Source organism: Emydura macquarii, unplaced genomic scaffold (genome assembly GCF_026122565.2).
Source record: "Emydura macquarii macquarii isolate MOO-44397 ecotype Brisbane River unplaced genomic scaffold, CSIRO-AGI_Emac_v2 contig_561, whole genome shotgun sequence".
Lineage (NCBI taxonomy): Eukaryota > Metazoa > Chordata > Testudines > Chelidae > Emydura > Emydura macquarii.
The window spans coordinates 6,446,187-6,518,275 of NW_027130698.1; the positions used below are offsets into that span (position 1 = coordinate 6,446,187).

General features: G+C 37.9%; 1 long non-coding RNA gene across 1 annotated transcript; it reads right to left on the minus strand.

The window, feature by feature from the left end:
* Positions 1–21,392: 21,392 nt before the first annotated feature.
* On the minus strand, positions 21,393–55,622 carry LOC137147762 (uncharacterized). The gene is made up of 3 exons (XR_010918330.1): positions 55,544–55,622; positions 24,970–25,034; positions 21,393–21,900 (listed from the first exon to the last, which is right to left on the minus strand). It is a non-coding gene; the product is annotated as an uncharacterized lncRNA (long non-coding RNA).
* Positions 55,623–72,089: the final 16,467 nt, after the last annotated feature.

A 72,089-nucleotide genomic window follows, 5' to 3' on the forward strand; every position in this document is an offset into this window, starting at 1 on the left:
GAAACCCAATCTCACCCTAAAGGTGTAAGAGTGTGGATTATACTATGTATGAACTAGGTCCTGTTGCCAAAGTGATTATGGCCCCATTTGAGCAAAACACTTAAACATGTGGTTAAATGCTTTGCTGAACTGGAAGCTAGCTGCATAAGTCGTCTTACACTTCCAGTTCAGCAGACAGTGCCCCACCGGGGCTATTTTGAACTGATGGGTGCATGTACTCAGTAGCAATCATAAGAACATATGAACTGGAATCCTGTACAGCTGCTGCACAGATGCATCATGTTGTAAGTGTTTCTCTCTTTCCAACACTAGTGAAACCAAGAAACATGGGTTAGATTTTGTCCTCAAGAGAATGAGATAATGGTCTGACAGGTACAGAAAGATACACAAGAAGATTAAAGACGGTCTTGTGGTTCAGGGACTGGACTAGGACTAAGGAGATCTGATTTCAGTTCCACGTTTAAGAACATAAGAAAGGTCATATTGGGTCAGTCCAGTGGTCCACCTAGCTCAGTATCCTATCTTCCAACAGTGACCAATCCCAGGTGCTTTAGAGGCAATGAACCGTACAGGCAATCATTGAGTGATCCATCCCCAATCATCCACTCCCAGTTTCTGGCAAATAGAAGCTAGAGACACCCAGAGCATGGGATCGCATCCCTGACTATCTTGGCTAATATCCATTGATAGACCTATCCTCCATGAAATTATCTAGTTCTTTTTTGAATCCTGTTATAGCTTTGGTCTTCACAACAACCATGGCAATGAGTTCCACAAGTTGATTGTGTGTTGTGTGAAGAAGTACTTCCTTTTATTTTTTTGTTTTAAACCTATTGCCTATTAATATCATTGGGTAACACCTGATTCTTGTTTTATGTGGAGGAGTAAAAAGCACTTCCTTATTCACTTTCTTCACATCAGCCACAATTTTATAGACCTCTATCATATCCCCTCTTAGTCGTCTCTTTTCCAAGCTGAAAAGTCCCAGTCTCTTTAATCTCTTCTAATACAGAAACTGTTCCATATCCTTAATAATTTTTGCTGTCCTTCTCTGTATCTTTTCCAAATCTAATACATCTTTTTTGAGATGGGATGATCATGGACTTTGCCACAGACTTTCCGTTCACCCTCGAGCACATCATTTAATCTCTCTGTGACTCAATTCCCCATCTTTAAACTACTTTCTTCCTCCCACGTTGTCTGTCTTGTCTATTTGGGAGGAGATTTTGAAAGGCAAAATGGGCAGTTGGGCACCCAATTCTCAGTTGTGCCTTTAAAAGTCTCCCGCTTAGATTTTGAGCACTTTAGGACAGGGGCTGTATCTTATTTTATATAATAATATAAATGTGTCTAACTCATGGGACCCCAGTACTAGTTGGAGCATCTCGGTACTACTATAAAAATAATAACAACAACATCATCAACGAAATCTAGAGAACATGAAATCAAGGATGGAGAAACAGATATGTGTCACAGACTAAAAACATTAACCTTCAAAATCTGATGCCATGTTTTTCAGTAACAAAATGCAAGTTACACATGAGCATATGTATTTCAGTCACAATGGCAGGCTTCAGAGTTAATCATTTCTAATATTTAAAGTCAATTACAGCTACCATATCGTTAAGACCTTGCAATCATATCTGAACAATAAATTGTATTATTAATAGAATAGTTATGGCCTGTGACTATTTGATATTGTTGTTTGTTATTTGGTCTTAAAGAAGGATTTTAATCAAGTTTAACATTCTCATAAAGTCTGTTTTGCATTTAAATAAACACCCTTAAAAATTGATCTGTTTTGTTCAATTATACAAAGCCTCATTCTGAAACCTAAGGGTAATTTATTATACTGAATCTGCAGGCAAGGAAGATGTATTGCATTATATTTAATCTTATCATATTTCAGCTGATTTTTAATGACAGTGTCTGTTTATCATAATTATTATGAGTTGTCTGGGTTTATAAAATCTGAAGAACTATGTTGGAATTCTACCAATTTGAAATGTTAAAATTATTTATGTATGGTTATGTGATACCAGTGGCCGTTCATGGATCTATAAAGCCATTTATTTCATCATTGTCTCTAGTACCACAATTATTAATGGTTTCATTGTATCAAATCCCAGTTTTCAGGAATTCATAACTTGGTAATATGCTCAAGGAAAAATATATCCTGCAGTAGCCCAACACATGAGTAATTTTTAATTTAATTTTGATTTGAAGAGTTTTATTTATTTATTTATTTAGAATTGTTAAAGTTACATGCTCTTTAGTAGTCTTATACCGGAACTTAAAAAGAGATTTCATTTTTTGTAACGATCACTTGAAGGCAATTATGGTAGAGTAATTGCTTTTGCTCACTTGGGGCCATATTATCCATCATTTTAAATCAGAACTCCCAATTGACTTCTATATTGGGTCCATATTAGACCATCAATTTTTAAGCAGAACTCCCCATTGAAAGTAGTGGGATACTTTCAAAGGGGAGTTCTGCTTTAAAAAAAAAAAGCTGTTTGTCTAGTATGGCTCTTGGAAAATGGAAAATACAAATGACACTTATTTTATTTTGATATTATGCTTAGATTTGCTCTTCCTTTCCTAAGATTACCGCTTGGAATCTAGGGTATATATGCGTCAGTTACTTTGACACCGGACTATGATACTTTCTCTTACAATTACATTTCTAGATAAAGAATCTGTGCAAAAAACTTTCTATCCAAAGCCTAATCAATGACACTTCAAAATGGTTGCAAACTTGTGAAATGTGGACAAATTTGGCTTCACAAAAGCCTAAACAGAAACCATAAAAAATGCAAAGACATTTTTTAGATATTTAAAGGAAATAAACCCCAAAATGAAAAATAAATAAGAGTATATTTTAAAAAACTATTAAATGAACAAAACATATGTTCATTTTGAGCCTTTATGGTATTATTGTGTAGGTTAGCACATTGAACTGGGATTTCTAGAAATCTGGGGTCCATTTCTAGCTCTGCCACAGATTTCTTCTATGACCATTCACGTCAGTATTATCCTTATTGTACAGATGTGGAAATAAGGCACGCAAAGGTTAATACTACTTACCTACTTCACAGAGATGATGTGTAATTTGTAAATATTTGGAAAATGCATTGAGGTCCTCTGATGGTAAGCACTATTGGAATGCAAAGTATTCCTGCTGCCATAAGAAAAATGGTACTTGGAATTATAGAAGTAAAAAGATAAAATCAGTGTTAAATAAGTTCAGACTAACAATAAGCTACAAAATTAGAAGAGTTTCTGTTGTACTTCACAATTCAATATAATGCAAACTTTTCTTGATCAAATGAGGACTTTATTGAGGACTTTATGGCTTGTTTGTCACAATGAAAGTTGTAATGCGTCTGTTTCGCTTTATGCTCTACACTGTCTGGGCCTCATACATTCTATTTTCATACCAACCAAAGGAAAAAAAAACATGGTCTAACTTTCTCTGTATCAAATCAAATGTGCTAGTTTAACTTGTTAAAATAATTGTCTTGCAATGATTGATCAAGCCATATCAAGATAATAAGGTTTTTTCTGGCCATAAGGAGGCTTTAATCTAATTTTGAGAGGGATTCTGAACTCACTGTTGCTGCTTTATCACTTTTAATCTCAACGTTTTATTTGAATTTGATCTGCGTAATTCAGTATACTTTCAGTTGACAACTCAAGACACAGAATGGTCTTTTTTATACTAAATGTTCTTGTGTCAACCCTGTTTTAAATTTTGTTATCATTACTTTGAACAAGTCCAATCAAGGAGTTATTTTGCCAGTACATAATAGGCTGGAAATGCTCAGAATAATTCCTCCACCCTATAAAAATTATCTCTTAGTTATATAAGCAATCAACTGAACTTGAACTATAATGAGACTAACATTGGTCAAGAAAACTGATGTGTAATAGTGTCCTCTATCTTTATCTTAGCACAATGAGATCAGGATCCCTAACTGATGCTTTCACAAACAAATAATAAATCATCTAGGTATCCATTTTCTCCCTCCTTTGAACTCTGGGCGTGCCCCTAATTTCCTATTGCCCCATGCTATGAACCCTCTAACCCCAGATAAATGCATCATTGAACCTGGCTATTCTTTGTGTTTCTCCTATAGCTGTTCATTATATAACACTTCCAGTGCACACGTCAACTACTGTATGTGGCCTAAATTCTTCAATGGGTTGTCCTGAACCTTCTCACCTCTTGCCTATGGAACAGGGAAAGAAAGCTGTCTCCATACTAACATACTGGGTGAGGTGGAGACAGGAGATGGGAAAGTTGTGGGAACTGAAGATCCACAGCTATGAAAATCTCCAGTCTTCCTTCACATACTTAGGATCTGATAGTAAGATCCTGACTCAGGTTCTTCAACATATGCAGAACTTTAAGCATTCAAGCAGTCCAATTAAATCCTGCTGCAGTCAATGGGACTGCTCCTGTGCTGAAAGTTATGCATATCCTTAAACACCTTTCTGAAAGGGGGTGTAAGTGGTTAATGGAGGAAGTGAGCTGAGGATCTCTCTCTCTGATCTATAAAGGTAACCAATTCTTGTACAATGGTCCCTAATGAGGCTGCCTCTGTTTCCCCATCGACAGTGAAAAGTATCTAAACTCGTCTTTTGGGGATTATTTTTGTTTTATTTTGGCTCTGTGCTCTCTGGTTATTTTTGGTTCTTAATCTTATTATTCTGCACTTTGGTACAACTGAACTGACTAAGCTACTTACCAGGCTCTAAGCTGAATCTATCCAGATCATTTCGTTCCTTTCTGCTGGCTTTATCCTCCTTCCCTCATTTTATGTCATTGGCAAATTTAGGTCAGTAAGTTACGAAGAAAACAAAAGGGGCCCTAATCCTGTGCTTTCCGATGTCTGATTGAACACTCTCCTGGACTCTTTTCTACTCACATCCTAAAACAATTTCCCAGGGATTTCTATAGCACCCCACAATAGCATACTTTCTTTGCAGAGCAGACATTTCTTCTTCAGTTATGATGTCAGTCTCTCACAGTTACTTGCCACTTCAAGCTGAAGGAAAGGATGAACTTACTCAATTGGGTACTTTTATTTTCTTATTAAGTTCCTATATTCAATTTATTTGGTGTACTATGCTACCCATATTATAGATGGGGAGACTGAGACACAAATAGCTCAATGGGCGCCTTCCCCATTAGGTTCAGAGCCTTCCCCCACGTTGGCACCAGAAGAAGTGCTGTAGTTCTTCTCTGTATATTGGGGTCCAGATTTAGTGAAGTCCTGCGGCGTTGCAATCCCCCACTTCCTGCCACCTGCTTACAGGGGCCATTTGTGCAGCTGGACACAGGATTGTTGGGGATGAGGCAGTTATGTGTTTGGGGATGGAGGACTTGCTACCAAGTAAATCAGATGATTCTTGCCCTTCCATCTCAGAAAAGGTGATTTTACAGGACTGCATCAATGATGTTATTGCACTCACCATAATGCTTCTGTTCATTGTTTATTGTAGTTCTACATATGTGTCCTTGAGAGGAAAGCCTCCCGCACCGCCGAGCGCCTGTTGCTGATAAGAAAATGACCACAGAGACGCAAAGAGGAGATATTCCAAGAATTCCTTCAGTACTCTGAGGTGGGGGGGGGAGGGGCATGGAGCACACTGTGTCTGAAAATCAGAAAATTGATAGGTAAGAGTGGAAGGTAAACCATGAGTCAGTGATAGCTGGTCACTATCATATGATAAAAGTCATGGAGGTGGAAACGGAGCTACTTAAGTCACTCATAACGCTGCAGACTGCATTCATGTGTGCTTGCCCCCCCTTGCAACCAATACGCTTACTATGCCCTCCCCAAACTCCATGCACATATTCCTATCAAACTCCTAGCTCCTCTTGGTACTCCGTCCCTTCAGACAGCTTCCAGAACCATAGCTGGATTTACACCCGGCTGTCATAGCTCACACTGCCCCTCAATGCTTTCTCCCCTAAGCCCACCTCAGTCCAGTTTTTCGTGTGTGTTGTGAATAATTGTTATTTAATAAAGACATACTCTGTGAAGAATAAGCAATCTTTATTTGTCTCTTGCACGTGGTGGTTGCACCTCACTTCGATACAGTGTGCAAGCTGGATAGCAGATATATCATGGCACAGTGCTGTTTACAAAGATACTTTTTTGGTGCTCATTGTCAAAATAGTTCCTTTGGCCTCCCTGATTCAAATGGCTCTCCATTGAACCATTCTAATAGCCCTGACATCTGCTTGTTCATATTCAGCCACAAGGCAATCCACCTCTGTGCTCCGCCCGAGGGAAACTTTTCACCCTTCAGCGACACAATGAGTGCTGTATGGACGGGTACGTGCATTGTAATTACTGCACTTTTTGATCATCGCTGTAACTTGCGCCGACAACACTTTCTAGTGTAGACAAGGCCTAAGTGTAGGCATTCCTAGAGTTTTGTATCTCAGTGTTATTCTGCACCCCTAAAAAGACACTCTTTCTTGCTCACCACATACTACCATTTATTAGTGGTAAATGGTAGACACCAACAAACACTCTCATCAGAGACAAATGAAGCCACCTATTGACAACAGAAAAAGAACAGGAAATGCATTGGATAGAGCATTTCAAAGAATTGATGAACAGGCAGACACCTAAAGAGAAAGCAAACATTCAGGAGGCAGAAGATCATCTTGATATCAGCACAGATACCCCAGCAAAGGAAGATATCATTCAAGTCATCAAATATTTAAAAAAAATATAAAAATGGGAAAGCTAGTGACAAGGATAAGTTGAATGCAGAATTGTTCAAGGTTAATCCTACCTTAGAAGCATCTATCCTGGCCCATCTATTTATACCAGTTTGGGAAAAGGAAAAAGTGCCAGATGAGTGGATCAATGGGGTTACAGTGAAGATAGCAAAGAAAGGCGCTCTCAGTGATTGTAATAAGTGGTGTAGTATTACACTTTTATCTGTGCCAAGTAAGGTATTGTGTAAAATCATAGTCCAGCATATATCAGAGGCAGTTGTTAGCGTTCTCAGAAAAGAGCAAGCCAGTTTTCGGAAAGGGCGTGGATGAAATTTATATAAAGTTGTTGTTGCCATTTTAAGCATTGTTCTATTATATTTCATAGAGTAAAGATCTGATCTGTGCATCCATGCCCTTTCCGAAAACTGGATTTTGACAGCATTCACAAAGTCAGCCACTGGCGTATTCCGTGGACTTATGGAATCCCTCTTTGTATAGTTAACATAATTAAAAGCTTCTATTCCAACATTACATGTAGTGTTTATCACAATGAGCTCAGTTTTGAAGTTAAAACAGGAATACAACAGGGGTGTGCTATGTCTGAATCTTCTTTGACATTCCCATTGATTGGATAATGTGGCATATAACAGAAGACATGCCAAGAGGTATTAGATGGACACCCTTCTCAGCCCTTGAAGATCTGGATTTTGCAGATGATCTTGCTCTTTTATCACATACCCATCAACATATACAAGAGAAAACAACTCGACTCAACATATTCAGCCAGCAAATTGGACTGAAAATCAATTGCAATAAGACAGATATCATGACTTTTCATATTGCCTGACCATCACCAGTATAGATAGAGGATTATGTTCTCATGAATGTAGAAACATTCACATACCTGCACAGTACCATCATCCAGGATGGTGAAACAAGTCAAGATATTTGGAACAGAGTCAATAAAGCCAGGAACACCTTTAGGAGCTTAAATATAGCCGGGAAATCATCAAAATATAACATCAAAACTAAACTCAAGATTTATCAGAGTTGTGTACTTTCAAAGCTACTTTATAGTGCAGAATTCTGGGGAATGGCAAAGTATGACATCTTCAAGCTGTCTTCATTTCATACAACCTGCCTCAGAAAAATAGTCAGTATCTTTTGACCCAGCACAAACTCAAATCAAAATCTATTCATACAGTGTAGCTAAGAAGATATGAGTACCATCGTTACCAGAAGGCGCTGGAAATGGATTGGCCATGTGTTTTGGATGGAAGTTGATTCCATCACCAGAATAGCAATAAGATGGATACTGGAAGGCAAGCGAAAATGAGGCCACCCAAAAACAACATGGCGAAGAGCTGTGGAAGCTGAGCTGAAAAACCTGGGTCACAGCTGAGAAACCATTGACAGACTTGACAGAAACAGACAGGAGTAGAGGAGCTTCATATTCATTATGCCCTAAATGCCAGAGGCGTAATGGGGGACTAATTACCTAATTACTCTGCACAATACCTTTTCATCACAGGCCACTATATTTTCAGGGTCACAAACTAGTAATACAAACCACTTTCACTTAAGAACATTAGATGCCAAGTCAAAGAATAGTTTACCATGGGTCACACTTAAGAGCAATAAAAATGAAAAACTTCCTTCTTCTCTTCTTCTCTTCAATCACTGGGTGAACCTCCCTATTCACATCAACATAGAGCTCAGTGATTTAATTTATATTTGATTTTACCCTTGATTTGTACATGTGCTATAGTAAAATTAATCTGTGCCTCTTTTCCATTATCTCTTATCTCATCTAACAAATGAAGTTTATTTTTTGGTAATGGGGGGGAACTGAGTTCTATTTGCAGGACTGTCATTTGACTCATTTCAGGGCACCCTTTTAAAAAAATGGGTACAAAAATAATACTTACCTTACAGGGACATGGGAGGCTATTTAATATCTGTAAAATGCTTTGAGATTCTTGGAAACAATTGCTATATAAGTACATAGTATTATATTATTATTATTATTGAGTTTGCTCACTATTTCCTGATTCTTACCCATGTTTTTCATTCTGAAGTTTATTTTTTTTCTTTTGGCTTTCATTTGAGATGCGGTTTCTATTAAACTTTACAAAATATATCTCCATAAGGAAAGCTTTTAAAGCTAATATCAAATTTTGTTGTGAATCTCAAAACAAACTCAACTATAACCTAATCTTCCCTAGCTTTATGTTGTCAATTAGATCTTCGAATGTCATACTTAGCATTGAAAGCAACATTTCTTCTTTCACTGTCAGCTGATGCATCTTAAATTATTCCTGTTCTGCTTCAACAGACAATTGTCTAGCTTTATTTCTTCCACACAATGTTCTCTGTTGAAGATCTGGATAGTTACAATCACCAGTTAGCACCACTCTGTTTCTTCCTCGCTCATTCCAATTTGCTCAGTTATTTCATAATCCATTTGTTCTTTTTTTTTTTTTTATCAGAATGCATGTAAAACACTTCTGTAACTTTCACCCCCACATTCCCCACCCATGTGTAAGCCACAATCTGTCCCCTCCCCAGTCTATCTGTAGAGTTGTGACCCTCTTTTCCCTGCACGCCTCATGGTAGCCAGGTTCTGGAGGGTCTTGAGTATGAGGAGGGTCTGAACTGCTATTCCTCCCCCCATGTGAGCTGGAATCTGCATATTCCTGACCCTCCCTTGATAGGGTTTGGGTCCCACTCCCTGTCCCCCTGAGTGTGTGTCATCCACGGTGATCTGACCATCCCTCCTCTACACCGCATATGAACCAGGATATGGGGAAGCCCTTGGATGGTGAGTTTAGGACAGGCACACCAAGAACACACTGCTGAGACTGGCGTGTGGAGATGAGAATGGGTATGCTGACAGATATTAGAAACTCTCCAGCTCTGGGGAGGGTATTATTCTCTTTCATCTTAGAACATCTCACTGAGAAGAATAGGCCACTTCACACCTCCTTGAGTCTGTTGTACTGCTGATGGAGTTGTAGAGCCCTTCCTCTCCATTCTCCCTCTAATTTCATACAGTATTATAATGAGGTGCCAGCTCTCTTCTAGCTAAGGTTGGGAGTCCCTTTCTGTCTGAAGGGTGACTCTTCTAAGTGCTCTGAAATGTGCATGAGTACATAGTTTGTCTTGACACTTGCCTTGCCTCGCCTCATGGACATGTAAGGTAGAGTCACTGATCAAAATATGGGGTCATGTGAAAAAGGGGTTCCTGAGATACTGTCCAAGAAATAAGCCAGAATTTCATTAAACTCACAAATTACGTGAAAAATGTCATGCCTTGTTCGTCACAGTTAGGTCAACCTAACTCCCCATTTAGACGTGGCTAGATCAACAAAAGAGTTCTTCTATCAGCCTAGCTACTGCCTCTCAGTGGTGAAGATTAACTACATCAATGGGGGGAAAATCTGTCATTGTAGGAAACAGCTACGCTATTGTAATAAAACTGTCAAGGTTTTAGGATATAGACTCTGGATGAGATTTCATTCACTGGCTTTCACTCACTGGCACATTGCAAACATTTCAAAGCATGACCATTTTCCCCATTCCACTATAACAAAATGTACAGGATGGAGAGGAGCATGTAGGAATCATATAACTACCATGTAGCATACTGGAAAGACCACTGGACTGGGACTATTCCTACTTCTGCCACTGGCTTACTTTGTGATATTGGGCAAGTCACTTCACCTCTCTGTGTCTCAGTTTCCCATCTGTAAAATAAGGTTAAAGATGTAAAAGTTATTTGAGATCCAAACTACATAAAACTAGAGCTTTAAAAAGCTTTCACTTAAAAGTTAGATTGACATAGCTACTTCGGTCTGTGGTGTGAAAACCCACACTGACATAGCTATGCAGATCTAATCCCCAGTGCAGATGCAGCTATGTCAATGGAAGAATGCTTCAGTCAACATCACTGACTTTGTTCAGGAAGGTGATGTTCCTACACTGACCAAAAAACCCCTTCTGTTGGTGTAGCCACAGTAATTTATCAACCACAAACCTCGGTGAAGACTACAGCTGCCTGAATGACCACTAACTCCTTCCAATAAACATTTCTCTTTATGTTAAAAAAGCTAGTGATTTAAATGGCAAAAAAGTTCATTAACACAGCGTTATGGTAGCCCGGTGACAGCTTGTACTTATCCAGAATCTGAAGGTTAGCAAAACTCAAACTTCTGAAAAACAGGAAATTTCGGATACGTCTACCCTGTGGAAAAAGACACTTAGCAGCGAGTCTCAGCACCTGGGTCAATTGAATCAGGATTATGGAGCTTGTGTATGAGGCAAAAAAAATGGCACTGTAGACATTCCTGCTCAGGCTGGAGCCCATGCTATAAAACCCAGCAAGAGGGAGGGTTAAAATAAACACCCACACAACTTTGATTCTGCCCTCTTTGAGCAATGCATACTTGCACTATTCCTGCACACGCGTTTGCACTATTCCTTTTCTCTATTATGGGCAGGTGCTATCTACATTTTCCCTATGCTCAAACTAAGCCTACTCCCTTAACAGAATACCACACTTGTAAAATTTAACAACCACTTCACAGACTTTTACAACCTCCTTCACATGTACACACAGGACACCTTCTAAACGTATACTGTTTCTGACCCATCATTAAATCTCCAGACTGCTTTCACATCCCACCCCGCTACTGACAGTACCTATGGGAAGAAGACTCTAGTGCCCTGCTACTGACACAACCTACATAGTTCTGTATTGAAATGATGCACACTGGAACCTCAAGATACACATGTATCTTTTACCTTTAACTACACACATGGAGGGAGACTCAGACCCAGATCTCCTCATATCCCATGAACAGCTGTTTCAAGCTGCTCCAACTAATTCCTCCATCATTCAATGCAGCTACACCTAATAGTAATTTGCAGCTGGACTACATACAGATAATTCCCAGAAGCTAGTGCTAGCTCCAGGGGAGCAGAGTTAAGGTTGCATTTACCTTAGGTGTTTACCTTAATTCTGTATTTCCTGGTTTTCAGAAATTTGAGTTTTGTTCTGGGAGGGCATGAGCTATCACCAGGCAACTTTAACTCCATGTTAATGACTTTTTTTTTTTTTGCCATTTAATCTTTATCTTGCACAAAACTCTAGGTATCCTACTTTTTTTGTTGAAAGTATTAAAGTCATATAAAGAGTGGTTCAAAAAACTGTCAAATATAAATCCACACTAGTGTGCAGTTACAATGGTTTTAGGATAACAAACCAAAGCTGCACATAAGTACAATTTTGACTGTTAAACAAGAAAATGAGCATGGCTACATTTATAAAACTCTCTATACTTGATTTGCCAAGCACTGCACATTTAATCCCAGCACATATGCCACAGTATAGTTACCACGGTTGTCAACAGAAAGCCTGCTTAATAGGAAAAATAATTCTCAAAAATTATCTGATTATACATTTTCTTTTTCATTAAACATTCTGAAGAGAAGATGGAAGACAGAAGCACTGATGAAGATTAAATGGAATAAGGCTGACTTTGTGTAACAACTCTGGAGATCCTAAATCTTCCTATTGGTGGCATACATAAACAGAGCAATGATTCATCTCCACTACAAGACTTCGCATTAGTTTATGTAGACTGGTTGAAAGGGTCCAATTTTTCCATGTCAGAATGCAAATCCACGGTGCTTTCTTTCCTTTAATGGATTGTCTCTCTTCACTTCTTGTCCAAGTGCCTGTTTTCTACCCTGTAGCCGCGTGCTTTTAAAAAGGCAGGACATGGCTTGAAAATGTATTATTTCTCATTGTCAGTGATGTTTTTCTGAGTAGACACAGTTTGTCTGGAATAAAGGGAAGATATTCTGGTATATAAGGAAGCGAGAAAAACACTTCTGAAGTGTGGAAAAAGATCACAAACAAAGTGTTCAGCGCAGGTTGGTGGGAAACCTGAGACTTGTGTTTGGTGAGGAGTTCTGAAGTTTGGTGGGGGGTTCCAATGTGCCCTGCCTTTGTTTTCTTTAGCAGGCTGAGCTCTCATCAACAGCTGTCGGTTTCCAAGAGAGATCAGTTACTGCCTTCTTGGCCCTTTAAAACGTCAACAGCTGTCTATCAGCCAGCCAGCAAAATCCCTCCTCCCACACCAAAGTTGTTGGTGAAGGTGCTCAAGAAGTAACTGAAGGATGTTCAGTGCTTTCAGGAAATTCATTCCCTAGATGCTGATTGGCATATATAGCAGATGGGTGTGTTATCCTCTGGGACGCCACTCCTTGGGAATGGGTAGGTATAGCAGGCTCAGAAATCAAAAAGGGAAAAGCATACATGCTTGTGAATCCCAGATGAACTGTGGAGTTTCCAAGAGCTCTGCAGTTATAAAAGCAGTTTTGCCCTGGATAGGACTCTTAAGTAGAAATTTTTTGCACTTGAAGATTTTTTCATTAAAAAAAGTATAGAATTTTTTCAACATTACCCAAAAGAGCCACAAGAGTGTGAATTGATTATATCATTGAATATATATATCTAATTATTCTTACAGCAAAATGAATGACCAGGTATTATCATCATCAACTACAATGGGTTAATAACATAGCAAAAGCATCCTGATTGGTTAATAATTAAATCACACACTATTTTAATATCATGTGCTGCAAAGAGCCACAGGAGACACAGTAAGAACCACTCGAGTCTCGGGAGCCTCAGTCTGAGTATCATGGCTCTAGAGGACAATGAGGATGATGAGGCGGCACACCACAGCAATTTCTATGGAGTTTAGGAAATGTGTTCTCAAGAAACCAGCCACTTAAAACACCTCCGATCCCAGTACTCCTTCAGATTCCATACCTTGATCCAGACACAGATTTCCTCTCACTGGGCTTTTTGTTGTAGTTCTTCAGGAGCTTCTGAGGTTTGCTCAACTAGAACTGTGGACCTGATGTGCACTGAAGTTCAAAGGAAAGCTTACTTCAGACTATGGAACAGGAACTAAGGTACAGTATAACACCTAGGCTATACTCAAGACTATGGCAGTTAGTGACTCCTGAAAGCTGATGGGGGAAAGCTCTGGAGAGCTTATTGGCTTTAACGTAGCTCCAGAGATAAATAATCATAAATTTCCCAAGATTTCTCTTTAAAAACCTCATTTTGTAGACGCTGTGTCTTGTTCTAATTTGGAAATGTTCCCAATGCCCAGTGATTTGTCCTATTCATTTTACTTCTTTTACCATAAATTTCTATGTAAGAATTAAAATGTTGATCATGTACAAAAACAAAATGGGCTTTAAAATGAAAGTTCAGGACTGGCAGTAATGGGATGATGAACAGCTTCCTTTATCAGAGAACAAAAAGTGGCCATGAACTTGTTACACCAATGCGAGGGCCACTGGAGATGTGAGACAGGCACTCTATATTTTTGAAAGCGGGAATATTTTGTCACGCTGTCACAAGATACATTTTCTAATGGATAGTTAAATAACCTTTCCTTTCATCCCTCCAGTGTAAAAGATGAAAATCTTTTAAGAGCTGGAGTCCCAAAGAAATGTAAATACAACGTATTCACTACTGACATTTCAAAAGATTTTTGTCCCACCAGTGAAGACAGCTATTCTGTATTATCAGGTTTCCTGTCAGTCATGTTGATTAAAGTTGATAAACACTGCAAGCCACTTGGGGTAGGCTAAAGGACACAAAAGAGAAATGTAACTTACTTGAAAGGGACCATATTTCTTGGGAAAAGAAAAAGCAGCCCATACTTGCCTGTATCTCTTTACTTCAAAAGAACAAATTCCCTTCTTTCAAAAAATATCTTTTCTGAGTTTTCCTAGAAGTATTACACATGTGTCTAGTGTAATTAGTTATAACAGTGCCATGGATGGACAAAACTGTGCAGAACTAGCTCAGTTTCTGTGCATTCATAAGCTACTATGTTTGGCCCCCGCAGGGAAATGGCAGCTTGCCATACCGATTGCTGAAAATTTGGAGTCTAGAGTTTCCCATATCTGAGGAAGTCTAAGCCTAGGTAAATGACAAACATCATGCTGTGTTTGCAGGACTAAGGAGTCAGATTCACTAAATACTAAGCCACTAACGACGGACATATAAAAGAAATTCTCCTGTAACAGGGTGGCTTGTCTCACAGGCTGGAGAGCCTGGAGCTAAGCCAAACTGCTTGCAGAATGAGCCCCACCAGAGGGAAACCAGACAATTCCCCATAAAGAGTGGATGGTAGCCGCAGTAAAGAGGAAGAGTCAGGCTTAAGTTGTGACAAAGACCATTTGGGGAAAGATCTGGACTGAGAGCCAGGAAAGAAAGCTCTCCAGGAAAAGAGGCCTGGGAAGGTCTGTCTACACTGCCATAAAAAAAACCATGGCCCCAAGTCTCAGAGCCCACGTCAATCAACTCAGGTTCCCAGGGCTCAGGCTGCGGGGCTAAAAATTGTCATGTACGTGTTTGGCTCGGGCTGGTCTCTGAGACCATCCCCATTGTGGTGTCACAGACCACAGGCTACAGCCTAAGCCCGAACATCTACACTGCAATTTTTAAGCTCTGAGATCCTCAATCTCGAGTCAGCTGACCTGGACCAGCTGCAGTCATGCCAAAGGCTCTTTTTCTGCAGTGTAGATATACCTGGAGAGGCCCTCATTAAAGCATGGAAGACCACAGTATAGGGGAAGAAGCAGACAGAGTTTTTCAGTACAGGGTCCTGGGCCAGAGCCCAGAGTACAATATGGGACTGGGTTCCCCTAACAGCCCCAAGAAACAGGCCCATTGCAAGTGTTATGAAGCCCAGCTGCAGTGATGCAGGCTAAGCCTTGTAGGCAGGCTGAGGAACAGCCCCAGAGAGTGCGGAAAGATATTGTTTGTATTAAAGACATTTTGCAGCTTTTAGTTTGGACAACTGTATCCTCAGAAGGAGTGGATGGAAGTCGCTGACCTGGCCAGAGGGCAGAGTCACTGGAAGAGAAGCCACCATAGAGCTGGAGTGGCCATATCAGCATTTGGGCACTAGAAAAGTGAGTGCTGCTGCACCATGCTTGGCCACAAGGGGGCCCCTGGCAGTGACTGGACTTGTTTACACCTCCATAAATACATAAAATGGACAAGTTCAGTTTATCATCATATATAGGTTCTTATTAGTCATAGGGATTCAGGTAACCACTGCATAATTAACCCCCCCAAATTTCATGAATTTCAGCACAAATGATTATTCATAGTCAGCTGAAATTTCATACAGGAAGAGTTTAGTTTTCTTGTATGCTATTTAATCCAGGAACAGAAATAAAATTGTGTGACATAGGTAACCCATCACATAACATGAACTGCCAATAGTTGAAGCCATATACAGTGTTGCTGTAACTGAGTTGGTCCCAGGATATTAGAGAGATACAGTGGCTGAGGTAATATCGTTGATTGGACCAACTTCTATTGAGGATAAGAGTTTGTGAAGAATCCATAGTTTGGAAATTATTTGTTCAAACTCTTCAGTGAATACTTTAAGGAAAAATCAAGCTCAGCTTGAGAACAATTTACTAACCAAAAGAGGGCTAAATTTGTCATAAATATCATAAATGATTAGTAGTTCCATCAGTTATAAAACAGCTTAAAATATCAAAGGCAGTTTGTTAGCACTTCTGACTGTTGCAACACAGTACCTGATATGTCCACCTCTCGCCCCCACCTAACAACCTGGGGCATCAGCAAAACCTCGACCTGACCTTATTAGGCCATTTCCTCGCCCCTCCTGAAACTGACCAGGTGACTGAGAGCAGCTGTCTACGTGACCTGTAGCACAGCCACCGTAACGGTCGGCTCATCACCCAGCCAAAGGTTTGTCCTGGTTCAAATATCTCCCCTCCAATCCAGAGCAACCTTGGCTACCTGAAGCCCCTAGTATAAAACCGGGGCACGCCCCAGGCTCCGATTGAGAGAGCTCACCATCCACCAGACTGATCATCTGGCCCGTCCCTATCTCTCCCGCTCCCGACTGACTCCGAGCGCGTATCAAATCGTACAAGCCGTCTTTCTGTGTTGCTGCTGTTCAGCAAGCTTCTGGGTGTCATGTTGCAGCTCTTTCTGATGCTGGTAAGACGTTAACCCTTTCTCTCCTCTCTCCCTTTTAGCTTTCGTTTAAAACTTGCTCTAAAAGTAATAGCCGTACCCCCCCCTCCAACCGTATAAGTAAAAGGTAATCTAGTTTTTATATTCCTGTTGTTTTAATAAACCCTTAATTTCCAACCGACTCATTATTGTCTCTTGGGGATCATTAACCTGTCGGGTCACTGACTAGTGTTGGTACTTACTCTTCACGTAACTAACACCAAATATGAACATGACACTTTTAGTGGCCAGATGTGGAACAGGAGCCAATGAAGAAAAGATTCAAACAATATGCCAACTATCATACCTGCATGAAGGGCTCTGATTCAGCAGGATGCTTAAGTACAAGCTAGCTTTAATCATATGAATAGCCCCATTGGACTACCATTAGACTTCAACAGAACTATTCAAATACTTAACACTAGGCATGTATGTAAGTCGGAATGTTATAATTATAATTTTTTTCCACTGGAACTTCTATGAAGCCTATTCCTGAGCGTGTCACATTTTCCAGGATCATAATTTCACATTTTTACTATGATTCAATATTATAAATTAAATTAATAAAAATTGGACAAAAATAATTAAATAGAAACATGAATCCAAACTGTGATTTTTTTTTTCCAGAAAAAGCACACACACCTGGAAAAATCTGAAAGTTACTAAGTACAAAAAGATATAAAAGTAGAACTAAATTACTGATAATTGAATTAAACTTAAAAATAACTTATTTATAACAATTAATTAATTAATTTCATTATGTGGCTATTAAAATATTTGATGACCCACACATTTTTGGCTAATAATATGAACTCTACTGCCAGCAGATAATATTGATTTAAATTCATGTCAAAGGCCTGCGGTGCCTAAATAATCCAAAATGACGTGGGATTGGAAATTCTGAACTAAGCCTAGTTGGCTTTATTACTTCAAGACTTTCATGAGTGCATTTACCTTTCTGAGGTTATTGTTTAGCTACATATTTCCTATAATAGCTGGAGTATCTTAAAATTCAAATGCAATAAAACTATATTACATTTCTGACAAACCATAGAAAAAAGAAATCAAGCTCCACTCCTGTGCTTCTTCTGGCACAAAACTGAGTTTTTTATAATGAGATTTTTTTAAAAAAAAGTATACAGGGTGCCGAGATGAGTAGGTCTATTTAAGAATTTCACAGTCGTACAACAGAAGAAATCTGGCTCACTGAAAAAACGAATAAACCCGTAAAGCAACTTTTAATACAGGCACCTTGGACCTACTTCTTCATATGGATGCTTATCAATCACAGGATCACACAGGTCTGAGCCATATTACAAAGTCTGATGGGTATTTTTACAAATACTCCAGTATAATATTCACAAAGTCATGACATAGTTGGATAAATTAAAAAGATTTTTCACAGCCTGTCTGTTAAGTGTTAAAAGGGAATTCTGAGTTCTGGTTAAGCTGATAGAGTCAAGGTAGGACAACAGGAGATGCAGAAATGCACATAAAAATGGTCAGGGTGCTCTTCAGTAGTGATTTGTGCACTCCATGCAACCCAATGACTTTAGCTTTGAAAATCTCACCCATTTATTTTTTTCCTATAGACAGTCATTTCTGAATGCATTTTGGCTTTTCAGAGGTTCCTTATCTGCAGTTCTCAGGTCTTTTTCTACCATATATTAACACACTATATTGCTGTGATAAGCTCTTAAACAACTGTAACTCCAACTGGTTTTAGCCACTTTGATTTAGATAAGGCAAAGGTTGAAATCCTGACCCTATTAAAGTCAATAGCTTTGGCAACAAAAAAATAAAAATAAAAATTAGTGGGATCATTTTGAGGTTGGATTGTCACCATTTTTCACTATGAAAAATGGAACAAGTCAGAAATGTCATCAAGTTTTGTTAAAACTTGCAAAAAAAAAATCTCTGGATCTCTTGAATGCATAAATGTGTGCAGCCAACAGTTTTACATAGTCCTCGTCAACAGTCCCTGTATTTTATAGCTGCCAAATTAGCTTTCATTTCAATGATAGATTTTCTTATTGGATTAGGGTATTATGTGCACAACAGAGTCAAGAAAAAATCATCGTTACAGCCTATTGGTCTACCAAGACAGCTTAAAATGTTTATAACATAGCAAATATATGAAGAGCACCTTGAGTGTTCAGAAACAATTATGGCAATGATAACTGCAGAGGAAATGAAGCAAAATATTTAAAATTTATCTTCATGTACAGTTTTCTACATAATAAAATGGCCTCAATTTATCTTAGTTCTTTTTCTGTTAGACTGATTAGTTAACTGACTTCAGAAGCAAAATATGAACTAGCTGACAAATTGTTCTCTTTGGCTTTTGTGCAGTCGAAGAGTAAATATCAAACATTATGCTTAATCATTTAAAATAGCAGTTCTGGCTACAACTAAAGACATGGAGTAAATTAATAAAAATTTGCAAGCAGTTTGTAGAATTCAGGTTTATTTAGTGTGTGTTAAGTGAATAAATGAAGATGAGTCCGCAAGTGGCACCATACTTATGACTCTGTTGAATTAAACGTATTTCACAGTTTTAAAGGAAACTACAGAAATTGACTTGTAGGATTATGTTACCTTATAGAAACTTTTTTTAAATTAGCTCCCAGTGCAGAGCATGGTAGCCTTGAAAGTAAAGTTCACATGAATGTTCAACCCTATGCCCTATTTGCCTCTACTTTCATTAACTTCAATCACTTGGCTGATCATTCAGAATAATTTGTCGAACAACTACAGCCTCCCATTCCGGGAAGAGTGTCTTTGTGGACTCAGTACACAAGGGCACAAGTCGTATCGCTGAAAACGAGGGTTCAAACAAACCTTGGTTAGGTCAAGAGAGAAAAATGTGTTTGGTGACCTCATACTGACCTTTCCGCCCAGTGGGTCTTTGTCTAGATCATAAAACATCTGTAGAATGGAGGAGAAATGATCGGTGTTTGCTCATGACAGAGATGAGGGTAAAATTGCCATGGGCAAGACTGATGTGTTTGGGGAACACTTGAATGGCAGCTACCAGCATTATGCATGGGGCTAACTTACCCCCTTACTTTCTGGAACCAAAAAAATCACCTCCCCAGTTTTTGACAAAAGATAATAATGGCTCCCTTTTATGCAGCATGCAGACATTGACCAAGAGTTAAAAGTGACTAGGAAATTTAGGTGCCTCTGTTTGGGGTGCCCTACTTGAGAGACCTTAAAGGCCCAATTTTCAGCATTTTCTGAAAGACAAAACTATTTAAGTGTCTCCATTTGGGCACTCAGACACTGAGGGACTCCAAATTACTCCTCTCATTTGAAAAGCACGGCCTTAGGTATTAGTTTGTGCTGTTTGTCATATTGTTTTTAAAAGAAAATCTTAGTATATCACGTCAAACTTGCAGAGTTGTGCATGAGTAATTGTGAGCATTGAAGTGTGTGTTATCTACATCCACAATAAACTTTCTTACTGGTCAACTAAACATGCAAATTATGCATGTCCATTTCTGCATGTGCACTCTTCAGAAAATCTGGGCTATCAGACCTACCATTTTATCAATGTCTGATCTTTACATTATCTCTTCACTAAAATGTGACTAAAAATGGCTTAAAAGGTACATCTGATTCTGAAACTAAGCAAGATAGTTTTTATTAGCACATACTTGATATCTCCAGATATTTTATGATGTCATACCTTATGAATAGTCTCTAGGATCTTACCTACAACTGAGATTAAGCTTTCTGTTCTATATTTTCCTTGTTCTCTTGAACCTTTTTTAAAAAGATTGTGGTTACATTTGGTTTCCTCCAATCCCTCAGTATATCCCTTTCTGTTCAAGGAGCTACTAAAGAAATCTGTTACTTTTGTAGGAATCTGCAGCATACCCTGGAAGACTCTGGAGCTGTGTCTGTTCTCCAGTGATTTCAACTTTACAAAAGACATGTTCAGGTCTGATTGCACCTGCCTGTGGTTTTACAGTATCATCCTTTAAAAAATTGTTTCTGTTTTAGGCATCTTATCTCAACTCCCTTATGAGCACTAGGAGCTGGTTTGACTTTTCAGCTATTTTCCAAACCTGTGTTAATTTCCTTCCACTATATCTGACTTGTCCAATAGCTTCCCCTCTTGATCTCTTCTTTTATTATTTTCATTCACTTCCTGTGAAATTCTTCTGACATTTTTAGCTTCTCTAATCTGCAGTTATAAAACCTGTCAGATTTGCCTCATAATCCTTTTTACATTTTATTTCCTTATACAAGTGAAAAGCTCTCTTTTACCTTTAAATTGTGATTAAGAAAAAGGCACGACTATTAAAGAGACAGTGTGGCCCAGAGGACAGGGAGTCAGGAGATGAGGTTTTATTCCTGGCTCTGCCACTGTCCTTCTGCTTGAGGTTGGGCAAGGCATGTCACCTCCCTCTGAATCTCTTTCCCCTCCCACCATTGTCTGTCTTGACTATTAAGATGGTAAACTCTTAGGGTCAAGGACGGTCTCTCACTAACTGTTTGTACAGTGCCTAGCAAAATGGGGCCATGAACTCCATTAAGACATCTAGGTACTACTGTAATACATACATTTAATAATGAATATTCTTCATATTAAACATCAGGAAATTTTTTTTAACAAAAATAAAATAAAAAAAACATGTGGTAACACTTTACTAGTATGCACTTCATTGCTTTTATATTTACTTCACCAGTGAGATCTACTTTAAAAAATGCTGTGGAATGACTGACATCAGCTTGAAGAAAGTCCTTTGCAAAAAATGCAAATATACTTGGACAGTAATTATTCTATGCTTCCTATGTATTTATATATATTTCAAGGAGGGCTTTCTTCTACATAGGCCAGCTTCTACTTGTTCCTGAAATGAAATCGTAATCCTATGTTTTCAGGACTGAGTCTGTTGCCAGGCAAGTGAATGGCTGGAGAATTACAAATTCAACATCATTGGCCCCAATGCTGCAACTTGTTGCCTGTGGGCAGATCTTTGTGCCTATGCGAATCCCCACGGAAGTCAAGGCAGGAGTCTTCCCTTGTGGTACAAGTTGTTGGATCAGGGCCTCACTGCAGAATTAAAGAGAAGGAAGGAAATGATAGCAGGGTGGAAAATGTCCATGAAAATGACATTTGGATGAAACCCAAACAAATATTTTTCACTTTTTTATGTTTTTTTTTTTCAAACCAGTTATGGAGGAAATTATGGGCTGTGGAGGAACATATCTTTGTTCAAACACAAAGTGCTGTGGTAACTGGCAAATATGACAAGATAAATTGTGAACAACACAACCAACATTTTCACAACTGGGTGCCTGGAATTAGGCCCTTTCATCCATACGCTGCATACGCTCAGCACACTTGGAGATAGGACCACTTTTATTGAATGGCCTAAATATGAAGTTAGTTTCCAAAGTGAAAATATTGGGCCCATAGGTTTAAACCTGCATATATTTGAAAACGGGAGGTTTTTACACCGTTGGCAGTAGGCTTGTATTCTACAAAGCTACTTACACAACCACCAGTATCGGAGCACTGCAAAGTCGTTAATTGGCTTTTATGCTCACACTACCACTATAAATAAGGGGTCTATCACCTCCATTTTATAGATCAGAAATGTGTTAGGTTAAATAACTTACCAAGGTCACACAGGAAGCATGTGGCTGAATCAGGAATTGAAGTTAGATTCTTTCTAGCACAGTCTAGTGCTCACTCTATTAAACCGTCTGTGCTGCCTTTGGGACTAAGAAACTGGATTTACTCAAGGACTCTATCAAAAGAATAACCTACAGTATATGTAGCAAACAGCTGACAGGAGGGTGACAAGAGGAATGATGGCTAGTGCATTAGTCTAGAACTTCAGAGAACCAGGTTCAAGTCCCTACTCCGCCACAGGTGTTGTGAGTGATCTTAGGCAAATCACTTAGTCTCTCGCTGTGCCTCAGTTCCTTATGTAGAAAATAGGGAATAGCAGCACTTCCTTACTTCACAAGCGAAATGTGGAAAGCCTTGCTAGTTAGGAAGTACATTTAAAAATCACATTCGACAAAACATCACCTAGAAATAGCATAGAGACTGACTGAATTGGTAAGAGAAGTTATAGAAAACACCTCATCACCGCCTGTGGGTACTCTCCCCTATGAAGATGCCTCTATCAGGGACTACGGTAATTGAATTCTTTGACAGTGTGTGTGTGTGTGCTTTAAGGCAACTTTGTTTCCTCTGAATGCTGGTTTTGCTGGAGCCTGCTTGCAGCAGTACAATTCCCAGGAGTCTAAAGGCTGATCTAAGTTATAGCAACCCTGAAAAGCTACCTATGGGCTGCCTCACAAGCCCAAAATAGCTGGAGCAGAGTGGCTGCTGGCCATCCCCACTGCCTGCCCAGGCAATGCAAGAGGAATTGAACAGGACTGCTATGTCTACAGCTAGGGCTTGTCTCCTGGTTCTGCTGCTGGGACCCTGGAAACCCTGACTGGATTCTCAGTGAGTCCAGCTGCAAAACCGGGAGCCTGGAGTTCTTGGAATAGGTTTCCAGGGTCTGTGTCTCCAGGCAGCCTTTTCACATAGACTGCACTGAGCTGGGGATCCAGGGCTCCCTGTATCTGTGACTCCGGGGAACGTGGATTTCCCTGTGCTAAGGACATGATGTGTTACGAGTGAGACAACAGACCAGCCCTGCTAAGCAACAGTTAAGAAAAATTACCAGAGTAAAACGGTTTGTGAAATGAAATTACAGTGATGAGTATCAGATGTCGCAAGAGCTCTGTACAAACACAAAGGCAAGGCTGAAAGGATAAAATGAATCCACTCAGATAGTTGCATCAGTAAATAATCCTGTTGTTTTCCTCTAGTTTTTATATTGCTCTTTCTAACATGTCAGATAATCTCTATCTCACTGGACTAGCTTCTTTCTTACGTGTGTTCCTTTCCCAGCTCTACCATTACCCCCTTGCAATCAACTGTCTCCAGTCACAATAGCTCACTGTAACCCAGCACTGAACTATATAGAGGGACTATGGCAGGAACTAAGAAGCAAAATCACCAAGTCTTTTTAACTGCATCCAATCTTAATTAAAAAAAATTAGGACACATTTAATCTGAGATATAAAGAAGTCCTACATATGAACTTTAATAATGTCTGTTTCTAGCATGTTTCAATGGGCTGAATGTAATTCTTGCAAGAATCTAAGTCTGAAAAACCTTCTGTTACAGGAGCTTGTACATTAAAATGCTCTATCCTCACATGAATTGGGGCGGAGACCTTTGTCTGTCTTAATGGAAAAAGGGAATTGTCCCCTGAATTGCAAGCGTGGGGCTAGCAGGCTGGAAGGAAAGGGGTCATTGCCCCTTTATGGCCCTTCTCTCTCCTGGTTTGTGGAAGATGCAGAAAGCAGTTCAGTCACATCAGGTTGGTAGGAGGACTTGCCCTGCTCCTGCACAGGTGACTGGAAGAGTAGGTGGGTATTTATACCCAAGGCTGTGCCGACTCCTTTACTCAGATCAGGCTAGCAGCACCCACTCCCCTTGGTAATAGTTAAATACCAGTTTTGTCATGGTCTGCTGTGGGCAGTATGCTAGCCGCTTCTTTCTCAGGGGACTGGCAAGGAATTTTTCCCTCACCACCTGATTGGCCAAGGCAAGGTGGGGGTTTTCGCCTTCTCCACAGCAGGTTGGGGGCCTAATGGGGTAGGCAAAGATGTGTTGGGCTATGAAGTTACAACACTTTATGTAACACCCATTCCTTTATAGCCCCTCTATTAACCCATACAAGGGGAAGGAGTAGCAGGGTACCAACAGTGGGCTGGCTGGGACCTGAAGGGAAAAGGGGGAGGGCTGATGGAGCCCCCAAGTTTACGGAAACAATAATGGAATTACCTGCATTGTACAAATGTATATGCTGGATACTCCCAAGTATTTAAAAATAAAGTTGCAGCCTAATTAAAACCACATACACTGTTTCCTGTCCTTCTTCCAAAATAGTCAGACAGTGTAAAATGCATGGAACATGTGATATCATTCACACTGCATTTGATATATAAATGCAGTTCTTTGGAACTATCAGGCATAATGTACTGTAATAAGAATTGTGTAGGCTTGAGATTATAATATGGAACTTAATGATAATAAAATGCTACCAACCTTAAAACTTTTTCACAAATCTTTGCATGTTGTTCTTGCAGCGGTTATGATTTCTTTTGAAAAGTCTGAAATAGTAGGAAAGAGCTTTTTGGCATACTATTATTTTTAGACTTTATATGACATATTTTCCACAATTGATATGTTGCATTTACATTTTTTAATGGAATAGCAGGACGTGTCTTGATAATGATATGAGATTCACTCTTTGGTCATCCAAGTTCACATTTAATAGACATGAGAACTCATGGAAATGTGTGCATGCTATAATGCAATGGATTATCGTAATAACTGAAATTATCAACATTAGAAGTTCACTATATCTTTATAGCAATGTCTCTTTCTCTAGAAAAATGAAACCAAATGCAATGCAGTGGAGAAAAAGAACTTCCATTCTAATAGCTACTAATAGGATACCAGAAATGCTTATGAATAATGTGTTTAAGGTGCTTTTGGCTTCATCCAGAATGCCAGATAACTGCAACAAAGTTATAATTCATAGACTTTATTTTCCTCCAGGAACTTGCTGGAGACTTAGCCATACCCATTTTTCTTTAGAGTGCTAAATTTATCTTTAACTAGTTTTTCTACAGTTACACCAGTTAATGTGAATTGGAAAAAATGACCAGTTCCCAAATTAGCTTTTACAGCATTTTTGTGGTCTCAGACCAAGACTAATCAATATTTTTTCCCTTCTTCCCCCCCAAGTGAAAATATTGTGAACATTTTAAATCTTATTATAAATAAATGTTGTCAAGACCGAGAAAGTCACTGCTGAAATTCTTAAATCCACACTTTGTGATAACCAATAGTAATGATGGTATCAGAAATGTATACGATTTAACAGAGAAGAGCATTAATACACTGATTACCCAGATCCCTTTGCTGACTCATGGATTGTAATGATCTGAACTATGACAGATGTCAGCTAAAACAAATCTAACCTGATCAACAACAAAACTCATTTCTAACTACAAATGACTTTAAAAAAAGAAAAAGATGAAAAATAGCAACATCTCATTTCAATGGTAGCAAATAGTAGAGTAAATCTTAGCTATGTTAAGGGGTTTATACTTAATTCTAATTAGATTATATTTTATTTACAACTTTTAAGTCTGTGTCTTTGTCACACCAGTCAGAGAAGTTTAAAATCCTGGGGTTTTTTTTTTTTTTTTTTTTGGAAAGTCTGCATATTTTTAGATTTCCAAGTGCAAGGGGGGAGAGAATATGAGCAGCCTGTTGTGTGTGCAGGTGAACAGTCAAATGAACTTAATTGAGAGCCCTGATGGAATAGCCCATAGGGTTACAAAAGAGCAGGAGGTTGGCAGCAACATTGAAGGCACAAACATTATGAGACCAAAGGAATCAGGGGATAAAATCTCCCTGGTATGGTTACTGGGCTTTTAGAATAGCACAGACGAGTCTAGCAGCAGAAAAGGTGTCAAGAAAGGCACCAGATGAGCACTTGAAACTTTATTATTTTACTTCATTTAAAAACAAAGGAAATAATGGAATTCTCATGAAAAGTGCCAGTTTGACAACTCTGGAGACTGAAATCCTCTACCTCCAAAAGAGGCATTGAGAGTGCAAGCCCTTTTACACTCCCACTGCCAGTTAATCCCTTTCCTGCGATTTGAAGGAACTGACCTTGGGTGGGTGAGATGAGGGGATAAATTCTTTTCTGCACTTGCTGACTCTTTGGTCTACCTAGTGAGACTGTCAACATTAGTGCCACTTCATGTGAGGTTTGCCTGTATGTTTTACAATGCGAACAATACACTTCCAGCAGGACCGGCTTATAATCACCAACACATGTCACACAGAGCCTTTGAACAGCCATCAGCTACTAATTATCCTGCACATTTTTAAATGGCAGTGTGTGTAAAGTAGGAATTGGCACAAACTGGGATTAATTAATCTATGAGGTGTCCTCAAGAGAAGATGCATGTTTCATTTTAAGTGCCTGGGCTCATTAAGGAGAGAGGATAATGCCAAAAAGGGTGAAGTGCAGTTTTACTATTTTTTGGGGAAAGTTCCATTTTGTCAAAAAAAACAAAAACCCATTCCATCCATAAATAAATGTTTTGACAGATCATTTTTGACTAGCTCGAGTCAGGTGTCCAGCAACTATGTGGGTAAAGCAGTGTCCATGAAAGTCACAGCTACACAAGTCTCACAGTGAATGAGGCAGCTGCTATGGAGCCATAGTTACTGTCCTGCATGCTGTAGAAAATGTGCATCAGCCAATATATGCTCTTTGCACTGGACTGACAGGCATAGTTTATAAAGCATGGATGGCCAGGTGACCGCTTACAAGATGCACCGACTAAGATGCATGGCCGATTCTGTTCCCTTATTGGTGATCATTTCTGTGAGAGTTTCGCCTGTAAAAAAAGGTCGATAGGAGGAGTTCCTATATTTGAAAAAAAAAATTAAATAAATCCAAAGAAATTATCATTCTATTTGGGTTCTATATGGCATCTGCCACTATGGGGGTCTGAGCACAGCCTCTCTGGCTGATCCAGGTTGTGATCAGATGTGCAGAGTCTATTTGACAATAGTCCTTTCTAATCACAAGATTTTTTCTGCAAGGCAGCCCACCAAGGCTAATAATTAGTGCTTTTTATAAGCACTTTTACAGCTAACCTAATAATTCTCTCTTTTTTTTTTTTCCATTGTGGCAGTAATAAAAGTAGAACAGATGGAACAAATAGAAGTGCAGTCTAATTTTAATTTTAGATGGGCATTTTCCAGAACTCTAGAATATCTAGGATTTAATAACCCAGCAAATATTGACCACATTTTTAAATTAAAGTATGTCCCGGTGATGAAACACCTGGAAAGATGGAATAATGCTCTACTCTCTTGGATGAGTAAAATGGCAAATATTAAAGTTAATCTTTTACCGCAAATCATTTGCTTTTTCAAATCTTCCACTTCAAGTCCCTGGCAGAAAAAAAAAAAACCACACACACACACACAAAGGATATACAAATATAAATTTGGCCTTAATTTCAAGGCAGTGAAAAGTCTCTGAATTAATAGAAATACTAAAGACAGCATTTTTAGAGGACCTTTAGCACAATGAATCATGATTATTTAATGATGTACTCACTGAAAGAGTTTCATAAAGCATCTCATTTTCAGGAGAGTCCAGACAGACATATGATAAGCAAAGATTAACTCTTTGACATGCATGCAACCAAAGTAAGATCAAACTGGTGGGACTTGACTCATGTGAAAGTGTGGATTGTTGACCTTTTCATACTATGTTGCACATATATTGACAAATATGGATGTGTTTTCAAAAAGAAAAGCCTGAGATCTGTGTATAGAAATTCACATACAATTGCTTGCCTAACACTGCACATTGAACTCAATTTCTGTGCACAAAGGCAGTAATATAATACCCTGTTGTAGATGGTGGATCTTGAGACTCTATATTTTCTACTTCTCAAAATATGTATGTGGTACAATATAGCAGGCTGGAAAGAAAAAGAATCCTTAGGCATGAGATAATGGCATACTAGGAATATGCTAACAATGGAGAAAATAGGTGATATAAGAAAAAGATGTAAGCCAGATCAAGTATTTCACAGTTATTGAATATACAGAGTAAGAAAATCTGTCAAATTAAAATCTGTTCAAATACAATACTGAAGATAAAAAGATTTGTTATTAATAAGTTTACCCTTTTCATCCATTAATAGATATATTCGCCTATAAGTAGGGAATTATATTGTGAAACACAGCCTTAGAAGAGTTAGCTGAGATTTTCTTGTTAATTTGTCAATTAGGAAACCCCAAAATAAAAAAAAGAGTCAAAGAACTTCTTTTCACTCATTTAAACATTTTCATCTTATAATAAAATTGCAAGATGCAATTAATTTGGTTGAGCCAATTAGGGGGAATAAGTTACTGTTTAATTTTGCTTAGTGCTAGAGTCAAATTACATTTTCCAGCCTCTATAAAAATGTGCAATTGGTGTAAACGTCCATTATTTATTCCTACCCTCCAGCCACTTGGCTACTAGTCTCTTGTTAGAGTCCAGTTTTATTGGCCTCTGACAAGTGTAATGTTTGTGTGTTTTAAGCATGAGGTAGTCTGAATTTGAAATACTACATACAAGTGATAGATAAGAGAGTTCTATTACATCCAGTTTAGAATTTGCCTATTGAAGAATTATAAATCCCTGGGCTGTTGAGAAGGCATTGTATACACTGTTCTTTCAAAATGAACTTTTCTATTGGTACAAATCTATTTGTACTTATCAGTAGAAGTGGTTTTTCTAGAGTAAAAAATAGAGTATTTTATTAACATAATTAATATTTTATTAATGTTTAAACTCTATTATAGATAATCATTTTATATGAAATATCTGCACTAAATCAAAAATCTCTGTAATAAGTATTCTGCTGCTGTATATTTCAAAATACCATGTCAAAAGATTCAAATGAACATAACTTAGTTATCACTCCTGGCAGACTTTCACTCCCAGCATGAGATAAAAAGAAAAGGGGTTGTATTATAACTGTTTCAGATTACAGTCTGCAGCAATTCACTTCCGTTTATCATCACTTATTGCCAAGTTAACAAAATGGGTGCACTGTAAATAAATCAGGATAATGTGATTCTGCTATCTGTCAAGCTTATTATGTTTTTTTAAAAAATGAAGCTGGAACAACTGAAATGAAATATTAATTTGTGTTCCTTGTTGATTTTCTTCTTCAGAGATTCAGTTCATTTACATAAAAATAAAATAGTAATTTAGATAAAAAAGTTTACACAATACACACCACATACAATAAAACAGACATAGTTCCTGTGGGTGCTCTGTATCAGCAGACAAGAACAAATTTCCCAAAACAAACACATTCCATTCAGTACTATTTCTCTCTTCTAACCAGCAGAAATATCTGGCCTTTTGTGAGCAATGCAAGAATTCTGAGGGGAAATAAGAGTGCTGAGAGGGAGTAAGAGAGATAGTAAGTGTATAAATGAGATGGAAGAGTTATAGAGATTGGATTTCCTGGGGGGAACCTCAGAAAGCTGAGTAAATATTTTTCCACTAAGCAAATACAGTGTACTAAGTGACCAAGTTATATAATATTCTTATCTGGTGCTAAATATATAGGGGCTTATTTGCATAGGCACTGATTCAAGAAAGTCTCTACATACACATTTAAATCATGCTTAAGCATGTGCTTAAATCATATTGATTTGAATGGGACTTAAACATGGACTTAATGTTAAAAACATTCATAAGTGCTTTCTTGGAATCAGGACCATAGCGCCCATTAATATTAATTAGAGTTATGTTTCTAACCCCCCATACAGCAACACAAGATATACCTGCAAAGATTTTATGTCTCCAGTGAAATGCTAACATTTACAATTGTCTCCATTCCAAGTCTGGGCAGTTCAAATGATAGCATACCCTGCTTTCTTTCAACACATTCTAGTTCACCCCCGGCCTGCTCAAACAAACATAGTTTTTGACTACATGTGACTTACCTTCCAGGAAATAATGAACAAAAATTGGCAGCACAGATATGTCAATTACAATGAGCCTTCACTGTAATAACTTCCTGCACAGTGAAAATGAAACTAATTTACAGGTTGTTTTTATTACTAAATGATGTAAATATTCAGAGACCAGGAGGTTAATTGTATTGCAGTCTTGTCCTTCAGACTGAACCTATGCAAATCAGTCCAAGTAATGCGTTTTAAATTATGCCTTTTTTCTTCTATGATATGCTCACATTTAAGCTATCATTCTTTGCTAAAATTATGAGTCTACTGTGTCCTTTACCACCCCCGCCATAAAAGCCAAGTAGCGCACATGTATAGAGTCCTTTAGCTATGGTGGCTTACTGATTTTACATTATCTGTTTTCTACTTTGCGGGGATGGCTTTAAAGAATGGATCGACTGTACCCAACAACTAAGGAGGCTTTGGATGAGAAATAAAGAGATTGCAGCTTGAACTTAAATCTATGGCTATAAATCAGAAGTCTTATTAGTCAGAGTCAAGGCTGTATCAATTTCCATCAACCAAAGATGCTTCTAAATGCACCTGAGATGCAGAGTTATTTCCAACATTGCCTGCATCACTTCTTTATATTAAAAGAAATATGCCACCGTTTTGTTTTTCCTATGGTCTCATTCAGACTTCCCTTGCCAGGCAGGGTGACAGGAAGAAGCCCAGAGGTCAGTTCAACACAAACTCAGGTTCCAATCCTGCAATGATCTCTGAGAGGTCGTTGGCATCTAGCTGCATGGAGCTCATTGCAGGATGGCAACCCCAATTCCTGGCTCCCTTGTAACTTATGGAACAGCATAACTCAAATAAAACGCTGAGTGATTTAAAGCGCTGAAGAAATGTATACAGCTATTTCTACAAAGCTGGGCATTTAAGATCCAATTTTCAGATTTAGGCAAATATCTTATGTCCTTTTCTTGCCACACATTGCACGCAAAGAAACCCCTGAGCCTGCACTGAGCCCCACTGAAATGAGGTGCAACATGATGCTAGATCAGGGCCTAAATCTGTAATGTGCTGGACAGAGGACTCTGGGCTTAAGCAAAGGGATCACTTTTAATTTAAAGAATGGAAAAAACTCATAGCTCTTTACCAAGAGATTATCCATAAAATAGCACCTCTTAAGCATTCATGAGACCCCCAGTCACAATTAAACTGTATATCACTGTATAAACTGTAATCGCTTCCTCTGTAAAAATACCACACATTTCTCTGCATTGTATTTTGCTAATGTAAGTCAAAACTGTTTGTTTATAGGTGCCCATATCTTTCCTGAAGGCATCTAGGCGCCTAACAAAATACGACTCTAACCACAGCTCAACGAAAAATGCCACATGACCCTATAAATTCTGTATAGAGAGAAACAGAAGTCTGAAAAAAACCATCCTCCAAACAAACAAAGCAACTGATTCATAAGTGTAAAAAGGAAACCAAATAATTGAACTTCAGCCACTGACAGTGGCATAATAAAAGGAGGGCGGCATTCTTCTCACATGCCCTTGACAAAAGATGACATGCTCCCCCCTTAGCTTTACAATATTATACCTTTGGAAAGTCAACAGTTCCAGCTATACTAGGACTTCTGATCACAAGCAGGACCTCAGGGAGACCAGTCCTATAAACCCAGCCAATTCAGTTGTTGCACAGCAATTAGTGCGTAGTGACTGACCCCTGATCTTTCATTAAAAATAATACATAACATATGTCACTTGTATAGTGCCTTCCTTCCAAAGATTTCAAATTAATTATGTGAATTAATGAAGTGATAGACTTACAACACTTTTGTGTTGCTGGTAGGTATTAACCTAATTTTACAACTGAGGCAACTAAGACACAAAAAGAACTTATGGCCTAGATTTTCAGTAGTGCTTATGGTAGACTTTCAAATTTATTTAGGTGTCTAAAGATGCAGATAGGTACCTAGTGGGATTTACAAAAGCATCAAAGAAAATTAGCCACGAATTCTCATTAACTTTCATGACCTGGACGAGTTTCAGAATGGGGAGATAGCCCAAATCAGTGGCCACCTTTGAATACGTGTCTGCATGCAGTTTGGTCAAAGTTGCACAGGCAGTCGGCTACAAAGTCAACTATTCTTGAGCTTTAACAATAAGACGATTCAGAATCCTAGCGGACTGGTCTCAAAGAAAAAAAAGCAAAAAAGTGCATTTCTCCATCTGCTAAAGATCTGATTCCCTATGAACAGAAATCTACCATGTAATATAAACTTTACAACTCTTTGGATCTTTTGTATTCATGTGTTTAACACAGACAATTCCAAAATGTAGGAACAACATCATAGGAAACAGCACTGAGAACTCTTTGAGATCCTCAAATGGAAGGCAGTATAGAAATACAAATTAGAATTCACAATTATCATCCTACTTATACGTGGTAGGTGTTGTCCCTGAGAAAGGGACTGATTTGGGCAGATATGTAGCAGCTACAACCTGACTCTGGTTTGGAAAAATTCTACCTCTCAAGTGTCATCAACATACTGATGCCTGGGGAAGATCTTGTATCATGGTGGCTTGTCAGACCAAGATGTAGAATTAGACATCCTGATTTAAATTGAACTTATTATCAACATACTATACTGAATGAATTATTCATTTTCATATATAATTAACTAAAATCCTTCATTTTTTAATTTATTTGAGGTTTCACAGAATACAATCTACCAAGGTGCTTGGCACAGACATTTAGGCTCAGTGTATTGCATGGTACAAGTTGTCTTATAATAAACACATTATTTATAAGTTTTTATACAAATCTTTCTCCTAGAATTTCAATATTTCTATTAAGTTAATTATTTACTATACCTGAATTTTGGCAGTTATATTAAATTGCAGTTGTTATGTTCATATCCATATGTTTTATTTTCAACACATGTTGCATTGTATATATTACAAAAAGATTTGTATTAGAGCCCTTAGGCTTTCATCTAACATCCTTTTTGGTATGATAAATGCTTTCTTAATTGAGGTTATTTACATCCGTGTCTTTGCTAGAAAGTAGCACAGTATGTAAGGAGGGTGGATTGAGCTTGCATAGAAAAGAAATTCAGTTTGTATCAAAATTAAAAGTAGACTGATGAAAGATGGAATCTAATTCTGGTGTCATTGAATTCAATGGGAGTTTTGCCATTGATTTCAGCGGGAATTGAATTTGGACAGTGATCACAGATTACCTTATGTGGGACAACATGACTACACAGGCATTAAAAATATACATATGTTAACTGGAAATTAAATTACTTACAGCATGTAATTATATTTCCCCTTTCTTTCCACATAAACAACAACAACAAAAGGTTACAAACAAGGAATTTCTGTGCTATAAATCAGGCAATTAAAGTACTGTTGCAGTTACACAGACTGCAACCAAAGCACCACAAGGTGTGTCAAAACTCAAACTAACCAGGCTCAGAACTAGCTAACCCACGAATATGGGACTTCTAAGGAAATTCAGGTGTTGCAGGACATAGTGGGTGAAATCCTCCCCCACTGACATCAGTGGGAGTTTTGTCATTGACTTCAATAGGGTCAGCATTTCCCCTAGTGCTTGTGATACAGAGGGGCACTCTACCTTCTGAATGCCAACTGAATCTTTACCACAGGTGATGAACAGAGGCTCAACTTTAAGAAGAGACATAAGACGCTCTTAACCACTTGTGTTCATTAAAGATTCCTGGGTATATTTAATAAGAAATGCTGTCCAGGCTCAGTTCCAACCTAGGGTACATCTACAGCATAAACAGACAAAACAAAGAAAGAAACACACACACACACACACACACACACCAGAAAAAAAAAAAAAAACCATGGCAGAGAATCTCAGAGTTCCGGTCAACTGACTTGGGCTTATGAGGCTCACGCTGTGTGGCTAAAAATAGCAGTATCACCTTCAGGCTTGGGCTGAAGCCCAGGCTCTGAACCTGGTGAGAGGTGGAGGGTCTTGACACCCAAACTCCAGCCTGAGCCTGAAGGTCACACTGCTATTTTTAGCCTCCCAGTGCAAGCCCCATGAACCTGAGTCAGTTAAGCCAGGCTCTGACTCGCTGCTGAGGGTTCCCCCTCCCTTTATTTTTTGCTGTGTAGACATACCCTTGGTTAACAGAATTCGGGTCTCCTTAAATTCCTCCAATAGTTTCAGTTTCCCCAACACATGATGACAAGTAGCTTAAAACTGATATTTAGGTGTATTAAAAATAACAGTATTCAGTCTGCTAGCGACACCTTTTTCATTTTATTTCTGTTTGATTTTAGCCATACCCTTGCAATGCAGGATTGTGCTACTGCATAAGACCCAGAATATAAAATGGACTAGTCCAAAAGGAAACCAAACTGCACCTATGGTGGAAAATAGATGATTAAAAATGAAAAATTACTATGTCTAATTTAAGGTATTTGTGCTATTGAAGGTTAGTGGGGAAGAGGGACACCGCAAGGAAGCAGAAGGAGGAGGATGCAGCAGGGGAGGCCTCCCGATTCATACTGTGAAAGTAGGCCACTCGGCTACTTATCTCAAGTGCCTGTACACAAATGCAAGAAGCCTGGGAAACAAGCAGGAAGAACTGGAAGTCCTGGCACAGTCAAGAAACTACGACATGATTGGAATAACTGAGACTTGGTGGAATAACTCTCACGACTGGACCGCTGTCATGGATGGATATAAACTGTTCAGGAAGGACAGGCAGGGGCGAAAGGGGGGAGGAGTTGCACTGTATGTAAGAGAGCACTATGACTGCTCTGAGCTCCAGTATGAAACTGGAGATAAGTCAGTTGAGTGTCTCTGGGTTAAGCTTAGAAGCAAGAACAATAAGAATGATGTCCTGGTGGGTGTCTGTTACAGACCACCAGACCAGGAGGATGAGGTGGATGAGGCTTTCTTTACTCAACTAGGGAAAGTTTCCAGTTCACAGGGCCTGATTCTCATGGGAGACTTCAATCACCCTGACATCTGCTGGAAGAGCAATACAGCAGAGCACAAACAATCCAGGAAGTTTTTGGAGAGTGTTGCAGACAATTTCCTGGTGCAAGTGCTGGAGCAACCAACTAGGGGCCGTGCTTTTCTTGACCTGCTGCTCACAAACAGGAAAGATTTGGTAGGGGAAGTACAAGTGGGTGGCAACCTAGGCAGCAGTGACCATGAGATGGTCGAGTTCAGGATCCTGACGAAAGGAAGAAAGGAGAGCAGCAGGATACGGACCATGGACTTCAGAAAAGCGGACTTTGACTCCCTCAGGGAACTGATGGGCAGGATTCCCTGGGAGGCTAATATGAGGGGGAAAGGAACCCAAGAGAGCTGGCTGTTTTTTAAAGAGACCTTATTGAGGGCACAAGAGCAAATCATCCCAATGTGCAGAAAGAATAGCAAATATGGTAGGCGTCCAGCTTGGCTTAACAAAGATGTCCTTGGCGAACTTAAACACAAAAAAGAAGCTTACAAGAAGTGGAAGCTTGGTCAGATGACTAGGGAGGATTATATAAACACTGCTCGAACGTGCAGGAATGAAATCAGGAAGGCCAAAGCGCAATTGGAGTTGCAGCTAGCAAGGGATGTGAAGGGGAACAAGAAGCGTTTCTACAGGCATGTTGCCAACAAGAGGAAGATTAGAGAAAGTGTGGGCCCCTTAGACAATGAGGGGGGCGACCTAGTGACGGAGGATGTGGAGAAAGCTGAGGTACTCAATGCCTTTTTTGCCTCTGTCTTCACAGACAAGATCAGCTCTCAGACTGCTGCACTGGGTGGCACAGAATGGGAAGGAGGCAAACATCCCACAGTGCTGAAGGAACGGGTCCAAGACTATTTAGAAGGATTGGACATTCACAAGTCCATGGGGCCGGATGCAATGCACCCGAGGGTGCTGAGGGAGTTGGCTGAGGTGATTTCAGAGACATTGGCTATTATCTTTGAAAGCTCGTGGGAACAGGGGGAGTCCCTGAGGACTGGAAAAAAGCAAATATAGTGCCCATCTTCAAAAAAGGGAGGAAAGAGGATCCAGGGAACTACAGACCAGTCAGCCTCACCTCAATCCCTGGAAAAATCATGGAGCAGGTCCTTAAGGAATCCATTTTAAGGCACTTGGAAGAGAGGAAGGTGATCAGGAACAGTCAACACGGATTCACCAAGGGAAAGTCATGCCTTACCAACCTGATTGCTTTCTATGATGAGGTGACTGGCTCTGTGGATGTAGGGAAGGCGGTGGATGTGATATACCTTGACTTTAGCAAAGCTTTTGATACTGTCTCACCCACAGTATTCTTATCAGCAAGTTAAAGAAGTGTGGGTTGGATGAATGGACTATAAAATGGATAGAGAACTGGCTAGAGCATAGGGCTCAACGAGTAGTGATCAATGGCTCCATGTCTAGCTGGCAACCGGTCAAAAGCGGAGTTCCCCAGGGGTCGGTCCTGGGGCCGGTTTTGTTCAACATCTTTATTAATGATCTGGAGGATGGGGTAGATTGCACCCTCAGCAAGTTTGCGGACGACACTAAGCTGGGGGGAGTGGTAGATACCCTGGAGGGTAGGGATAGGATACAGAGTGACCTAAACAAACTGGAGGATTGGGCCAAAAGAAATCTAATGAGGTTCAACAAGGACAAGTGCAGAGTCCTCCACTTAGGAAGGAAGAATCCCATGCACAGCTATAGACTGGGGACCGACGAGCTGGGCAGCAGCTCTGCAGAAAAGGATCTGGGGGTAACGGTGGATAAAAAGCTGGATATGAGTCAGCAGTGTGCCCTGGTTGTCAAGAAGGCTAATGGCATATTGGGCTGCATTAGGAGGGGCATTGCCAGCAGGTCACGGGAAGTGATTATTCCCCTCTATTCGGCATTGGTGAGGCCGCATTTAGAATATTGTGTCCAGTTTTGGGCCCCCCACTACAAAAAGGATGTGGACAAGTTGGAGAGAGTGCAGCGGAGGGCAACCAAAATGATTAGGGGGCTGGAGCACAGGACTTATGAGGAGAGGCTGAGGGAACTGGGCTTGTTTAGTCTGCAAAAGAGAAGAGTGAGGGGGGATTTGATAGCAGCCTTTAACTACCTGAAAGGGGGTTCCAGGGAGGAGGGGGCTAGGCTGTTCTCGGTGGTGGCATATGACAGAACGAGGAGCAACGGTCTTAAGTTGCAGGGCGGGAGGTCTAGGTTGGACATTAAGAAAAAGTTTTTTACTAGGAGGGTGGTGAAGCACTGGAATGGGTTACCTAGGGAGGTGGTGGAATCTCCATCCTTAGAGGTTTTTAAGCTGAGGCTTGACAAAGCCCTGGTTGGGATGATATAGCTGAGGTTAGTCCTGCTTTGAGCAGGGGGTTGGACTAGATGACCTCCTGAGGTCCCTTCCAATTCTAATATTCTATGATACTATGATTCTATGATTATATATCATATACAACTTTTAACATGGCAGTGTTGCAAATCTCATCCCAGATGTAGCAACATTTTAGTGGTTTATGGATTTTATTTACCATCTTTTAAAAAATGCTGCAGAGATCCTTTGGGATGGAAGATTTTATCATATTACTATACTATGTTCTTAACTCTTACCTCAAAGATAAAGGTTTCAAATTAAAATATTAATTAGTGTCTTGGATTTTCACAGGTACCTATGGGAGTTGGGCACTCTACTCCTATTGAAATTGAGTCGAGTACCTAAATCTCTTGAACTGCTTTGACAATCCCAGCTGTGACTGTTCACAGAAGTAAAACTGAATGTATGTCAAGCAGCAGGTGTGTTCTATTTTTTAAAACTTGCTTTTTATCTTCTATACAAGGCCTGTGCACTTTTAAGCCATATCCATTTTTGTCACAGAGTACTCCTGACTTCTAATAGACATACCAGAATACTCAAGATGTTAAAAATGTATATTTCTGATGCGTAACTTTTTCATGCTGACCATTCTGAAGTCATTTGAAGTTATCTCATGATCAGCTATGATGTTCAGAATTAATTTTTGGTGAAGGGCTAATATTTGAAGAACGTGGGAGGCATAGCTTCATCTGCGTTATGTAAACTACCCCTTGTCAGAACAAGAGAATATATAAAATGAATGTGTTATACACACAAAAGTTAAATTACTTAATTTTGGATGTATAAAGATTTTTCAATGATTAAATATTAGTATGTGCACTCTGAAGGGCCTCTTAGAGATGTTACTGTTCCCAAGCTTCCTTCTTGTTCTGTCTAAAACAAGATTTAGAGGTTTTTAATAGAATTTAGATGAGTTTAAAATTTCCATATATGCAGTCCTACTGTCACTGATTTATTGCATGAATTTCTTCCTGAGTTTTTATATGACACTTGATCTCCCCTGAGGGACTTGTTCAGTTCTGATTGGATAATGTAAATTTCCAATAGTGATTATGCACAAATGAGTATGAAATTGATTTATTATAATAAATGAAATCGAGGTCTGAGGTCTTTCTTTCTTTCTTTCAAAAAAAGAAAAAGTGCATCAGATATAATATTTTGCCATCAAGGAACAAAGAAAATTAAGAGTACATTTCTCAATTACATATGGAAATTAGATAAGGAATATTGTTCTAGATTTGCTTAATTCCATGTGCTTATGAAAGTTCCTGGAATGGTAGAACACCACCATAATTACATCCTTGCAGAGAGGATGTATCACATATTACAGGAGATTTTGCAGAATCTGAAGGGATATTAATAATTTAATAGAATAAGTGGGTGACAATCTTTATTGAATACTTGTGTTTAAAGCTTTACAGCGTAAAATTAGTTCAAAACGTGTTTTTGTACATGCAGTACACCTGCCTAAAGAGAGATGTATTGATTGCAATCTTGTTCAGTAAAGAAAAAAGTTACTACTCTGGTATGGAATCTTACACATATTACACAGGTCAGTTCATCCAAAGAATACCAGTCTTAAATTCACATTCTGAAAATACTGAGAGGCTGCGGATACCACCCAATAAAACTTCACTGAGGATATGAGCAAGGAATACATCCTTATAGTTATGGCCCGATGGCCAAGCTCCTTCCTCCTGGATTTATACATGACAAACCTGCAGACTACAGCCTTCACGTTTATCCACAGAACCAGTACAAGATGGACATCAGTGTAAACTTCTCCCACACAATCCCAACCTATGAGAGACCACTTCTAGAAGTGAGAGGGAAATTCACTATCCTGGTGCAATCAGTCCTTGCCTTCACTGTGGCCTTCACCAAAATTACTTCTACTGCTGAATACATTAATTAGTGCCAATTATCAGGTGGGAGACCTTTCTTTTTAATTACATAAGGCTCCACCACTAGTACATGTGTGTGGGTGAAGATGTTCATATTCAAAATACGATTGGACGTGTTCAAAGCCACTGCTGTCATTCTGAGCAGAGCCTCCATGCTGTTAACAAAAAACTCTGGAACGTGTAGTGCTTTATGTGCCTTGGAGCATTTTTTTTTCAAGTGAAAACAGCCCATGTAGATTTGTAAGTACACATTAGTGAAGATCCAGCATGTAAAATTTGCATTTATATACCAAATGAGCTAAATTTATCCCTGGTTTAATTCTATTGATTGGTATCTAAAAATGGCAATAAACAAAAAACATCTGACATCATATTGTAAGAAAAGTACACTGAATAAATATAAGAAAGTACAATAGAAGGCATTTAAAAGTTAACATTTGGCAAGACATATCTGCCACATATCCCCTTATTTAGAATAAGAAATAACTGCCTGATATGTTTGTTTGTAAAAGTTAATTTTAAATGGCAACTATTGCACCAGCATAATATTTATGTTTTTTTTGCATTAAAGTCAATACTCTCATCTCTAAATATAAAAGATCTGGACTGAAAGAGATATAAGAACATAAGTTCAAAGAAGCCAGAATACAGCCCTTAATCTCCATGGATTTTAAAAGGGTTTCAGATTCTTTTTAGAACATTCACCAAAGTTAGGCCAGAAGAAGTCAAAGTAATTTAGATCCAATCTCTTTTCAAAAATGAAATGAACAGAAGTTTTATTAAAAGGAAATGAAGAGGAAATTGAACTTTCATATTTCATGGTGCAATTGTGATGGCAGAAAACAATATTCGTCAACAGAAAGTTTAGAAGATAGTTATTTATGTGTCTCTTTTTTTCTGTTATTCAGCTACCCTGTAGAAGCTGTGTCAAAATAGAGGGCAACTTATTTTAAAAGTATAATGGAGCTGTAGTAGAATTATTTGCTGGCTATTGCTTGTGAGTTCTAAATATTTTTGGGAAAAATTCTGTGTTCCGAAACCAGTAACATTAATTGAAATATATCTGTGTAAATTGTGGGAGTTGAAGGTGAAGGTTTGTCAAATTTTATCTGCATAAAAATAACAGTAAAGAGACGTGTGTTACGTTGATAGAGTAGTTCTATCTGGGTGGCATATAAAAAATAAGTTACCCTGCTGGAAACCAGGGACCATAGAAGGTCCATAATCTAGGGGAACTATCACATTTCTGCTATGCAGGATAGCTAGGATAGGAAGGGGAATTTTATATTCCACTGTGTGCCATGGAAACATTCTCAAAAGCAGTCTGCTCTATGGGTCTGAGGAAGAAGGGCACAGGTATTTGCATTTGGTCCCATAAATGGCATAGATCAACTTTCCAGCAAATACCTCGATGGGGGAAGGCAATGGCTTGGTATTATGACTCCTGCCCATGTCCTTCACTAAAGTGCATGGAGCAGAAGAATGGATTCTGTTCCTCAGCACCTCATGCATCTGGCTGAGCACACACTGAGGTTACTCATATGCAATGTGAAAATGTTGGTGTTAGTGCCTTCTTCAGAGGCTGCCATCAGTGGTCCTCCTATGAAGTTTTGGTGTACGTTTAGGCTCGTTTTCAGAAATGGTCTGACAGTAGCACCAAGGACCCCTATATTCACACTGTGATAGAATGATTATGTGTCTTGTATAAAGTACGCCCTATGAGGTATCATTTAAAAAGTCTTCTTCTGTTGAACATTGCTATCCTGTTGGATCGTATGTTCTATCATTGTATGTGAAGTTATGAAGTATTGCTATGTGTTTCATACTGAAATATGTGGTGAGTGGGAAATGCTCAGTTCAGTGGCAACAAAACAGCAACTATCACTGGCCAGACATGCGTTGATGGCCCAGCAAGAAGAATCCACTCTCCCAGAGGCTCCTTATAGAGGGCATGTATGCAATGGGGACTGCCTGACCCCTACAACAGGGCAAGGATCTTTCTAGAAGCTGGAAGAAAGTGTAAGAGAGAGACAGTGACATCATCACTTGGCTTCTCCTCTGCCCCATTTCAGTACCAATGCCTGCTCTCCACCAGGATAGTCCTGTCGGACAGGTGCAAGAGGGGTAATTACAATTGTCTGTGCTTGCTTCTCTGAAAATGGCACACCTTTTAGCAAGTGGAAAGGGAAATGTATTACTGAGAGAGAAATGTTAGTTAAGGTTACAAGATTCTAGTGTGAAAAAGTAAAACCTTAAATAAAATAAATAATAATAATAATCTACAAAGGAACTTCACAAAGGCCATTGACACTGAGGTCTCTTTAGAAAATTACTATTATTGTTTTCCACAGAAATCCTCATGAATCCAGGTGTACCCTTTTAATGGTAAGAAAAATATTACTACATTATCTGAAAGTCTCTAAAAGTCAATTTGTCTTAAAATTCTTGGTTGATTGCTGTGAACTTGTAAGAACAGAATTTGAATTTACTACAAGGCTCAGGATGAATCCCTAGAAGATATTGCCTATTGGAAAACAAGACGCTCAAGAAAGAATGGATTCCCTTGATCAAATATACTCAGTGGGTGAAATCCTGGCCCTAAAGAAGCAAGTGGGAGTTTTGCCACAGATTTCAGTGATGCTAAGATTTCATCCTTGGTTGTTTTTGTTTGCAGTGGGTGTACTGACATTCTAGATTTTCAATGATTCAGAATATTTTAGGCAATGGGCCAGATTATCTAATGCACGATGACCCCTTTGAGCCATTCAGGAAGAATAAAGGGGTCATAATCAGGCTGCAAATTTCAAGAAGAAAATTCCCCTGAGGGGGAGAAACTCTCTTTTAGGCACCACAGGATATTTCTTTGTGCTACTGCAACCCCCAGCATATAGGTCACATCAGGAGAGACAGTGGTTGTGTTGGGGGTGTGATGGAGCTCCTTTCTGCCATGCCATCAGTGTTAAAACTTAATGCTGCCCAGCAGTTGCTGGAGCCAGTCCTGAGGGTCAGGGAATTGAAAAGAATGCAGCATTTTAACTACAGCGAAGTAGTACAAAGCTATGCACAACTGGGGAAAACAATCAAGCATACAGTATGATCATGATTCATCCTTAATATTAAGCATACTTTTTAGAATTTGTTAAATATATTTCAGAAAGAAAGACATTTCTTTCTTTTCTGATATTAGTCTTGAAAGAGATCACAAAATCTCTAAATACATGCAATGGGTCAAATGCCTTTGGGAAGTTAACATCAACCTGAACGAAACATACATCTACTACAGAGCAGTTTCAGTTCATATGACATATGATGGTTTATGGCACTTGACAGACAACACTGAGAAATATAAAAAATAATTGAATTTTGTAGCAGTTTTTAAGGTTATGAATATATAGATAGAAAAAATGCTAAATGCAAGTGTTCACATTCCTATATGGCTGTGGTTGAGTTAGCACCTATGAGAGCTATCAAACTGATGGAAACGTCAGCAACAGCTGTCACACTAACTTGTCTTAGTAGATGCTTCTGGAAATAGAGAAAAACATTAAGAATTTCATGAAAAATTAACATGCAGTAAAGTTTTATAGTATAGGCCATGCAAGCAAGTCAGAATGTGGGAACTGCTGAATATCATTAAACTGACACCTAACAGTTACTAGCAAAACAGCTAAAACAAAGGAAAAGAAACTAAAATAATAAAAAAGACCTTTATTATTAGGACTAGTTCTAGGGTTGTGTAGGAAACTTGCTCCTCCTTCTATTAGCTCTGAGGCCTTTCAAATATGGTAGAGTTTTGTATTAAATTAAAATGTGTTGCAATCAACATGTGTTAGTTAAACTTTACCAAAGCAGTTTGATAGATCAGAAACTATGGGTGTGTCTGTGCAGCTACATGACGCTAATGTGTGCATAGCCGGACTATTTTCTCAAGAAAAAGACTAGCTGACTTTTAAAATCAATCCCATCTTCATGCTAGGTACTCGTCCTTTACCAAGTTCAGTTATTTAGTAATGGTAAGCACAGCCTTTGCACTGTCTCTCTGAGAATCTTGCAACCACCAAAAGTTTACTAGAAGATACAGTACGAGTTTTCAGTCTAAAACCTCTAAATGTGTTGGCTTCTCCTTCCTAGACACACCAATAGTATGTAGAGATGTGGGGAAGCTGCTGATGATTTGAATAAGGAATAGCTGTGGAGTTCAAGAATTTCCCAGCTGTGTGAATGTTTTCTTTGCATCGTGAATTTTGAATGCAGTTTGAGATGGTTGATTGGGTCCTACAAACATTTCACATAACTCTTCTTACCACACCTTGAAATTCCGTTTTAATATTCCTGCCTTTATCGTCTTTTAATGACAACTGTGAGGTGAATGCCTGTCCACTGAATCTAGACTGAGACGAACTCGAATCACAACCACACTTAACTCAGGGCCTGATCCAGCACATATACAGTACACTTTATTTCAGTGACATAGAATTATCATAGAATTGGAAGGGACCTCAAAAGGTCTCCTAGTCCAGTGCCCTGCACTCAAGGGAGGACAAAGCATTATCTAGACCTTCCCTGACAGGTGTCTGTCCAACCTACTCTTAAAAATCTCCAATGATGAAGATTCCACAATCTCCCTAGCAATTTATTCCAGTGCTTAACTACCCTGACAGTTGGGAAGTTTTTCCTAAAGTCCAGCCAAAACCACCCTTATTGCAATTTAAGGCTGCTGCCTTTTGTCCTATCCTCAGAGATAACAAGAACAATTTTTTCACCCTCTTTCTTGTAACAACCTTTTATGTACTTGAAAACTGTTATAACGTCCCCCCTCAATCTTCTCCCCTCCTGACTAAACAAACAAAATATTTTCAATTTTTCCTCATAGGTCTTGTTTTCTAGATCTTTACTCAATTTTGTTGCTCTTCTCTGGATTTTCTCCAATTTGCAGACATCTTTCCTGAAATGTGGCACTCAGAACCGGACACAGTATTCCAACTGTGCCCTATTCAATGCAGAGTAGAGCTGAAAAATTACTTCTTGTAATTCCTCTTAATGCATCCCAGAATGACGTTTGCTTTTTTTGCAACAGTGTTATAATATTGACTCATATTTAGCTTGTGATTCACTATGACCCCCAGATCCCTTTCTGCAGTACTCCTTTCTAGGCAGTCATTTCCCATTTTTTTATGTGTGCAACTTCCTAAGTGGAGTACTTTGCATTTGTCCTTATTGATTTTCGTCCTATTTACTTCAGACCATTTCTCCAGTTTATCCAGATTATTTTGAATTTTAATCTTATCCTCCAAACTACTTTCAACCCCTCCCATCATGGCATTATCCACAAACTTTATAAGTGTATATGCTATTACCTAAATCATTTATGAAGATATTGAACAGAACCCAGAACTGATCCTTGCTGGACCACACTCGATATGCCCTTCCACCTTGACTATGAACCACTGATAGCTATTCTCTGCCAACGGTTTTCTAACGAGTTGTGCACCCACCTTATAGTGACTCCATTTAGGTTATATTTCCCTAGTTTGTTTATGAGAAGGACATGTTAGACAGCATCAAAAGGCCTTACTAAGGTCAAGATATACCACATCTACTGCTTCCCACCATCCAAAAAGCTTGTTACCCTGTAAAAGAAAGTATTTTGGTGAAAACTGAAACCAAAAAGTCATTTACCACTACTGGCATTTCCACATTTTGTGTAATTGTTTTTCTCCCCTTCATTGAGTAATAGGCCTACCCTGTACTTTGTCTTCCTCTTGCTTCTAATGTATTTGCAGAGTGTTTTCTTGTTACCCTTTATGTCTCTAGCGAATTTATTCTTGTTTTGTGCCTTGGCCTTTCTAATTTTGTCCCTATTATTTGTTTATATTCATCCTTTGTAATTTGACCTAGTTTTCACTTTTTGTAGGACTCTTTTTCAGTTTTAGGTCATAGAAGATCTCCTAGTTAAGCCAGGGTGGTCTCTTGCCATATTTTCTATCTTTCCTACGCAGTGGGATAGTTTGCTCTTGTGCCCTTAATAATGTCTCTTTGAAAAACTGCCAACTCTCTTGAACTGTTTTCCCCCTTAGACTTGCTTCCCAAGGGATCTTACCTACTCCCTGAGTTTGCTAAAGTCTGCCTTCTTGAAATCCATTATCTTTATTGTGCTGTTTTCCCTCCTACCATTCGTTAGACTCATGAACTCTGTCATTTCATGATCACTTCCATCTGAGCTGCCTTCCATTTTCAAATTCTCAACCAGTTCCTCCCTATTTGTCAAAATCAAATCTAGAACAGCTTCTCCCCAGCTTTCTCCACCACCTGAAATAAAAAATTATCTCCAATACATTCCAAGAATTTGTTGGATAATCTGCTGTTATTTTCGCAAAAGATGTGAGCCCTGATAGACACAATCATCATCTACTTTTTGTGTGTTTTAAAATATAGAATTGGATGGAAAATAATCTATTTCATATACCCTTAGTAACATTCCCAACAGATACAACTGCACACCAGTCTGAAATGCCAGGGATCTTTACAGAGTGTCTTTTGTCCCCTAAAGCTTCTACAACACTTAGATGCAGCTGAAAATCAAAATCAAAACATAAAACAGAATAAATGAGGATTTAACCATTTCCCTCTCCATGGCATAAGGAGAATACATTCTAAACATCTCTAGTTTGGAATTATTCCAAGCACGAGGAAATCTTTAACATCTCAGTCATGGCTTCACCACTTGTAAATTATGAGGTGTTCACCACCCTCCGGGGATTGAGCTTTATATCACACACGTCCATTATGAATCTTCTATTTGCTTAGTAGTAGAAATCGGTGAACTCACAGCATCTTTGTGCTGTGATAAATCTGAAGGCTCAGATGGAATGTTCATGATTACTTTTTAAATTATTTCAAGGTCATTCTACATGATTTCATGCTACATAACATCCTTTCTCAATCCTTTCTCAGTGTGAAATGGACTATGATAAATATTGATTTTTCTCCTTTGGTTTACCTGAAAAGTCACATCACCTTCTAGCCATTCAATTCTCTGTAAGCCAATGTGTAAACAGCTAAAATTGCAGAAAACAATTAAGGTATTAAAAAGAAGAGCTGTACTGGAGGTGATTATTTTGAGAACTACATTGAAGAATTGAAAGGCGTTCCTTCCTGCGGGAAAAGAATGAAGGAGGTGGAAGAAAAATTATTAGAGCTGAGCCATTAGAGTATGTTAAAAAAAAATACAGTGAAGAAAATTGCTTTGAATAAAAAAGAGACTTAAATTTGTAATTGGAAAAATACAAAGCCTATAAATAATTGTTTTATAAGTCTTAAAATGAAATGAGGATTTCAGGCTAGTTCTCACTTGAGAAGTGTTCCAAGCCACTAACTGGCACCTTTGTTGACATTCCCAAAAGAGGGGTCAATGCCTGCATTAACACGGGGGAGTTAAATAAACTCTCAGTTCTAGAAAAGACTCCTTAAGAATACTGGCAGAGGGGTGTCCAAAAGCTTGCATTGATACTGCTTGAACAAGAGGCAGACAGACAAATTCTGGCGAAGCTTTCATTCACTTGCAAAATTAAAAAAAAAACAAACCTGCTAAAACCCTGCTAACCCTGCCTGTGCTTCATATGTCAGTGCAAATAGGTAAATCTGAAGCAACACTTTTGATAATTTAGCCTGGTTTCTTTAAACTAGTGTCATTACTAGAATCAAGTAAGCCATGGGTCTTTTCCAATTATATCACCTATGAGCCGCGTTAGATGTATTAATAAAGCTATGTCCTTAACGCAGCAAAAATGCAGATAGTGCTTTTCACCATGGTAGCGCTTTTTAACATGATCATTTTCTCAGGTATCTTTTATACTCGTGAGAGCTTCCACCCTCTCTACAGTCGACCAGTAATGAATGTGAGTGCTGTTAATCAGGCAGGTATTGATTCAGCTTGCAAAAATGTGTCACAGTGGGATTTACCCTTTGACCTTCAGCTCATGCATCCATTGCTGTGTCCAAGCTATGCTTTCACAATGTGGAAAGCACTTTTCCTGCTAACAGCTTTCCACCTCCACCTACCCTTTGCTTGTAAAACTGCATTAGTAATAATTCACTTGCTTCACTTTTTGTGTGATTACCTTACAAATGAGGTGAAAGGGCAGGACTGACTGCTATTACAAAAAACGAGTTTTATTTACCACTCCATAGATTGATGTAAATCCCACCAATGTCTTTGGGACTCATGTGAGCATAAGGGGATGAGAATAGGCCACTATGAATTTTCCATTAGAGCAGAAATACAGATATTTCTGTTCTAAGCTATTGTAGCGGGTTGCTTTTAAAAAATTCACTATATTCAGCATTCCACAACAATTCTTTTTTTTTTACAGATCCTGTGGGATTGCTGAGTGCCATGTCTTCAAAACCATGAGACATGGGAGATATGAAGGACTAATGAAAAGCAGTATGGACAGACCCCTCATTATTCTCTAGTCTCAACTTTCATGTTTGTTTTGATTTTAAGGAACACTCTAGCTACTAAGGTAGCAAAGAAATCCTTAAAAAAAAAAATGAAGAGTTAAATCCCTGCACACCTATGTGCCTGAGTTTGCAGAGAAACTGAAAGAACTACTCCGAGATATGAACTACTATCCATTTCAATGGATGCTAACTAAGACGCCAGTTATGATGTTTTAAATGTGAGCATTGCCAACTTTTTCACTGTTCATCAAAGCCTGTAAGAAAAGAAAGGAAGTAATATATAAGGAGTTCTACACCAGTACTTCACAATACCTGGGAGGGGAGCCATACAGGACTAGCCGGAGGGATACAGGTGATGTATACATTAAGATGAGTAAACCTTTAAAAAGACATGATGGGATTACAGGAAGGGCATAATTGGCTTCATTTTGGGCGATTATAGTTGTTGCTCAGCTTTTAACAGTTTGGGAAACATTGGCTTAGTGTTTACAGAAAGGATGGCACCATGTTTTTATAAGGACACTGGACATGGTGACTATCTTAAAATCACCAACTTTATACTATTTATCTATTGATTTTATGTATAGCATATTTCAATGATGCAATTATCAAAGCACAGAGAATTAATTTGCATTGAGAGAGAAAAACCTCACCCCAAAGAACATGGAAATGGACAAAGGAGCTTTCATTCTCAGGAGCTTTATGTGATGCAATCAGGAACATTGACAAGATGCATTAGCAAGCCAGATTGATACTGGGCAAAAGAATATTGCAAAGAGTGATGATAATGGTTCTGTGTCCCCCATACATTCATTCCAAGTTGTATCACTGTATCTGATATACATTTAAGTATTTTCTGTAGCTTTACAATATTTCAGGATTGAAATAATGTTATGTCCAACTCAACTACTATGTTCAAACTCTTTTGTGATTCTCATCAAATTAAATAATTTCTGCATCTCAAATTTATTGTCTCCCTTCCAGCAAAAGTATAGGTCTTTAATGTAACTATGAACAATTCTGTGCTGTTCAATGAGTTAGAATTTGTTTTCAGAGTCAAACACACCAAAAGCGAACAGAGAGAGGAGATCCAATTGTTTTGATTGATCTGGACTTTTCACAACTTGTTTTGCTGCTTGGTGAAAGTATTAAGCCATTCCCATGCCATTGTGAGCTTTTAGGTAATTTGCATTGAAGCTTAATGATTTGTCCAACTCAGTATGAAAAAGACTGACTGCACATTCACCACTGGCAGTCGCATATACAGCTTCATGACTCTCCTGGGTGACCTGCTATCTCAGCATGCAGTTTCATCATGGTCAATGACTCAATTTGGCATGAAACATGGTCAGACTGACCCTACACTTGATGCTCAATGACAGTCCAATCTCCTAATGCTTTGGTATGTCTATTTCATTATACCTCGGAAAAGCAGAAAGACATGTCCGTCTCACCTCTACTGCATATTCTCAATGAAGCACGTGGTAAAGTAGACCTTCCTGAGAATCTGTGGGTTCATTATCACTTACATTACTGGAGCTACAGAGACTGATGTGTTGGGTTATAAAACAACACATAATATTTGATAACCATATAATAACAGGCCTTCGTTGACATTGCCTATGGTTGGTCAAGAAACTTCATTAAGTGACAAGTGCCAAAGTAAATAAGCAAATATGCAAATCTTGGGAAGTCTACGACCCTTTAAAACAGCAAACATGTATTTGCTACTTAGTTAAAAAAAAGCTACAAACATGATTAAGGAGCAGAAGAGCATTACTATAAGGAGAGATCAGGAAAATTATATATATGCAGGTTAGTTATAAAATGACTAAAAGGTGACGAGATAACAATCTACAACTATTTGAAGACTGTAACCATGAGAGGAGGAAGAGGAATTATAGAGCACAGTAAAAGAAAATATAATAAAAGGAATTAAATTAAATTAAGACAGTGAAAAGTTAGCATAAATATTAGGGGGAAAAGGTTACAGATGGTGAGAATTGTTAAGCTACAAAATAACCTCCCAAAGAAATTGTTTGGAACATTTTAAAATTGACTGAATGAAAGATAATACATGTAGATTAGGGGAAAATCTTGCATGGGTAGGAGGGTAGGCTAGATGACCTCATGTGTCTTTTCAATTTCTAGATCAGACAACTCTAGGAGACCATGGACCTGACCTTGCAACATGCATGCATTTGCTTAACTTTACATCCATTAATGAGGCGAATAGGACTAGTTATAGGTATGACGTTAAGCATATGCATATGTTTTTGCAGGATCAAGGCTACGATTACTATATTGTAACCTGGACTCATTAATTAATTACTCACAATACTTTTGGTAGCTCTGCTATGGTTAAAGACCTATTAAAGATGCATTTGCAGGACAAGTGAGTTCCTCGAGAGGCTGGGAATGGAGTGTGGACATTTGGCCCTTAAGTGTAATGCATGGACAAGGGCCAAGAATCCTCTTAGCTGTCATTTTCATTGTCCTGGGGTTTGTGCTTTGAAGAGAGGAATGCATGTCTATTCTCAGAGACTTTCTGCATGTTTAAAACTCAGGATATTAGGCCTAAACAGGTGTTACCAGCTTCCCAAGGCTGGAAGCTAGAGAGAGATTTCTATTAGTGTAGACACAAAGACTGAAAGAAATCCATACTGAGTGTGTTATTATTTATATAGTATGTATCTGTTTTCAAAATCAATATTAGAAATAGATTTCTGGTGTGACAAAACAGATACACTACGTAACTGTAATATGGAAAGAAACCCTATAGAGTGTAATTATCTACCTCCTGAAGTTGTATTAGAGATAGTACTGAATAAATGTAAACAAACATATATATTATTCACTCAGGACATGCTCCCTCAAATCTCTCACTGGAGTCATTTTAATAATCTGATTTGCATCATGACATGGATACTAAACCAAACAAAACCCCCATTGGCCCAGATTCATTCTTTCATAAGGGCTGGTTTGTGTTCAAAGCATCTCTAAAGCCACTAGAACCAGCCACCAGAGATTATTCTGTATGCACTGTCCTGTATATTGTATGTCCTGCAGTGCCTTGTATGCTCCTTGGCTGCAATCGAGGATCTGGGCCAATATGTCCTTGGCAGTGAAGATTAAATACAACTTCTCCAAAGCCCTGTATACCATATAAAATTATGAGGGAGGGCAGCATAGAGAAAGAGCTGGAAGACAGAGACCTCCTTTTTGGTAGACCTCCATTTTGGCTGTCCCTGACTGGGATTGTGCTCACAGGAGTGTAGGTGACAAGATCAGTATCCTTTTCAGCCTAAGGCAGTAAGTCCTGCGAACTCTAATAAAGCATGGTGGGTAGGGCTAATTGATGATGGATGATGAGGGGGTGTATGCGGAACTGACACATTTTCAAAGAAAGAACTCTTGGATTTGGGTATTCCACTTTCGTATTTTCATTAGGCTGCTGATATGCAAATTTTACCCCAGGCTTTATGAAGAGCCAGTTTAGGCAAACAAGTGCTTCAAACTCAGGAATTTGGCACACTGAAGTTCAGGCACAGGTGTGACCACATGCAAAGATTTCTGTGCTCTTAGTAATGCTGAGATCTGAAAGTCAGACCTTAAGCCTCTGAGCTTAGTGCAGCAGAAACCTGTCCACATACAGATATAAAATTAACACGTGATGCTCCAAAATCTCAAAGGCAAAGAAACAAACAAAAACAGGTCCCAGGAGGCAACAATTCAAGGAATGCCAGGAAGTAAGAATACCATTGTTGTGGGGAACCTAGCAGACTTCAGATTTAGGGAAACATAACAGGCCACAGTAGGAAAAGCACAGAAACAATAGGGCTTGATTTCCCTTTTAAAACTCAAGTTGGATATAAAATGAGGTAAATTTCAAACAACAACAATGTATTTCCTATAAGAATGGTGTGGTTTTAATAAAAATTTAACAGGGTACACAGATAAACATGAGTTCCAGAGTTCCAGGCGTTTAAACATAAGTTCAAACTTAGTAAGTTTAAACACAAGTTGCAATATGTTTCATTAAATGGAAGTTTCAACGGAACTTGAAACTCTTAGCCACCTTAGAGTTAAAAAATAATTGCACCCAACTTCAGTGAAAACAACATGGATCCAACAAAATGTCTAACACAACAACAAATGATCCCTGAAAAAACCAAGGTCAATTATCAGTAGTTATCACTTCTGAGACTACCATTTTGCTCTATCATAGTGAATAGTTTGCTGCAGCTGCCAACTTGTGTAAAATTTGTAGAGAAATTTTTGAGAAAGGCATAAGGAATGAGATTTGAATCCATATCCAGATTTCAAACAGTCTAAAGTTTGAGGATATTTGAATCAGGGGGTTGGGTGCAGCCTATTGACCAGTTATGACATTCAGCTGTGGATTTGCCCTGGGTTTACTGCAATATTCAGCTAGGTGTGGGTGGAAGATGTTATTCGGATCTTGGGTTTTGTTTTGGGCTATCTTATTTTATTTCTCAAAGTTACAAAGTATTGTAGCATTATATAAACTACACCACCAATTTGGCTCTTAAATCACTTTGCTGTCTATAATGGATGTAATAAATGTTTCCCTATTCCTGTAATACAAAAAATGGCTGAGGCAGTTGTATCCATTTGGCAATGGAACTCACTTGACTGTGATGTATGGCACACTTGTTATTTATTTGCAGAGGCTAGAAGGCAAATGCACTATACAAAAATAGTTCTTTAATGTAAAGCATTAAATTAAAAGCTTACCCTCAGGATTTTAACTGCCAGTAGAAGTAAATGGGTGCCTGAGATAACAGAGATGCCGTTACCATTTTAAAATATGTTGCTTCATTTTGATTTTTTTTTATTTAACAGCCGATTTTCCCCCCTTTTACTTCAGGGTTATACACTGAAGACTTCCCCAAATGTTTACATATTTTTAGGCATATTGGGACTGATTCTGATCTAATTTACTTTGGTGTAAATCATGAGTAATTCTACTGAGGTCAAGGGAGTTACCCCAGTGTATGTAATATCTAGGAAGTGTTAAATCAAAAGTATTAATGAAGAATATAGAATAGAAGGAGATACCACTGTCTATCATGCTAACCAATGTTGTCTCATTGTTTTCTTGTACTCCATGTGTATGTATCTGTATCCATACGCTGTCACTTATTTTAAACTTAGATTGTAAGCTCCCTGGGGCAGAGGCCATTGTTCTGTATTTTTACAGTGCCTAGCCTAATGACGTCCTTGACTAGGTCTTTTAGGTACTATGGTATTTCAAGTAATAAATAATAATAATTCATAAAAAGTTATAATAATAAAAGTAATTTGCCCATCACTCACACCCATCTGATCTAATTTCCAAACTCTTCCCATACTCAGTGCAGGCTACCTGTTGATACAACCCCTCACTTACTTAATCACATTAAAGCTGTCCAGAAATAGCCAATAGAGTCTGATGCAATTCACCAGGGATGATGAACCCCTCACCTGACCATTGATCCACCCAAATGACCCTCTTAAAGGTATGGAAAAATGGTTCTGTGCTTTACTGATCCTTTATATGTAAAAATGGTCTTACTATTTTTCTGCTTGGTTTATCATTACATATCTCATTCCTCAGCTTCTCTCTTTCGTTAAAGGATTTGGACAATTTTTGGAGGACCTGGATAGTGACATCATAGTTCAGGATGTAAGATGAACTGTAGCTCTCCCACAACTCAGCTAGAGAATTATAGGGATGTTGCATCTTAGACTAAGATGCTTCAGCCCAAGGATCACAGCAAAAAATGCATCCCTTCCCATCTCATTTATGATTCTGAAGGCCAGCAAATCAAGTTTTAGCCTTGAGCTATGAAGTGACATATCCTGAGCCTTCAAAGACTGTCAGAGACCCCAGCAGGCGGAAGGAAATCAGAATCTGATATTTTAAAGTGAAAAACAATAGGATGTTATTTAATAATGAATCTTTCTTTATACATGATAAAGGAGTGGCATAGGTCACAAACAGTTTTTTTTTTCTTTGTTGCTTTGCAGGATAAGATTAAACTATAACAGTAGAATATTGCTGTGGAATATGCTTAAACATTCTGCTCCTTAAAACTGTTAGATTTGCCAAATACATTCTCATAATCACCAGATACCCATAGATTTGATGCTCCACAGTATCTTTTTCATGCTAGCTTGAATGTCATACACTTATAATTTCAGTCCACATTAAAGCAAAAAATAAGCAAGTAAATATATAGTACAAGAGACTATTTATGGATAAAAATACCAGCTCTCTGCTGCTGTTTATCAGAAAAACCTGACATTTTTGTTGGAATGAACATTTCCCATGGAAATCTCCAGTTTGATGTAAAAGTTATTTTTCTTCAAAAATGAGAAAGATTCAAATGAAAAATTTCTACCAGTTCTACTCCTCAGTAATTTGCTTTTATGCACGATACAGTATTGCTGTTACCAGTCAGAGCATTTGATGATGTGATGTTATTGTACCACTGTTTAGAAATGTAGCAAAATCTGGTAGTACCTAAGGAGATAGGTAGTGATACGAGTAACTAAATTATGTGTTTTGCAATTCTTCAGCATATACACAGTTGGATTTCTGAAGCAAAATGCTTAACTTGTTAAATTTCAAAGAGTGAGAAAATATTCTGCAACTTAGAAGCCTGAACACATAGTCCATACCCTTTCTCATCACATCCTTTTCTTCATTAGGTGGTCAATTTCTGTAGCTAGTCAAAAAAAAAAGATACGCAAAAAATGTCAAAGTTGTTTATTTTACAGTGTTCGGCATGAACCCATTCTCTGTTTTTCATGAAATTTCCATGATATTTAATTGGAACCATTTCCATAATGATGTTGATGGCCATTTTCATACAAAATTTTAATTTAAGACCGCAGAACATTTCACAAAAAATGAAAAATACTTATAGATTTTGCAAAAAAAAATGTAGTTTAGAAAAAAAGGCCATTTCAAAGCTTTTCATTGAAAAAAAATGTAACCTAGCTCAACTGGTTAATAGAGCTGGTCAGAAATTTTCCACTGACCATTTATTGAAATCAGTATGTTCCCTGGAAAAATGTCAGTTTTTATGAACCAGCTCACCTAGCAGGTTCTAGGATTCTCAACAGCCACCTAATAGGTTGCCTGGGAGCCTTGGCTCCTAAGGCTCTAACAACATCCAGAGGAATAGTGCTGTGTGAGTAATCTTACCAACTCCACCTCCACTGACACCAACAACTATATCTACAAAGACCCTGGTGTCGGAAGAGTGTTTTTTACACTCAATATTATTTTCAGTGTACTGATTTGTCTGTTTGCCTCACCCTCCTCGTGCCCTTTTTACTCACAGTGACTCTGCTGCCAGATTTTCATGCTCCTCTGCAGCCTTTTCTCTCTCTTCTCACCTCATCTCATCTCTACCAGACTGTAATAAATACAAAGAGATGAATGAAGAAGTCTTTTGCCTTTTTAACTTGTAAGCTCATTGGGGAAGGGACTCTGTCTTCCCACAGGGCTTGTAAGTCACCTAATAGCGTAGGCCCCAAATCTAAATGAGGCTTTTGAGCACTACCAGAGTATAAACAAACAGTGATGAAGAGAGAAAATTGCTGAACTAAAGCCCAATCAATTCCTATTGCCTTTAGTGGGAACAAGTAGAGTGATTTTAACATGCCTAGGAAAAGGGTGAATGATTGTAAGAGAAGCATTGAACTAATGGCATTAGCTGAAAAAAACAGCTGGAGAGTTTGTTAAAACATTTCCACCACAAGGAGATTTTGACCAAAAAATAAAATCACCCAAAAATACTTTAGCCAGATTTGTTTTACCATTTTCTGACCATCTCTAATAAAGATAAAAGCAACTGTGACTTGTATTGTTTTTTGAGGGGACAGATCAGAGCCTGTTGCGGTCAAATTTGAAATCCTTCACAATAACAATATCACCAATTTCCCCAGATTGAGAATATTTGGGAAAATACTTCTTCTGGGCTGGTTAACCATAATAATAAAATGAATAACTGAATGAATGAATGAATGAATGAATGAATGAATAGACAAACTAAAAAACAGAAACAAAAGAAAATCCCTGAACTTGACGTAAAACAGGATCTGGATTAAAACTTCACAGTTTTGCCTGATCTCTAGTCTCATCTCTCATAGGCTAGCTGTATGCTAAAGGACGTTGTCTTCAGATCCACAGAATACTGGTGAAATACAGGAAAATGCTAGGTGAGTGTTCTCCTGGGAGTTTTCTATAAGAATGAAACAAAGGGACCTTCATATAGATACAATATCTGAGCCACAAGCAGAAACTGGTAAGAATATTGAAGAAATAGTAATGCTCTTGGACGTGGCAGAAAACCCACTGAGACTGTACAAATGTGAATCCATGCTGATGATAACATACCAGCTACTGAGATGATGACAGCTGCAGAAATTGTGGCTGCAGTAATGGAAAATAACTGAGGCAGTAAACCTGAAAAAACCCAGAACGATAAAGAGAACAACAAAAGAAAAAACCCACCCAAAATGATTGAGATGATTAGCAGTCTGGAAACTATTCTGTGCCATTAATGAATGCAAGATCTAGGCTATATAAGAGCCCCTATTTTACTGTACTCATTTTAGCAGAATGAGGGGTAGGGAATCAAATCTGACTTAAAAATATGTAATATTTTGCCAGACAGAACAATTATATTCTCAATTCTAAACTGAAGAATTGCCAGAACATTTTATTAAAATGGTAAAGGCATTGAATAAGTGTTATATTGGAACAATGCCCAAAGATCTCAATTGCATTTGGGCCGCACTCTGCAAGGTGATGTGCAAACATGTCAGAAGGCACAGACTGCTTTGTAGAGCTCATAAACTGAAGAGAAAAAGAAAACAAATAAGGGAGGGTCAGAAGGAAAGCATGTAGGTAAAGTGTTCTGGATGATGATGGGTACATACCTAGTTAGTTCCATTTCTTCTTCCTCACTTATTCAAACTGCAAAATATTTAAAGAGCGGAGCACAACCGCTCAGTTCCACATAAGTACAGGCCTTGTGTGAAAGGAACTTGGTGGTTTTACCAGGACACAGCTACAGATGACAATGACAATCAATTTCACCCATTGTTGTGTTTCACCATTAGAGCAAACTACTGTACCCCACCCATCACCATTCCCCAATACCACTGAAAATCTTTGGTCAGAAAACAATTAACTGTGTACATATCTCAATATGTAATATGTACATATCTAGGATGAGGGATGAGATGAGAAATTCTTGATGCTTGGCCTATGTTTAATAATCACTTTTTTTTTATTAGCCATCAAACAGAGGGTCCCTCATTAATTTAAAAATATAAACAAACACCAGGTTTCACACTGTCACTCTTATTGAAGGGAGGATGTGGAATTTCCTCCTGTTACAGCCTCTGCAGAGGACTGTTGCTGTAAGAAAAATGTGGTTTAGAGAGAGAAAAAGGCAGGAGGAACAGGTAGAAGAAAGGTGCCATCAACAAGGTTTGGATAGTTCAAATACATTTCAGAAAAACACATGGGACAAATTCCATATATACCACTCAGTCCAATGTCTGAAAATCAGGGATTAATTTGCTCCCTGAACTTCTGGGTAATCTTCTGAACTGAGCACCCAAATGTAATGTGGTTCATCAATCTGTAAGGAGCATGTGTTAAATGGAACAAAATCACTGATCAAAAGAGGACTTGCAATTTACCATGGAAAAATCATTGAAACCATCAACTCAATCAATTATCTCAGAACACAGCGGTAGTTCAAAAGGCAAAAGGATGCAGAATTGTATTATGACTCAGAAAAGGGATAGAGTGCAAAACCAGAAGTGATACTCTGGTTACCATATAAACCCTTTGTCAGACTTCATCTGGAAAACTAGATATAGCATGGGGTCATCATACAAAAGGATAGATATTTTTGAAGCCTCAGGCAAAAAAATTTTTTTTTACAGTATCTATTGAGAATGTTTGGAGGAAGGTTTGGTTCCTCTTTTCTTGTTAGGAAGATTTAAATTCTCTCATCCTAGTTTGTAAATAGACATAATGTATAAATTGTTGTATGTGCATGCATTTTATGTAATTTTCCTCACAGTTTATATTAGAGATGGAATGGAGATGTGTTGATAGGATCAGGGCAGTTTAAGATAGGGATAAGGTTCAAGGCTGAATCATAATTTGATTTCTAGACTCAACAGTGCAATAATTTTGCAAGATGTTTTCTTTCCAAGGAATTTCTAGATTACCCATCTAAACACTTTTAACAAGATTTCTGCTACAAATGGTGAATATCTTGGAAATCAATTGATCTTGCAATACTTCAGCCAACTTTAATGTTGGAGATATTTTAAAGTCAGCCATTCCTATGAGATTTCTGCCATCTTGTGAGATTTCACTCTTATCCAAATAAAAAAGGTTTGGGATCAGAGCCAGAGGCGGGTTCAGATCAAAGGAAATAGGTGTATTGGTTCATTTAAAAACCTTGGTTTTGTCTGTACTAAACATTTAAATTTATAAAATCTCTACATGACTGCAGAGACAGCAGCCATTTTGTCTTTAGAATTACTGTAGCTTGCTGCAGCGGAAACCCTCCAACTGTGCTCTCTCACGGAGAATGTACTTTTGTTTTTTCTTGCTATTTTCTTAAATCTTAATAAAAAGGCACTGAAGATTTAAAGTGTGTTTTGCTCTGTGGGTATGGAAAACATAACAGAGAGAAAATGAAAAGATGGAAGAAGGCGGTCTGAGGACAGCTTCAATTTAGTCCCAGCCACAAGAAAAGGCTTAATCCAATTTTTTTATCCTCTTTGCCTATCTCTGGTCATGATAATTTCCACATTACACTTGGGGTAAATCTCCCTCTTCCACTGAGGATGACAAGTGTGCAGCATCATTTGTGTCATGGGTAACACATGAGGTGCAAAATATTATACATCATAATTGACATCTAGTCATATCGTATAGCTGGGAGGAAAATAATATTTAACTACTTCACCTTAAATTGCCAGATGCATTACAAGGTTAAATTAAAATGCAATTAAATAGATCATCCTAGTAATGATGTGGGGTTCTTAATGTGGAATGTAAAATCAATGGCAAAGTCAATTTATTTCAGAAGGAAAAAATCTCTCTCTTCTTTTCTAGCAATCCTATTACATTATACTTCAGTGCATTGCTAAACATTGCTCTTACCTTCTACTTTAACAGTGGCAAACTCTGGGGTCTGACATGAAATAGGCTATTTCATCTGAGATGGTTTAAGCTGGCCTAAGGAGTGACAAGAGAATATAGCAGCAGTCAGTGCTAATGACAGCATACCATTTTTATAGACTAAAGGTCGAGCAATGAATTTCAATTATAGAGTGTCAGGATGCCCAAATGTAGGTACCTGATAACAAGCCTGAAGCTCCAAGCTTCTGCAGATTTCTTCTTTAGAATTTCAATAAAGCTCTTCGCCTTTAGCACATATTTTTTTTTTACCAGAAGCCAATAGATGTAATCTTTTATAAGAAACTCCATCTTTGCTTCCCTTCAGCAAGAATGGTGTAGTAGCGAAATGAAGCGTGACTTTAAAATGTTATAGACAGCCAGGCAATTTTTTTAACTTGTTTTTATGTTAGTGTCCCACCCCAACATCTCTATTTGTTTTTTTAACATGGCATTTTAAAAATCTGTTTTTAAATTAAAATATTTAAGTAACCAAATTGTTATGACAAATCTAATCAAGTTTGCCAGACCAAGAGGGGACTGTATCTATATTTCTTTTAGCACATTGTTGGAACCATCTTTATACAATTAGGGGTAAATCAAAAACAAGCTAAACATTTCTAAATGCTTTGTTGTAGGTTGGGTGAAACATCATTAAAGCTGGTGGCTGTAACTGCTTCACTTCATTAGCTATAAAAAGGAGCTATAAGTTCAGTTCCTTCATAGCAGCCCCCACTTAAAACAAAGGCATATATGTGACTCTGCCCAGCATGGAAGGCTTCACTGGGCATTATTTTGCATAAAGATGGGAGGGTGGGAATGGAGAAGCACACAGGAACATATTGAGAAGAAAGTTACAGACACGACTTGAACAAGCACTGAGTGTATGGTGCTGAAGAGAATTGGGGCACTGAGCAAGGAAAGAACTCCGGCTGTTTGGTTCCTCCTGCGTTCAGGAAAACAGAAATTTGTGCAGTCTCCATAAATAAGCAAAATAATATCAAAGGTACCTGACTGTATCATCAATTCTTCCCCCCTAACTGGAACAATCTGAAAGACTCCAAATATATAGCTAGCTGCTCAGTTCAAATGGGTAACAATATGTTTAGTTCACTCACAAACAGAGGCACAAATTGATTTTAAAGAAAATTAAGGCCCTGATCCTGTTCAACAATATACATGTGCTTAACTTTGAACAACCTACATATTCTCTACAACCATTTTCCCAATAGTGGAAACCTAGAATGGATTTATTAATCACTGTGTTTCTCATTCATTCATTTTGTTATTAAGATTTTCTTATTATGAAAGTTCTCCATCCAGTTAAAAAAACACACTAACCACGTTTAATATTATGCTGTAAACATCTGGATGCAAAAGGAATACTCTCACCAGACCATTCCCCATCTGGCAAAAACATGATTAGCCAGAATTCCAAATGTCAGTGGAACACTTCATCAGTGTTTCAAACGTTGACATTTTTTGACCAGCTCTCATGTTAAAATACAATTTGGGCTTTGTCAGACAAATGGAGGAAGAAAATGTCTGACCCAAAGGCCCTCCACTAAAAGATATCATTGCAGTAGCCCCTAGATGTTCAGACACAGGATAACCAGCCAGGATATTATCTTTCCTCTGGGTCCTTATCCTCAAAGAATGGCGAGGGATCATTGCTTCTGTGGCCACTTCATAGAGTATAGAAGGGCACCCACAATCTGGCCAACAATAATATTTACTTGAAGTTATACAGTTGGGCCTTTCTTATCTTGGTGAACTCTTTACTTCCTCAACATTTCATCTTAATTGTGAATTTCAGTGTGGTCTCTTGGCAGAATCTCTGATAGTATTTGCCTGAAAATACTCAGAGCATCCATCCATAAAGCATGGGACCTGTGCAATCTCCTCCCGACAGCTATTAAGGCTGCTGAAGTGCCATATGTTCCTAGAAGAAAAACTGAAGCCTCTGTTATTTCTAGAGGCCAGCAGCTGCAAAGTTCTTGACAGATTTAGCAACAGAGCTCATTACAAGATTCTGAGGACAGTACTTTGAAATGCTCTCAAAAAGGGGTCTTTATAAATGCTTTGCTTTTGCCTTGACCTCATGCAGGAAGAGAATGAAAAGTTTGAAACATTGTGACAAATAATTATTAGCTGTTCTTAGTTACTGTATTTAGTAATTTAGGTTCTTATTAATCTTTTCTCAATTTGTCTTTCTTTTATGTCCCTTAGAAACTGATATTTTTTTCTTGCATTCCATATTCTGTATCTAGAGAAAAGTTGTGTGAATATGATTTTTCAGTTCAATGGGAATTCCTCAAATTAATAAAAAAATGTTATTTTGGGGTTGAAATGAAATAACAATTTTCAGAATTTTACAGCGAAAAAAGTAGAACAATACCCTTTGCTTTGAAAAATCTCAACATTTTGTTTTGATGGTTTTAAAATAAAAATAAAGGGAATTTTGAAATAAAAAGTTTCTTTGAATGAAAAGACAAAACATTTCATTCTGAAAATGATGAAAAATTTTTTGATTTTTTTCAGCTGTTTACGCATTTTGTTTTGTTTTTTAACTAAAACAATTTGGCAAAAATACACTAATTCATTAAATGTTTGGGTATCACAGTATCTGCATTTTTCACAAAAAGTTTTGTATGAAAAATTTCTCTCAGCTCTACAACTCATTCTCTCAGAGTGTGAATATTGTCTCAGGATTGAGTAGAGCTAGTGGGAGAAACTTCAATAGAACTATATTAGTGGGAATACGCGTGTCCGAGTCTGGTCCCGAGTCACCAGAATTTTATTTGAGGAAAAAGTTTCAACACATTTGAAATGTCCCATTTTGATATTTTTGAAACAAAACCATTTCAATTTTTTTTTTGTTCTGAAACAACTTGTTGTTTAGAATATTAAGTTTTGTATTATATTACATATAATATAAAATAAAAAGTGAAGTCAAAATGACATGTTTTGATGAACCTAAAATGATTCCCCCCCAAGAATTTTCCTTTGCAGAGTATTTGAAATGTTTTGGTTTTCACTCCAATTCAGACTCTGATTCTTCTAACACATTGATGTAAATCAGGAATAAGCTCAATAAAGACTAAGTTCAGTGAAAAACCCATTTAAGCAAGAGCACAATCTCAGTCTCTGTGGATGGTATAAAACAATTCAAACAAAGCATGAAATACACATTGCACAAGAAGTTTCATTTAGATTTTTTTTTAAATGTACAGTTAAATGAACTTTAAGAGTGAAATACCCTTTAAAGAGAGACTTCTACTGATCCAAGTTAAAGCGTGGGAGCTGTGAAAGGATTTTGGCCCTATATATACTGTTCTAGTCTTCATGAATACTAAACTAAATTTTATATTTCCAAGTAATAGGAAAAATAGATTGAACAGACTGGAAGCAGTGTTGATGGTAAATGTGACCAGGGCTTCAGGCTAAGCCTATTTCACATGCAAAATAATTTAAGACACTTAAATAAATAAATAAAAAATCCATTTTATTTAGCCCAGCAGTCTGAAACTTCAGAGGGTAAGTACTTCTCACCAGGAGCAAACTGACTTGAGGTGTGTTTAAAAACTCATTTTGGAATTACATTTAGTATCTAGGCCAGCTGTTGGCTTAGTGCAAGCCATTTTGCAGAAAGTAACATCATTTGTGCCAAGAGTCCAATGTAACATTTTAACTACTTGATTTGAGAACATGGGAACGTTCTGTATGAATATATATATATATCTTTAAATTACTTAAGCATTAATCAATTATGGAAGTGAAAATACACTGAGTCTTGCATACCTTTATTCAAGGAGATGGAATCTACATAATACTGCCAGAGCTGAGAGAAAATGCTTTCTACTCATGGCAACTAAATTAATTTTAATGAGAAGAAAGTCACCATATATGCCACATATCAGCAACTGTAGGCTGGAACAAAGAGAACTTGTCTTAATGGAAAGAGGTGCTATGCTATGAAATTCCTGACAACAAAGAATCTTTCAATAATATCCGGTCTACCTACCCTGAACCACATATTGGAACAGATGAATGTTACAATTCTGGATACCATATAGAAAGTGAAGGAGTAAAGGAGATCAAATTCATATCTATCTATCTATATATATTCTAAGTATTATTATAAAGTTCTTTTCTCGTGGAGCATTTGATTAATATGAGAGGGCATTGGGTTGAAAAATTCTAATACAGATGCTGATCATTTCCCTCCTCACCAAATTTTTGCGATCATGATCATTGTATCATGATCTTTGGTCTGAGCACATTTCTTATTCTAAGAGGTAAGTTTAGAGATGCCAAATCAAATACAGTTATGGTGGTGCATAACAATATCTGATTTTGCGACTACAAAAATTCATTCTTAGTTTAATAACTAGTTATCTATTTCCTTTTGCAGTACAAGAAATAGAAAGTCTCTGTTAATTAAAATTAGGAAATTATATACATATTGTATTTTCTGTTATTTAATACATACCTGACTATGAATGAGTGTACGACTGTACAACCTTACATGTACTTTTCTTATTAAGTTCAGGGACAGGTCAATTGAATTGGTAGTAGTGATGAATGTCTTAACCTGTTTTGGTAATTAGGAACCTGACTTCACTCTGTAAAGTACAGTATATGCTCTTCTTACACACTAGTGAAGTATTGTGTAATTGTATCTTTGTAATTATTTTTTAGGCTCAATGGTCAGCACAGTTAACTTTTCTTAGAGTTACTTTTACTAATATGAATGGATCTAGTATTAGAAAATATTTATAACAAAATTGAAATTTGCCAGTTTAAATTTGCAAACTCAATCAACTCAATCAATCATACGCATTTGGTTGACACGAGTTTGTGCAAAATAGTTCACCTTTTGGATGTTTGTGAGAAACTGAAAGGCCAGATTGGCTTGAAGTGTATAACTGTGGCACTTTGAAAGAAGTGAGATTATGGGGGAGCAGGGTACTGCATCCCAAATATCACATGCCCTTATAAATGTAGTAGAGGATTGAAAATCAGGAGGTCCCAAATTCTCGTCAATACTTGCTAAGGAGTGGGGCCGTTACTTTGAGCAGGTAAATAATAATTAACCCTTCTTTTACCAATCTAGAAAATGGAGGCTCCAAGAAGAAAAGGACAGGCATGCCAAGGCCACAGGGCAAGTTGGGATCAGAACCACATTTAGATTCCTAGTTCTATAGCATATGCCTAATCCCATAAATGTGCCTTGAAAGTAAATCCCTTGAACCATGTTGTATGTTGGAAAATTCTGACTTGAATTGTACTTTATACCCCCATTGTCTTCAATAAGTGTTCTTGGTCACATCTATGTAGCTCTACTATTGTCAGAAGGCTTGTAAGGTGGCTCTGCAACTGGAACTGAATTTGGATAGTGATGATGTAAGAGTCAGAAGAGAATTCAGTTCACTCTGAAAAAGTTGTGGGTTCTGTAGGACTGACAGCAGCAAGATGACCTCTCTCTCTCTGCCCTTTGTCAGAGAAATGTTGTACCCCTTCAAAGACCTAGAGAGCCAGAGAGTTACCTGCTATAGGGAGGCAGCTCCATACCAGATCAGTATGGAGACACTGATCCATCCCCAAACTCCCAGAGGTGACTGGAAGAGACTGGGACTGCTTATACCCACAGCTGTGCAGTAAAAGCCCTCTTTCACCCTGACCAGGCAGAGCAGTAAAGGAAGCTCATCAGCCTATCAGTACAAATCCCTTCTTCACCACACAGAACTTCACATATTGATAATGCTTATATGATGCCTGCAAATGTTGATCTTACTAAATGAATATTTATCTAGCATAGCTGGTAGAAAGTCCTCATGCTAATTCATACAATGCAATTTAGAAAAAGGGGAAAAATTAACATGCCTGGCTGAATAATTGTTCCACACAATTATTAATTAAGATCCAATAGTTCTTGAGGAACATTAAGCTTGAAACATTTTCTACTCTGCATTCCAAGGGCAGCATTTCTGATTGTTCATAAAAATGTGCACACAGCTAGAAGTTCATGTTATTGGATGAATAAATAATATGGTGAGAGCCCTGAAAGGAACAATTTGAATAACAAACAAGAAATGTATGGGCATTTCAAATGATTTATTTATAGTGCTAACATTTTAAATTAGATACCTGGATACCCATAATTATTGTATAAATTCTAACTGAATATTTTAACTCTTCACTTAATATATTGTACATTTTAACTGTACGCGAATTTGTCTAATGAAATGATGAAAAAAGTATGTCAGCTCAATGAAGCAAGTTTATAGGACTGTAATCTAAAAATATTAGAGTATTAAGCAATCATTTCATGCTGCTTCTCGGCATATGAGTGCAGCAAAATTAAACAATTTGAATGCTGCAGAATGGTATCAAAAATAAAAATCAGACTTAGGTTCCTTTAATCCATCTATAATGTTTGTACAGCACTAAATTCAGAACCATAAAAAATTATAATTTGCATCTCTTATAAACAGGCTCATATTCAAGAGTAAAGTTAGTCTAAAGCCAATAAGACTGTGCTAGGTCTGCAAAGTTTATGTTACCAGATTTGATATATTTTTCATATCTTCTATTGCTTTTCATGTTAACAAGTTTCTAAATGACAAATACAAAGGGTTGTATTGTCTGTGCTCCCCTGCATTTCTTGCTTTGATTTGAGGACTAACAAGGCCGACCCATGTGACTGCATATCGTGGTGGTTTGCATTAGTGGCAATTTTGCTTGCATGTTATTTATAATAAAACAGAAAGAGAATATATTCAGTAAAAAGATTGCAGAAAATTAGTATTGTCAAAGTTAAAAGAACACTAGGAAGTCTGATCAGTGAAGTAATTTACTAACACATATTAAGCTTCATTCTTATTTACACTAAGGCTACTTTACACCCATTTGCCCCCACTTTTAGGTACTTTTATACAGCCAGACTGGTGTTAAGTGACCTTAGTGAAAATGAGACTCAGGCCCATTATTATTAATTATTGATATTTGAGAATCACCTACCAGCCCCTGTTAAGACCGGGGTCCATTTTGCTGGGTATCCTACCAACCCTTAGTGGCAGTCTCTGTCCCAAAGACCTTACATCTAAACAGACAAGACAAAGGGGTAGCCAACGCCACACAGTAGGTTAATACCAGAAACAGGTCTCCTGAGTTCCAGTCCAGTGCCTTATTCACCAGGTCAGGCTGTGTCACGAAAACACAGTCTTTGTTATTATCAAGCTAGTTAGAGCTGGTTTGGGAACACACTAAATATACTACTTCTTTCAAGTATTCCAAACTAACATATATAATCAGACATGGGTTTTCAGTATAATACTGGGACATAAATCTAGAGGAACTGCAAATGAAAAATCATCAAAATGAAGTTCTCACATTAATCTGTTTGGTTCGGAGGAGACTTCTACCATTATAGACTAATACACTGGAATCTAAATTGAGCCTTTGCAGAAGAATGCCATGTCAGTATGACATCTTGGAGACACTGTAGTCTATCTCAGACAGGCTCAGTGCACCTTGGAGCAAAGAGGAACTCCTTCACTGACAGTGACTAGCTTTGCTGGCTGGTGCGGGGGCGGAGGGGGTGCCACGGTCAGTGCTAGTGCCTAATGACTGCAATAGCATCTTCCCCGTCACAAAGACAGGAGCAGGCAGGCTACTTAATTTCTCCCCATTCCATACCTGTGCACTTTTTTCTGAGGAATAGACACAATTTTGCGTCAAGAACTTTTTTAGGTGAAAAAAAAATGAAACACACTGACATGCTGAAGTCAGACATTTATGTAAAGCAGGATTCAGAAGGGGAGGTTACCTAATACAATTAGTGCAGGATTTATAGCATGCCTTTTCTGCCTCATTGTTTTGAGTCCAGTTGAGTGAAAACTGCAACAGGGCCAAATCCCACTGATTTTACTCATGCAAATACTTCCATTGACATCAATAGCAATACACAGCTGAGCAGGATTCACTCCCTAATGATGATGATGTATGTGAAATGAGTTTGTGGTCTAGTTTTTATTTAATAGGTATTTAAATTACAAAAACACATCAAATAAACCACTACAAGTGACACCGATTGGCACTTTTATGGTAGCCTCAGGGGGTGATCAAAGACTGACTCAACATGAAGATTTAACTATGCTCTTGTGATTAGAGTCCAGACGCTAAGAGAATAATCTGGGGAAGCTTGTACAGTCATTCTTCATGCTGTCCCTGTTCTGTAGGTAAAGTGAAGACTTCATTTCCAAGTGCTGTCAGCCTGACCTTTCATGAGCACTAATTCAGAGAATAATCTGGGGTACTGTTAAGTTCATTGAGATGCTTACTGTGCTGTAATAGCAGTTTTCTACAATATCCATGAGAAGCTATTACACACATTTAGCACCATGAAATATGTTCTGGAGCTCTCTTTTTAAAACAGTTTGTATAGTTTTAAATATGTAGTCAGGACAAAGTAATTTTCAGAACTAACAAAGTTATTTAACACATGAGGAAAGAAAACATACAAGAAACGAAGCACACAATTCTCCTTTCACTGACTGCAGTAGCTAAACTCCCACTGATTTAAATGGAATAAAATCAGGCTTTACTTGGCCATTATATAGTTTACCATGCAGATGTTTGCAAAAATCAAGTACAATTATGGAACAACATTCCCACCTCAGAAGGAATAATTCATCATTCGCAGATGGATTTTGTTTGGAGTCTTATGGGATAGAATCTGTTATTTTTTCATTTGTTCATGCACTAGTGGAGAATTTCTTGCTTAGAAATTGGATTCCACTTTTCATCAGCTACAGGGGTATTTAACTCCCTTAACTCTACTCCCTTACTCGGTTTGTGATCCTTCCCCGTGTTTTTTAGGGGTTTATTGGTGAAAAAAAAACCCAAAACGACAATCATAAAAAAACTTGACTAACTGGAAAAAATAGGGGTTTTTTATCATAGTATACGGTCTCATTACAATATGAAAACGACATCAGATTGTATCAAAATTCCTACAATAGAGTGCTTTGGACTTCAGAGGTATAGGTCTGCTTCTGCAAAGGCCTGAGAGAATGTGAAATTGATTTCAATGGAAGTGGAGAGCTGTTCAGTGGGAGTTTTCTTTTTGTCATATTTCGATAAGCTAACTGTGCAAAACAATCCATTAAACTGTCCTTGGAAAAGCTTTCTGATCCTGCATTCATGTCAACAGGCCTACTTGTGTGTGGAAAGCTTGAAATACTGAGCCCTTAAGCAATCACTGTCAGATGTGCTACCTCTCTAAGACAACTCCAAATTTTAGCACAGAACAAAGGCATCCTGGATCCTTTAGACCAGGAGGACACCTGGAAGATGGCCACTGTCGAAAGAGAGGATATTGGGCTAGATGGACTAATGGTCTGACAATATGGCTGTTCTTATGGTCCCAAAGGGGGTCTAAATTATCTGTTACCACTTAAGAAAGAGATCTTGGAGTCACTGTGAATAGTTCTCTGAAAACATCTATTCAATGTGCAGTGGCAGTCAAAAAAGCTAACAGAATGTTTGAATCACTAGGAAAGGAATAGATAATAAGACAGAAAATATTGTATTGCCTCTTTATAAGTTCATGGTATGCCCACATCTTGAATACAATGTGCAGATCTGGTTGCCTCATCTCAAAAAAGATATATTGGAACTGGAAAAGGTACAGAAAAGGGCACATAAAATGATTAGGAGTATGGAAAAGCTTCTGTATAAGGAGAGATTAATAAGACTGGGACTTTTCAGTTTGGAGAAGAAATGACTAATGAGGGATATGATAGAGCTTTATAAAATCTTGACTGGTATGGAAAATGTAAATAAGAAAATGTTATTTAGTCCTTCTCATAACACAAGAACTAGGGGTCAATCAAATTAAATTAATAGGCAGCAGGTTCAAAATGAACAAAAGGAAGTATTTCTTCACAGAATGCAGAGTCAACCTGTGGAACTCTTTGCCAGAAGATGTTATGAAGGCCAAGAGCATATAACAGGGTTAAAAAAAGAACTAGAGAAGTTCCTGGAGGATAGGTCCATTAATGGCTATTATCCAGGGTAGGCAGGGATTGCTGTTTGCCAGAGGCTGGGAATGGCTGATGGGTGGATCACTTGATGATTACCTGTTATATTCATTCCCACTGAAGAACCTGGTATTGGCCACTGTCAGAAGACAGGATACTGGGCTAGATGGACCATTGGTCTGACCCAGTACGGCTATTCTTATGTTCAAATAAATTTTTGTTTAACTTCTGATTTTGCTAAAAAATTTGAAAAAGTGTTTGTTTGACATGAATAGATTTTTTTTCATATGTCCAGCAAACCGAAAAATCAGTTATTTAAACAGCGCCATCACTAACCTCCAAGTCCCAGATGTCCCCCTGGACTACATGTCACAGGTTAGAATGCCTCTATTCTAGGCTGAAAGGGCCAGAACACCCTGTTACAAATTTAACATCTTGTAAGGTTTTCAAAATGTACGTGACCATTTTCTTCTATTTATCACAGATCAAGAGAACCTCGATAGACTGCACTAACATGTTGCACTCTGAATAGGTGGCTTATGGAAAGCTTATATAAACAGAGATGATGTAAAATGAATCCTTGAATCTTTACATAAATGTAATGAGTTGCTATTCTTACACACACAAAGTATCTTCTCCACACAATGCATTTGATGGAAGCAAATAAGTTTTTTGGATATATGCATGGAATAGGCATATTGATAATATTTACTATGTGTATTGCAGTCCACTATCATATAAAACTTCCCCACACAGCTCTGTGATGTTCATAGTGGCTTCCAATATATACTCTATGACACGCCTCTGGAATAATTCTCAGTAAATCTAACAATTGAGCTCACTATATCCCTGTAATAAGAGTGTTTGCTTGTACTGAGAGGTTTTATAATATACCAATGCATTAAATGTAAGTGACTGAACAAACTCATTTTATTTATAACCTACTTGAAGCCACGTATGAAATGCTGTTTTTACTAGAATATAATAATGTGATGGGCTTTTATCTGTTTCATCCCATTACAGAATAAAAATATAGCTTACCAGGAGATGTAAAATTAATACAGTTATTCCTACTTGCTTCTGAAGATACTGACACTTTTGTTCATTGGAATGATCAAAGCTTTATTTAAGATTATATTATATAGATAAATATAATATAATATAATTATATAGATATATATATATATAAGATATATATATATATATATATATTATACAGTCCATCTCTCATAGAAGGATTATAAAATATGCTACATTTTAATATTGACACATATTTAAAAAACTGTTAGAAAACAGAGAAGTCCAACTAACAAAAATGCATGAATGAAGATGTTAATTATTTTCATTCATTTACTAAGCAATTTCTACCTTAAGTGTTCTGTGGCTTGGATTCTATCAAAAATATATTAAACTGAGAAGAACTATTCCAGGAATCATTATGGTGACTTGAAGAACATCTTATACCATGTTAATTGAATCCATACATCATCTGAATTTCAAATTCTGTGTAGACTAGACAGGAAATGAAAATATAGATTAAATGATGTTTACATTTTTGTAGTTATGCATTTACCTGATATTTCCTTGAAATGTATCTATTTGATGCCAAAGATCAAAATTCTTTTCAAAGACTTTTACTGCCAGAACTGGTTAGAAAATCTTTTTTTTTCCATGTGGAAAATTTAAATGAAAATTTTTTATTTTCATTTTTGTTGAAATTTTCCCACAGAAAAATCAAAACTCAAAATATTTGAATTCAGAGATAACACTGTGGTGCCTCATGGGAGCTGTAGTTCAGGAGCTTCCATTCTTCTCTAAATGCTAGATATCCTGCTCACACAACATCTCCCTTGATGCATCACAGTTTCCCCCACCCCCAACATAGTGAAGGAAGACAATTTCAAGAGTTCCTGGCCACGATGCATCATGGGAGATGTAGTGTGGCTGGGAAGCACAGAGAATGGCATGGCAACATGAGGAAGATGAACTACATCTCCCAACAGGAACTGAATTGAAATATTTTGTTTGTCTAAAATATTTCAATTTTTGGTTGGGGGGGGAGGGGGAGGGTTATTTTTAAAAAAATCAAAACTTGCGATGGAAAGTGGATACTTCACAAAAAAAAATTTTTTTTTGTTAAAAACCCAATTTATCATTAAAATCCAGTTTCAACAGAAAATTTTTGACCAGCCCTAATTAGATTTCCAGCATTTGTAAACTTAGGTCCTTGAGAGGCTGACAGCAACCTCCAAGCTAAAACTGTATCTGGTTTGTTTGAATATAGGCTTTTGTTTACATCTCACACATCATCAAATACAGTACTAATTTCTATAGTAACATCTGGCTGTTAGGACTGCAGCATTTAATGACAGGGGACATGTTTGTCAGTTAAAGCAAAACATACTACAACTTGGCTTAGTTGGGATAAGTCATAGCTTGCAGCCAAAGATTTTTCAGTCAAAAATCCAGAATATGGCATGGATTTCACCACACTGCTCTTGTTCATACTGATGATTTTCAGAACTTCTCCCACTCTTGGACTAGCACTAGTCCAGTAGTGGTGGTGTTTCTGTTTTTTATTTCCAGGCCAGCTAATCCTATCACTATGCTATACCAACACTGG